This window comes from Prunus mume, linkage group LG4 (genome assembly GCF_029339155.1).
Source record: "Prunus mume cultivar Tortuosa linkage group LG4, ASM2933915v1, whole genome shotgun sequence".
Taxonomy (NCBI): domain Eukaryota; kingdom Viridiplantae; phylum Streptophyta; class Magnoliopsida; order Rosales; family Rosaceae; genus Prunus; species Prunus mume.
The window spans coordinates 24,892,703-24,961,812 of record NC_142701.1 but is presented as its reverse complement, the minus strand read 5'-3'; the positions used below and the strand labels follow the sequence as shown (position 1 = coordinate 24,961,812).

The following is a 69,110-nucleotide window of genomic DNA, read 5'->3' as shown; positions in this document are numbered from 1 at the left end:
AAAAACCCACTCTCCAATAAATTGACCGTTTGTAGCATCACTGTCTTTTCACCATGACCAATAACCTGTTTATGTTTTAGGCTGCGGGAAACAAGTCAGCACAACGGTCTGGATCATCCAGGAGGAGCCGTGCTGCTGAAGTCCATAATCTCTCAGAAAGGGTAGGAGTTTCCTATCATTTCATAGTTTTGGAATTTGTGATTTTGTTGCTATAACTTGTTTTTTAGTTACACTATAACTTGTTCATTGATGCAGAGACGGAGAGATCGGATCAATGAGAAAATGAGAGCATTGCAAGAGCTCATACCTCATTCTAACAAGGTTCACTTTCTTAAAGGCCATTCAGTTTTTTCTGTCTGTAAAAAAATATATACCACAGGCACTCACCATATCTTTCTTTATTCATACTACCTATTAATTTGTTTTCTTTTCTCTTGTAGTCTTTCAATTTTTATGTAATCATATATTGTTCTGACTGAATTGGTCCTTATTTTTCAGACAGATAAAGCATCAATGTTAGATGAGGCAATTGAATACTTGAAGTCTCTTCAGATGCAACTTCAGGTACAATGGCACCTCATAAAACTCAAACTGGTCCTATATTGTTTGTAGCTCAAGCTACTAATAACAACTTTCCTTGGTGCTTCAGGTAATGTGGATGGGAAGCGGGATGGCACCAATGATGTTTCCAGGCATGCAGCACTATATGCCCCGAATGGGAATGGGAATGGGAGTGGGAATGGGAATGGGACCACCAGCCTTGCCTTCAATGCACAATCCGATGCATTTACCTAGAGTCCCTCTAGTTGATCAGTGCATGAATGTGGCTCCAGCAACAAACCAGGCTGTAATGTGCCAAGCACCGTTGTTGAATCCAGTTGATTATCATAACCAGATGCAAAATCCCGTGTTTCAGGAGCAGTATGCGCGTCTTATGGGCTTCCATCATATGCAGACTATGTCTCAGGTTCGTGTTCTTTGTCTTGAATTAAATGTTTAGTAATATAGTGGTTTTGTACACAAGTAAATTATTCGCCATTCGTGTCTTGTTAGACGTGCTTTTTTTATTTTTTCTAACTGAATTTTTTTCATTTTATCATATCCAAAAAATTTCTTGCAGCCTATGAATATGTTCAGATTTGGCTCCCAGCCTATGCAACAGAATCAGATGACAGCACCAACTGGCATCAACAGTGGACATTTAGGTGGAGGAGGTACAGCTAATGATACTTTAAGTGGCAAGATGTGTAAGTCACTTCATCAACCACTTATCTCAGCTCACTTTATTGATTTCTAAGACTGAGATTTGCAAAACAAATTATGTGGAAAGTTATATTGATAGGCCAGTAACTGACTGCTCCTCCGTCTTTGAGATAATCATTGTTTACAAGAAGCATGCTTAACTTTTCAAACTCAAAAAGGAGCAACTTTTGTTAAAGAAACCGTGTGAACCGTAGTTTGTGGATTCTTATGTTTGATGGCTGTCAAAATCAGGGTCTATTAGCAAATTGGGTTGAACTTATGAATATTTCCTATCTTATCTTCGTTGCAATCTCCCAATAAAGTGAATGGTCGCAAACTTCTTCCTGCTATGAGGGTTTGGCTGCATATAATCTTGCTGTGCACAATTGTGGCTCATATTATCTGCTAAAATAGAGGCCATTATGTCTTCTTTTAGTTGCTTACACTGAATTCTCCTTTTTGCTGTCAACAGTCCTGACGCTGATGCTCTTTAGCTATAATTGTCATTTTGACATGTAAAAAACTGTTTTGTTTTTGTTAAATCCTTGATGCCATAAGTGTCCCTGTCATGCTAATTTTAATGGACACACCGCTTTTTTCGATGTTAACAGGTTAATCAGTGAGTATGCATGCTTATCTCCTCCCTATGGTCCCCTGGCTTATTTAACAAGATTATTTCAAGGTGGCAAAAGTTGTTGTGTTGAATATATTTCTAGCTCGCACGGTTCGCATGCCTCCCCAACCAGTGAGCGTGACGTACGATCTTCTCCTACGTACATGCCAATGAACAACTACTGCAAGAGTTCAAACATCCCAAGCCTAGTGTGCAGCTTCCTGAATTTAGTTTTTGACTTTGGTAAAAAGTAAAATAGTATTTCAGTTCACGTCCAATAACATGTATAAAATACAGGCATAATTCTGCTCATTGATGTTCTCTTATAAAAATATGCCTCAATTTTTTAATGGATATTGATGTTTCCTGAAGTGTTTCTTTGTTTGCACCTTTATGCTTATGCTTTTGCCTGTGATGGTTATATCTGTCACTGTAAGTAACTGGAAATGAATAAAGGAAAAAGTTGAATCACTGAGGCTTTTCTCTTTTACAGTTCATGTTCTGAAATATCAGTCTATTTATGACCTGTTGTTTTCAAGGTTTGAAGATCAAAGGGAATTTGCTCTCCTTCTCAAGCTTTATCTTGTTCTTTACAAGTCAAGCTGCAATTAATTGAAAGGTAGTGATGTCTTGGAATCAAAATAAAAGCAAAGCCAACTACTATCTGCTCTGCAGATATTGGGGAGAAAAACTCATATATCACGGAAATAACACTATTTTACTATTTCCAACCAATCATGCTCCGCCACACGTGATAAAGATTCCAATTGGTTGAGCATGATTGGACGGGGATAGCATAAAGATTCCAATTGGCTGAGCATGATTGGATGGGGATAGCAAAACAATGCTATTCCCGTGACATGCACGTCCTCGATATTGGAGTACCCTTTTTATCTCTAACTCCATGTTACACGAGTCATAAAACTCCAAGATCAAGCACATGGCTTTGCAGGGCTGATCCTTTATTGCATAATTTGACTTGGAGCGCTCCTTCATTTTATTTACTGGTGGGAGCCATGAACATGGAGACTTTCCAAAATCTGATTAAAATGGTGTGCTTTGTGCTTCTCACAGAGTCAAGTATACAACTCGTGCTTCTGTATTTCTAGCATTTTTGATCTTCAAGTCAACAACTGCCACAAAGATTATGTCTCCTCCTCCCTACCCTTTTTCTGTAGATGCTTTTCTTTTCTGGTTTCCAAATTTTTCACCAAGTTCAATAATTGGTCTTGAAGCAAAAATGTCTAATTATGTTTTATTTAGATTAACAATTTTGGAACCAACTTGCCTTTTAGCTTAAGTACTGAGATTAGTTAGCGATGAGATAATTAGGAGGTACGGTCAAATATAATAATGACTTACAAGTGCACGTGCATGACTCACATAGGTCTCCCACCATCATCATAAATAAAAATAAAAAAATCATTTGATCAAAATGTCATTTCCTTCCAGCAAGAAGGATTTCTGCTTTCTCCGACATGTATAAGATCGTCATTATATTCTATCAAGTTGGGTGGGGTTCGTTTTCATCTTTCCCAAATTCCAACTCACTTTGGAGAACTATTTGATCAATCACATTAACTGATGACATCTAGCATAAAGACAAGACACAAGTGAAACTCACTGATATGAGCCGGAGAATTATAATTAAAAATGTGATCAATAATTATCGTACATATAATGTTACGGTTAACTATACATATATTATTTCGATATTTTATGAAAATTGATATGTTTCCACCTTCCTCAAGTTGTATCTCTTTGTTTTTTTTAATGGCTTTTGGGATGAGGGTTGGGGGTGGTCCTTTTTATAATGGGCAGATTCCCCTTGTATCATCACGAATTCAAGACTATTGCTTCTTTCAACATGGGTTGGTTGAATTCGTAAGAATTGTTTTCTTTACTATCAAGGTTTAGATTCAAATCCCGTTACCGACAATTCATTTTGGTAAGTAACCTCAAAGAGACCTTGGTATATCCTGATTTTGAAATGAGGTAGCCTCCTCTTCTCTTAAACTTTTTGTTACCGGAAAAAAACAAGACTAGTGCTTCCCAATTATCATGGGCCCCACAAGAAGATCTAACCATATAAGCAGATAACAGAAGATAAAAGATGTCAAGAGCCATTTGAAGCTAGTGGCAAAAGCCAGCTCTCTTTTCTTTTTTATTTTTTTAATTAATGATTATTATTACTAATATCTCCTCAGTCCCCACTACATATCTTTTTCTCGATGTTGGAAGGTGGATGAAGATTGATGTTGCCGGCCGCAGCAGATTGGTCCCATTCTTGCAAAACTTGCCCACAGCCAACGTTGTTCATGAACATCTTTTTTCTTGGCTTCTGTCTTGTCCGCAAGTTGGAGGGACTTGAGATAGTAATTTCCAGTCATGTTCACTGCATTAATCATCACGATCATTTATGCCCCACTTGAAAGATTTTCACTTCATTCTGAAATCAATTGATTTTTCCTCTCAATCATTAGCCTTCTTTCTTTTACCACCTAATAAATCATTGTTTGATTTTTTGTTTATTGCCAACACCAAATCATTGGTTGAGTTTTTTAGGTCAGAAAATCATTGGTTGATTACTAAATCAATTTGAATAATTTTATATATACCTTTCTTTTTTTTAAGTCACAAGAAATTACATCAAAACGAACTTTGAAAGCTACCAATCAAGCAAGCCTAATTGAGTCATAAATGGCCCATAATAGCCTTGTGGTTAGGGTTCAAGGTTTGAGATTTGGATTTGGGATTTAGGATTTGAAATTAATTAAAATACTTAAATACTAATTATTCAGTAAATAAAGAAGAATTAAAATATAAAAATTGATTAACATAATTAAATAAGGCTAAGATATTAATTAATTGCAACAAACTAATTTTGTGTTAAAAAATAAAAATAATAAAATCCACAAAATAATTTAAAATAACTAATTACTATTTATTAAGTAATTTATGAAATTGCTAAAATATTTAAATACTAATTATTCACTAAAGAAAGAATAATTAAAACATAATTACTAATTAAAGTAATTTAAAAAGGCTATAAGTAAAAACCATATTGTGCCGTATAGCCGGACGGCTATACTTTAAAATATTCGTAACAGGTTAGCCGAACGGCTATAATATTTCAATATTAATATATTTTGACAGTGGAGCCGCACGGCTTACAAGTATAACCGCGCGGCTATAGTAATATATTTTGAATGTTTAGCCGCACGGCTATACTTTTAAAACATTTGAATATATTTCACGAGTATCCGGGCGGCCATACTGTAAAAATATTCGAATATACTTTTCTTATATTTTGCCGGTATAGCCGCGTGGCGATATTTTCTATAAACAATTTTATGCCATGAAATTCAGCACTCCATACAAAAAGTCAGTAACTAACATTTTTCCAATTTGGATTTGGATAGAGAAGAGGCATGGCTCTAATTCTAATTATTTGAATTTTCCATTTTTAACAACAAACAAAAAGAAAAAAAGAAAAAAAAAGAGAGTATATATGTCTATATTCTATAATTTCTCCAATTCATGAGCATTTGTTATACACATTAGTTAAAGAATATATTTCATTCCTTCTTCTACCTTCGTAAAACCATTCAAACACTTCACAGGTTTCTAGAAATCAAAAACATAAAATGGTGTTGGGTATTGAAAATAAAGACCAAAGATGAAAAGGGCTGGAAACTTTTGTCAAGTGGGCCTCTTCAGCTTTCAATAGACCCAAGCATGGGCCTCCATGAGAATGTGTTCAGCTGGCTCTCCTTAGCTAACAGGATGCTTATAAAAGAGGTGGCCTACCAATAATATTAATGCCCCTCAACAACCCTACCCCATTTGTATTTGCTCCTCATACGGCATATGCAACAAGTGTAACATGTGGGGGGATGTTCACCTTTTAATTCCGCGTTTTTCATCATCTTGTGAAGATGAAAACTACATTTTAGGGTCGGTGTGAAGACTAATTATACCTTGAGAATTAGGGTTGGCTAGCCCTCGGTGCTAGTTTAGATAAGAAGGAAAGATCGAGAAAATTGTTTTAGGGTTATGATAAAAATAGGAAGATGGTTAGTTTTTAGAGTAATTCTACCCATTTGCTATAGTAAAAGGAAAAGGAATACAAGAGTTGTTACTATTCACATGAATGGTGCTTACCTTAGTAACTTTTTGTTGGTTTTTCACCCATTATCATGGTAACCCAAGGGCAATCACTATTAACATAAGATATGAGGAGAGAAATTTGTAATAGAGTTTTGGTGTGAGAAGTGAAGAATATGGCTAAGTATTTATATATATAAAATTCTAAAATTTTTGGTTTTTTAGTTTTTTTTTTTTAAATGAATTTTTTGTTATTTAAATTGATTGTTGACGTCATTGTGACGTCAACATTAAGTCATCTTGCCCAGGCAGCAGCGCAAACAAGTTTTGACTTAGGTCTTGCCCAGGCTGGTGGAGCCCAGCACTTGTCCTAGCAAGCCTTGGCCATTGGAAATAGGACTCGCTCCTCCCGCTAGAAATGCTCTTATTGCTAGTTTAGATAACAAGAAAAGATCGAGAAATTTGTTAGAATTATGATAAATAATGAGATATCTTTTTATGTTAACGACGGAATGTGTATCAACCGATGAACAGACTGAGGCCGCACTTTCAGTAAAATTCAAACGAAAAATATGAAGGTTACTTGTTGTCACATTCGTACGAGTGTAGATGAACATAAAATGTGATTGGTTTACTAATGCAATTAACAAAGAATGTTGAAGAAGAATCTGAACTTATTAAATCCATTCCCTAGGTTTTTAGCTGGGCTTTTGATTTTCTTGCCTTTGGCAAGTTTTTGCCTCACCCCTGGGTTTTTAGGGGCTTCTTCTCAGCCTCTTCGGCTGATCTTGGCCAAATCTAAGGCGATCTCTCACTTCTGGCCCCCTGATGGTTGTGTTCTTGATTTTTTGGGCTCTGGGTGTAGATCCCCTTTGATCTATCTTCTGCGGAAGTGGGGTTGAAGCATTTGGTGGGATCTACTATCTTATGGTGGTGTGGGATCGTGTGTGGTGCTGTGACTTTTTCTGAAGGTCAAGGTGGGAATTTGAGTGGTAAATGGATGCTCTTTCACTTTACGGTGTTTCTATTTCCAAAAATGGATGAGAGCTGGTTCTCTGACATGATCTCTCAGCGCTGGTTGCAGAGTTCCTATTGATTCTGTCATCTTCCACTTCGAGTGAGCTTGGATTAATTTGCCTCTGTTATGTTTGGATCTGAATTGATCTGTTTATTTCTCTCTCCCAAAAAAAAAATCCATTCCCAAGAAAGGAGTGAGCAACTGGTGTCTGTGTCTGAATTCTGTAAGCGCACGAGTCGAGGAGGAAAGAGAAGATATATGTGTGACCATAAATAAAATAAGAAAGATATTTACTGCATTTTCAACACGAGGTTGGTTAAGTGCCCATCAATCTTCTTCATGTGGGTCATTTTTCCCACATGACATTTCATTTTTGCACGGAAAAGGTGTTTCAGCTGAAATCACTGGTCCACCAAACCTGGTCGGTGGTGGTGGCCCATTGAGTAATGAAAAAGCAATAATATGTTACACATGGATGAAGGAAATTTATCATATTAATTTTCGTATTTTCACCAAATCCTTGGGTAAACATCAGTCCTTTTTTTAGAAAATGGGATTTCATTCACGCATCAAGAAAACACTATAAGATGTGACAACATGTATACAAGTAGCCTCATAAATTTTTTTTTTTTAATAAAGAAAACTCAATGAGATAAAACCTTAAAATATAAACCTTTATCACTGTGGTAGTGTGTATTAGTAGTCTCAAGTTCAACCCTTATAATACTGTAATAGTGTGTGTGTGAAACCTCCTCCACCTATAGTTTACACTATCGCTTATTATAAAAATAAAAAAAAACCCTCATTTTAACCATGTCTCTCAAATTTTGAATTAATGGTAATTGACAGCAAGGCCTGACTAGTTCACCTACACAAAAATGTGAATTACGTGAAAGTAAGATACTCCAAATTTAGGAGTCCAAGAGCGCCATGGATTTAAAATAATTTTATGGTTTTTTTATTATTAATAAATGGAATTAGTGTTTGACATAATAAATTCATGTATGACACCTACACAATTAGATTGCAAGTCGCGATTAGTTTTAAATGATGCATTTAATCACTTAAATAAAAAGGTAATGAACTTTTGAGTGGTGGATAAGTGGGGCTCCTTTTGTTTCTGAAAAGGCACCATGTACTCAGTTGATAATGATACTGATATGATGGCCTATTGAATTTGAACTAGCATATTGTTGAAGATGATTCATGTGTTTAGTTCACATCAAGAAAAAGTAAGTGAGGCTCATACAAAATTAGGAATTTGAAGAATCCAATTTTTGGGTAGAATGTGGTTTTCTAATTCATGAAAATCTAACATATTAGGAATTCATCTACTTTACTCATTATATCCTCACACAATTTTAAAATTTCTAAATTTATTATCTATTTTAACCCAACAACGAGGACATTTTAGTAGTTAGCACCACTCCAACCCCAATTTCATATAGTTTAGTAAACTTCAATAAGAATCTAGAATCTAACTCTCTTAAATCCATATGGTTTAGTAAACAACTTCAATAGGAATCCGGAATCTAATTCTCTAAATATAATTCCTCTTCAATTCAAGTAATCCTAAATTCAATTTTTCCTAATTCAATTACGGATTAGTAAACATAATGAAAAGGAAGGCCCAACGTGGAACCATTCTTCGTTTCTAACCTAAACCAGCAAAGATGCATGAAAAACACTGTTAACACTTTGGTTTTTGTTTTATTTGTTTGTTTAAGTTAGGTTTATATTTTCTCCATTAATTGGGTGGTCCAACTTGGTGGTTATAAGTGGGGCCTGAAAATAATAAAGAGTTGTCATGGTAGAAAAAGGTCAGTTGATTACGACGTCTACATACATTTCTCTTTCGATATCCTTGTAAGTTGTAGACTCACTCAACTGGTAATTAAAAAAAAATTGAGGTCTATTAAGCATTATATCATTTTCAAGCTACTCCACTAGGATTGTGATGAATTTAAGCTTCAGACGAAATAACCAAGTAGTTATATGAGGTTCTCTTCTCTTGATTCAACAATGAATGGTAAGGAGATGCAGGTTAGTTCGATTGGTTAGAACGATGTATTCGGCCCTTGCACATGACTCGCGAGAATAATTTGCTTTCAAGTAATTTAGAGTAATTTAAACTATCACTTGATTTTTAAAGTTTGCTTAACTTCATAATGACTTTTACATTACTCATTCTCTTGGTTATGTTTTTAACATTTCTAATATATATATATATATATATATATATATATATATAGGGAGCTTCAGTTGAGGGATCCTCAAATATGCTTATTTGAGGAACACCTTTTATAGGGCCCACTTTGTATTATATTTCACTAATCCAAACCGTCTATTTTGTAGATATTCATTCAAAGATCATCTTTGTAAAAAAAAATACTTGAATCTGATATCATTTGACCATTCAATTGAATTATTGAAATTTTAATACTTTCTTGAAACACCGTGTTCATTGATTTTGTAGGACAATTGGATATCGAAAAGCTTTTTGATTTGTCTAATTTTTTGTAAGGATGATATATGAATGTAGACTTAAAAAATAGATGGTTTGGATCATTGAAAAAATATTTGTAGGGTACCCTAAATGGTGTCCCTCATATAAAATTATTTGGAGGATCCCTCAATAGAAGGGAACTATATGATATGACCTCAATAGAAGTGAACTATATGATATGAGTGGTGATTTCCCCACTCCTATTTCTTCTATTTTATCCACTTACACTCCTTTTTTATAATATATATATATATCATATAAGTATCGATTATTACCATGCCATATGATTAATGTGATGGTTCCTCTTGTATTATTCATTTTCAAGCTCTGACTCCCGTTTTTATCATTTTGGTATTGACCTTTAGGCTCCATTTGAAAGGACTACTTGCAATGTGCCAATGAATCATCTGAAATCCATTTATTTTCTTTATTTTTTTCTTATTCAAATCTTGTCATATATGGATTGTAGTAATCTTAATCTTACAATTTAACCTTAAAATCTAATCTAATCCTTATATATGAATTCATTCCATCCAAATGAATCCTTACTTTTTCTCTGATTTCTTATATTTCACTTTAACTTTCAAATCTGTTAAGTGTATAATGGCAATGGAAGTCCTATGTGTAACACTATAATTATAATTTATTGGCTAGATTATCTTTAGGAAAAAAAGACTACTTTCATTGTAAACGTTATTGTCATGTGATCTAAATGTCCACTTACGCCAATTTAAATATTTGTGATTTAGTTGATTAGTGCCCCGCATGATATACAGTTTCACAAGAAATATGTTTGATGCATTACACAATGCATGACAAATGAATTTAATTATATATAATAAAGGCTAGATGAAATGGCAAGAGGTGGAGAATGGAGATAGGTGCACGATTCTATCTGAGTAGCTAGACTGATTTTCATCTAATTAATTATATGATTTTTAAGTGCACAAGATGTGCAAACCTTCGAGAGGATATATTTACTAGTGTTGAAAAGATGCGTCTTCAACTTCAAGTATTCATCATACTTGGTATTTTATTAAGACACTTGTCAGGGTCACAAGCAACGGGAATATTACTTCGTTGGATATTAATCCAATAGTTCAAAAAAGTTTCTTAAAAGAAGTGCAAGAGTGAGTAAACCGTTGAATGTATGACTACAAATCTCTTGGACCCCTGTAGTCCAAGAGATTGTGATCATCCACCATTGGATATTAATCCAATGGTTCAAAAAAGTTTATTAAAAGGAGTGCAAGAATGAGTAAACCGTTGAATTTACATCCAACGGTGGGTGACCACAAATCTTGTAGTCCAAGAGATCAGAACTGTATTGATCAATAATACAAATAATATATGATATAACTTTTTTACGTGTCATATTGTCATTGACCGAGAATAGCAAAACAGTGCTATTGCCGTTACAAGTAAGTTTTTTTTCCTTAGAATTTCCTTTTTTTGGCTGAATTATGAATGCAATTATAGAATTTCTCAACCCAAAAAAAAAAAACATGTGATGAGAAAAAAAGAAGATATTTGTAAATTAGCACCAAAAAGTCAAGATGAGGATTGAATGAGATGAATTGACCAGAGAATTGTGTATGTATAATGTATTGTAGATGCCCCATATTGGTTGGAATTGGGTCATGTGGTGTGTTTGTATATAATATAGATAATTCGGTTAGGTTCCACCTATAATTTTAGGGTCCTCTTAGTAAATGATTTCTATTCGTAAATGAGATTGAGAGTGAGTTATCAATCTTGAATGTATCATGTGGTTTTTCAAATCAAGTGAAAGAGTTATCAATATGAAGAGCAAATTACGCAATGCGATAAGTAACTCCATTTGTGCAGTGTTGAATATGAAATTTGGAAAAGAACAAATTGATGAAATTTAACACTTCTCAAACAGCTTTTTTTGGAGTCCCTACGCGAAATGTGACCTTCTACCCTCTGTGTATGTTTATGTGATATATTTTTTCCGTAAGTTAAACAAATATTAATGAAATAATTCAAATTCACGATTGTAACATAAAAGAAAGAAACAATATGTAATTTACACAACAACTTTATAAAATGTATTAAAATAAATATCACTATTCTTGCATTTTCCTATGCAAAAGTATCAATTAACTTTACATAATGAAGTTTTTCTACCATGTCTTTTTCAATAGATAATATAGCTAAGCCATTTAATCTTTTTGTGACACAGTTGATGTGATCAACTTCAACTTTGAAAAGATTCTTTCTGCGGAGGCAACCGTGACTGGTACAAAATTATGTAAGCAATGCATGCAACTGGGAAACAACCATATAAGTCCTTCAAATAATTCAACACTTGAATTGCCCTTTTTGTATCTTATGGTAAAGTTTCCCTCATGATTCGTAGTTCGGGAAACAAATCATTCCCATTAATAAAGAAATATCATTATGTTTCATCAAACCTTCAAGATTCCTACAATATCTCTTCAAACTGTCATCATTTGTAGTCTTCAACTTCTCCAAATTGAATAAAAATTCAAAAAAAAATTCGTATGTGTGAAATTGTTCAAATCTACTTTTTAACTTAACAAAATTGCTCCATGTCCTAGCATCCGTATAGTGTGTGTCATTTTAGTATACTATCGCATCTCTCAATAGGAATTGTCCTAAAAAAATAGAACCTAATTTATTCTCCGTTAATTGACTTCTGCTAGAAATTTAAAAAATAATTGGGCCTTTAGAACATCTCCAACCGATGTGTCAAAAGTGCCATATAAACCTTTAACAGCTAGAAATAACATCTCACATCACTCCAACCGATGTGTCAAAGTTGATGTGGAATGAAGGCTGGAGGTTGAGATGTTATTTTTGACATCCCAAAAGTAAGATGTCAAATGAATATTTTATTATTATTTTTTCTTTTCTTTTTAATTAAAAATAAATTAGCACTAAAATGTAATAAAATAACAATTTAATTTGACATATCGGGTGAAGTGTAAAGCTGTGTAAAATGTCAAATAGCCACATCAGCCATCAAAACGATGTGTCAAACGTGCCACATAGACATGTAATAGCTAAAAATAACATCTCACATCACTCCAACCGATATGTAAAAGCAAGATGTTAAATGAATATTTTATAATTATTTTTTTTAATTAAAAATAAATCAACACTAAAATGTAATAAAATAATAATTTAATTTGACATATTAGGTAGAGTGTAGAGCTGTGTAAAGATGTCAAATTGCCACATCAGCCATCAAATTTAAATTTGATATTTGATATTGACATCTCCCTTGATGTTTGGTATTTCTCAAAACAACTCAATATCTAATTCACCACCCTAATGAATGCTATTGATATGAACGGTAGAAGAATGGGTCTAACCAAACAAAGAATTAAATGGAATTAAATGAAAATTTGAAAATGCAGTGCACACTGATATCATCCAATGTATATCTGGGAAAACTGTCTACAAGGAAATTGTCAAAATTAAGTTTAATATTTGACACGCCAAGATTAAAAAAATTAAAAACTACCCAAAGTTAGTCAACATTACCCATTTCAGTAAAAAGTAATAGAGATATTCTGCAAAAATAAAAGATATTCTAATTGATGACCTAATTCATTTTACATATACAGCATAAACAGCTCATATCACATACTTCTCCAACGTATTAGGTCATCAATTTATACAATTTTAGACAATATGCCTTTATTTTAATATAATAAAAGGATCGGTTTTTAGAAATGAATAAATAAGGAAGACTGCTTGCAAATTTCAGTTCTGTGACGATCAAGCATGTTTATATTTCAGCTCGGTCAAAAACACCAGTCAGAAAATTAACAGGAACAAATCTAGTTAAAACCATCACAAATAGGAACAAACCCGACTTTGTTTGTACTGTTCTCTGCCCTTTTGGGTGGTTTTGCAATGAATTGGAACTTTAAAAAAAATATATATATATTTCAGCCCGGTGACTATCAATATTGAGACTGTTCGCAAAGAAAAAATATTGAGAACTTGGACATAGTCTTGAAAATTTGAAAATGTAGAGAGTGAAGACGTCACCAAATCAGCATCCTAGGAAAGCACTCGTCATCACGTTCGTCTTTGGCATGCTGCATTTTCTATTTTCTTATTTATTTCTCAGCGACATGGCCATGAAAACTTCACGTAATCCAAAAGAAATATGTAATGCAAGTGCGTCATATAAAACCACAAATTTACAGTTAGAAGACCTGGATCTTTGTTTATCATCATGACGTATGTTTCTAGGTCATGTTGTCAAATAGCAACACACCACTTTTATTTTATAAAAAAATTAATTTTGTAGAATTATAAAATGATAAAAATTATGATTTTTTTTTTGGCATATATATATATATATATACATATATGAGTCAAATAGATGTTTTCCTAGACGAAAATAAAATAAAATAATCATATAGGTCCTAATTTTACAAGAAATGTAGGGATGGATTGATAGGTCATCTATTTGATTCAAAAATAAAAAAGACCACTCTTAGATTTGTAGTTCATAACATACATGGCTTAGCTAAAATAGATGTGGAATGAGTGTCAAATGATTTTAACCCAATAAGTTATGTTGTACAATAGTATTTTGATATAAATATGAAACGGCGTAAATCGGACAAAACATTACTAATATTTGATACGAATATGAAATAATTTAACTTGAGTAATGGGACGGAAATATGGAAAAACAACCTCTATCCCACACGCAATAAGATTATTCATTAGTATTTTATAAAAGGGCGAAAGTGCTCGATGAAATGCCTTAAAAAAACTAAAGTAAACTTATGATTGTATGTATATTCTCGCATTTATGCAATGAGAACAAAAAAAGAATTTTCTGAATTTGCCACTACCCTAACTAGGTAAGAATTTTAATTCCATGCTGCATATGTATAGCAAATTTACTTGAACGTAAAAAAGGAAAATGAAGAATAGGAAACAAAATTCAAAAAAGAAAAATTTCAATAATTTCATATCAATATTAAAGGCTGAAAGACCGTACACGGTACACCAATCAATACGCAAAAACCGAAAATGCCCCTACTTTGCAAATCCCAGTGTTTGCGCCAAAATTGGAATCACAGTCCCGGTAAATTTCCAAAATATCCCTTACACGTGGCAAATTGTTCCAGCGAGTACACGATAAAGCGATCTTGGCGAGTACAAAATCGTTTCGTTTCATCTTCCTCGCCATTTGGCTGGCACAGCGTTAGCTGTCTATATAAAGGCAGGGCAACCTAGACGGTGGAAATCAAATTTCGACTCTCCTATTTGTATGCAATTCTGTTTCCATTTCCAAACCAAATACTCACCAAATCCCTAAATTCTTGTGCATCCAAACAGCAGCCAAATCCCGCGTTTCGATTCCCCGATCTCTCCAGAGCCGCTGCAAATTCCGGCGATTCTGGTGCGTGCTTTCACCGGAGGGAATTGAAATCCGATCGCGGCTGTTTGAATACAAAGAAACGAGAGTGAATTTCGAATCGTCAGGCACAAGAAAGTCGCATGAGCTGGTTGGGAAAGCTGGGTTTCACAAAGAGGAAATTGAATTCCAATTCTAATCACTTCATTACGTGTCTCTTAATCTTCATCCTCCATTATTCCCCCCAATTGCCTCTTACTCTGCTTAAATTCGAGAAGAAAGCCCTCGATCCATTATTATCATTATCCAATCTTAATTTTAATCCCAATTTTAATCGTAATATCAATAACGCTTTGAATCACTATGGCGTCTGGAGCCAAGAGTAATCCCCAATTGCGCAGAGGTCCATTCACATTTTCCATTGTTTTCTCTTCCAATTTCTTTTTTGGGTTTGGTAGTTCGTTTTTTTTTAACGGTTTTACTGCTTTGGGTGATTTCTAAAATAATTTTTTTAATTTTGGATTGAATATTTTTATTTAATAATTTGTACCAATGCAGCTGTGTGCTATTCGAATGGTGACAAGAAGCAGACATCAGGCGGAACGACGACGTCCCCATCTGTAATAGTGATAGGTGGTGGTATGGCCGGGGTTTCAGCTGCACGTGCTCTTCACGATGCCTCAATTCAGGTACCTACCCACATTGAAATTCCAACTCGATGCTTTGTACATTGAAGTGTGCAATTAGGGTTTTTAAATTTTTTGAATTTTGATGGTCAGGTTATGCTGTTGGAGTCTCGAGACAGACTGGGTGGTCGAGTTTACACCGATTACTCATTTGGTTTCCCTATTGACTTGGGTGCATCATGGTAAGCTGAGAATGTGGCTTGCTTCCTTGTGTTTGGAATTTGAATTGCTTGTATTTGGAATTTGAGTTGCTTGTATTTGGCATTTGAAGCCTAAATCCTTGATCTTTGTTTATGCTTCAGGTTGCACGGAGTGTGCAAAGAGAATCCATTGGCACCATTGATTGGGAGATTGGGGTTACCCTTATACCGCACGAGTGGGGATAACTCTGTCTTATATGACCATGACTTGGAGAGGTGCATAATATCTCCTTTCAACTAATAGTTCCCTTGTTGTAGGAAATGCTGTGAATTTTAAATGTCATTTAAGTTTGGGTTGTCGATATGCATTGTTATGGTTTTAGTGTGGCTTGGTTTTTGTTGGTTGTTTAGAATTGAATGGTTCGTACTCGTATAAGTTGTTTTATTTTTCCAACCTTCTAGTACAGTGCCAAGATTTGCTTTTAACAGTTTAAAGCACAACAGTCTACAATGTAATATGAATTATTTATGGTCAATCCATTCAAGAATATGCTTTGATACAAATGATTTTAACACATTGCTTCATCTTTCTGTGAAGTTGGCTTTTTGTCCGAGCCTTTATATTGTACGGTGATATCTGACATTGGTAGTAAATTCATGTTGTCTTTGCAGCTATGCACTTTTTGATATGGATGGGAAGCAAGTTCCTCAAGATTTGGTCACCAAAGTTGGTGAAGTGTTTGAGAACCTTTTGAAAGAGGCAAGTCATCTTATGTTTATTTATTTGTTTTAAGGCTATAGCCTTGTGAGACGAAAGGTTTCGCTTCTGTCTTAACCCTCAAATAGTGGCTTGCCATTGTGGACATTCTTTCACTTCATTTTTTGTTTTTGTAGTGCAGACAGATAAGGTAAGAGAGGAATTTAGTGAAGACATGTCCATCACTCGTGCCTTTTCAATTGTTTTTGAAAGGAACCCGGAATTAAGGTACCATAATTCCAAGCCACATTTATTTTTATTTTTTCAGCTTTTGACACTCTGTTGGTGTATAAATAGTTTACCAAAATTACTTTCATATGTGTCGTACAGGTTGGAAGGAGTTGCACATAAGGTTCTGCAGTGGTACTTGTGCAGAATGGAAGGTTGGTTTGCAGCAGATGCTGATACAATTTCACTTAAATGCTGGGATCAGGCAAGCTTATCATCCCTCAGATTACTTTTCATTACACATTGCACTGTTTGAATTTTCAGTTCAACTATAGACATTGATATCTTTGTGCTCAAGTATGGCCTGTAACAACTTAATAACCTCGAATGGCCATTAATTAGCAATTTTGTTTCTCCCTTGTATAGGAAGAACTGCTCCCTGGTGGTCATGGCCTTATGGTCAGGGGCTACCTCCCTGTTATAAACACACTTGCCAAAGGTCTTGACATCCGTTTGGGCCACAGGTATGCGTCAGTTTTCTTTTTCATATTCTCCTATATATGTTCTGCAATCTGCTTGTAGCTTAATCAACAAGCATATAACTTTTCTCCTGTTCTCAGGGTCATAAATATAGCAAGGCAGTATAATGGGGTTCATGTAACAATAGAAGATGGGAGTACATTTGTTGCAGATGCTGCTGTTGTAGCTGTTCCTCTTGGTGTGCTTAAGGCAAAGAGCATATCGTTTGAGCCAAAGCTACCCAACTGGAAGGAAGAAGCCATTGATGACCTCGGAGTGGGAATTGAGAATAAAATAGTGTTGCACTTCGAAAAGGTGTTTTGGCCAAATGTGGAGTTTTTGGGAGTGGTTGCTGAAACATCTTATTGCTGCAGCTACTTTCTAAATCTTCACAAGGCAACTGGTCATTCTGTACTTGTTTATATGCCTGCAGGGCAGCTGGCTAAAGACATAGAGAAAATGTCTGATGAAGAGGCTGCTAACTTTGCTTTTATGCAACTCAAGAAGATCCTTCCAGATGCTTCTTCCCCGGTACTCCTTGTTTCTAACTTCTACTAGACTTTATGTGAAATTTGATGAGTCTTATTTATTTTTGAGCTATAACTTAACTTAATTGATGCCTTTCCAATTATGCAGATTCAGTATCTTGTTTCTCGTTGGGGCAGTGATGTTAACACGCTTGGGTCCTATAGCTATGACATGGTTGGAAAACCCCATGATTTGTACGAGAAGCTGAGGGTCCCAGTGGATAACCTATTTTTTGCTGGGGAGGCAACAAGCGCGGACTTCCCAGGCTCTGTGCATGGTGCATTCTCTACTGGAGTGATGGCTGCTGAAGACTGCAGGATGCGTGTTCTGGAGCGATATGGGGAGTTGGATTTATTCGAGCCGGTCATGGGCGAGGAGGCCATGTCTATCCCGCTTTTGATCTCCCGCTTATAACTTTCAGGCCACACCATCCTTCAGATATATGAATGCGAGTATTGAAGATATGTTCAGGTTGGATTGGGCGACAAACAATATTGCCATTTTGATTCGGCTGTCTGGGAAAGGTCGTGGAAAATCACCGTTTTCCCTTGAATGAGGCAGCCAAGCTCTGGTGTATCTGTTTGTAGTCCTCATCCGTTTGGGCTTATCTGTATTTGCGCAATCATTGGACAATCACTAAATGATATGAATCTAGTCTAATAAATAGCTAGTGGAATATTACAATAAATTGTGATATTAGAGGTCAATATATCTAGTATTGAATTGGTGGGAGGACGTTACAATTTGTCGTGTTCAAATGAACGAGGGTTTTCTCTCTCTTCTGCTCTTATCTTATGCATGCTTGTCTGTCCGTTACCCAGAATTAGAAATGTAACTTTCAACTGATTTATTGTCAGCATTGGTGGATTCTCTCATTGGATCCATTAAAAACTTTTTAAGGCTCTGTTTAAAGAATAATACTAGTCTTATTATTATTATTTTTCACATGATGTGACAGCTGATGTGTACATACCATATCATGTAAAATATTAGTTTTTGTTTTTCTAATTTTATTTATTAAAATATACTTCATTTATTTAATTGATGTGACATATAATATGGACATGCCACATCATGTGGTATATAAATATGGGATAAAAATGTGGTAAGTGTAGTCAAGATAATTATAATTGAATAATGCTATTCTTACTACATTTTCATACCACGTGGCACATTACTTGGACATGCCACCTCATTTAATTTAATTTTACGTTTTTTAATCTTTCAATTAAAAACCCTAGTAAATAAAAATTAATTAGATCTTACGGTTTATTCTCCACTCCATCTCTTTCTTCTCTTTCCTACCTCGGCAGCCTCCTCCCTTCTTGTCCTTCCAACCATTCTCCGTTCTCCATTCTTTTAGTTGATTCTTATTTGATTTCTAGCAAACCATCTTTTCTTTCCTTTTTGCTTTATAAAGAATGATTTTATCTAATTGTTTCATTGAAAATTAAAGGATTCGAAAGGAAGAAAAATGTCTATATCATGTTAAGGGTTATGGGCTATTGTTCATGGCTGAAAGTTCTCAGATGTATCTACGATGATTGGTCTTTTCCTATTAATTGCATTGATCCTGCTGTGTTTTTTAATTTACTCTTTTGGATCTTTTGTGATGTTTTTTTTCCATCTGTTCTGGAAATTAAGGAGGAGGGAGGGAGGATGAAGGGTTTAAGGTTTAGATGGACTTTCAAGAGGGAAGGGGAAATTGTTTTGGGGAGACGAAGACTGGTGGAGGAGGAGGACTCAAGAATATGAGAAGTCTGACAAAGTTTATTAGTATAATAATTATTAAATATATTAACCAGAATGAATGAAAAATAAGATAATTTAAAATGAAATTAAATGAGGTGGCATGTCCAAGTAAGGTGCCACATCATGTGGTATGGAAATGTGGTATACAAAATGTGGTAAGAGTAGCATTACTCATTATAATTTGTGTATGCCAATATTTTTTATTTGAGTGGTGATTTCCCCACTCCTTTTTCTCCTATTTTATCCACTTACACTCCTTTTTTTATACTAAAAAAGGAGTGTAAGTGGATAAAATAGGAGTGGATTTTTATTTTTGTTGATACAAACAATACTCTACTTTAATTTAATCTAAACTACGGAAGAGAGATTTGAATTCGGATGCAGAGTAGTGAGTAAATCCGCTATAGCCAACTTGACTAAGCTCATGTATGCATATATGCCAAGATTTGGACAAGAAAGATAGGAAACAAATAGATTTCAAATGAGTCCTAACATGTAGTTATTTCAAATACATTCATATTGTTCTTGTTTTCATAGCAAATTTGGCCTTGTTGCCAAATTTTCTTTCAAATTCCAAATGGGTATTTAAATAACTAGATGTTATATATTTGGAATGAATTTGAAATGACTATATCCAATGAGTCATTTGGAATCCATTTGTTTTCTTAATTTCCTTATTCAAATCTCGACATCCAAATGAAGACTTGAAATTCTGAGCTACTGTTCAAAATTTAATGTATCATTAATGGATTCGTATTAATATTGAGAAAACTGGATGCATGATAATAATCATGTGATATTAGAGCATCTACAATCATGCTCTATATTTTTTTGTTAAAGTTTAGCTGAAAATACATGAGTTATTTTAGGAATTCTATAAAATTTGAACTTCAATCATATTCCCTAGTTTAAGGAGTCTCAAATACTATAATTATTTTTTAATTCAATATAATTAGTCCATCTCTATACAAAATAGGAAGCATGGTAGGAGTTGTACTTTTCCAATTCCTCCATAAAATTTGTCTAAGAAGGTGGTTTGGAGAGCCCATTGTAAATGCTCTTACACTTGAGAGAGAAAATGAGAGAATGGAAAGATATACAACTCTAGAAAATGGATCTTTGATTTTCATTTAGATATAGTTGCTCAGTCAAATCACATTAATTTACACAGCTGAGCAAAAGTTGACATATTTAAGCAAATGAATTGCTAAAACCTTGCCCTCCTAAAAAAGAATAAAAGAAGATTAATCTCCGAATATTACAAGTTCTCTGCGTTGCACGCAAAATTTGAATTAGCTTCTATTTCCGTCGCTTTCTTATGTTCTCAAAACATGCTCAAAACATAATTTTCTTTCAACTGATTCTCGTACCTTCCTTCCGATAGATGAATGAGACCTACAAATTTGAATATAAATATCCAACAAAGAAGTTCAGCAGGCTCCAATTTCCAAATCCCTCTTTTAAAGGTTCCTGTTATATGAATTAAATGCTTGTTAGATTGGTTGCCTTGCTTAAAATAAATGATATTTAGAACCAAAAATTACAAAAACGTATACCCTTTAATAGAGGGAGACATCAGAGAATGGAGCTGAAGCTTTCAATAGGATCAGATTCTTCCAGCATGGAAGCTGCCTGGAAGCAGTCGATGGCGTCTGCTATTCGACCATCATCTCTGTGAATCATCCCCAAGTAATACCAAGCCTTTCGATTGTTAGGATCGATCCTTAATGCATCCGAGAGTAAGCTTCTTGCCACAGGCAATGCCACTGAGCCCATCTTTGACAGAAGAGCAGCAATCAAAATCTTGCACGGAACATAATAGGGTTCTAGCAGAAGAGCATCAATATAAGCTGCTAGAGCTTCTTCAATTTGTCCACGTCCTTCTAAGATAACACCTAATATAATTGCACAGCAAGTAACTTAACAGTAAACATACTGCACATCAAAATATCAAATTGCACTGCTATATAAGTAAAAGGCTTTTATGCCATGATAGGCTCCCTAGTGTTAGAAGAGCTTGAAAGTGCTGTTAGGTCATATAGGCCCTTGTTTAAAACTAGCCCTTGAAAAGTTGAAAGACATTTTGTCTAAAGTGAGCGTTTTCCACAGGTCCACTGCTTGCACTGTCATGTATATCACTTATCAAGAAGTACAACATAAATGCCTCAAATTCATTACTGTAGTAGATGAGTTTAGTACTTGCCTTCCGTGTGCAGCGTTTCTGCAGAGTGCAGCTTCAGTTCGCTGGCTTTACTCAAACATATTTCTGCATCCTTCCAATGTGATAGGCTAGAGTATAAGTCTGCCAAACCATGCCAAACTTCGAATTCATCGACTTTATCATCTTCAACCTATCAAAAAGAAAAGACCAACATTAACTTAAAGGGAACAACTTGTTAATCAGGAGTTCCTACTAGTATATATTTTCATGTTGAGCAAGAATCTTTAACAAATAATTTCCGAGAAAGCAACTTAACCCAGCATTCACTTACAAACCTCAAGATCTAAAAATTCAACTCCATATAACAATCAGACACTTCAAATTTCTAAAATCTAAACTACTATCACATTAAATTAAACCATTGTAGAAAGAAATGATTAATGGGCTAAACTTCCTCCCAGGACATTGCAGAACAATACCACTTTCCCACCACTACCAATAATAGCTTAGGGCTACATTTTGCAGAAATTTGAATAGTGAAGAATGTAAAGCAGAAGTCAGAGTTTTAACCTGATTACTAATTCTGAGAGGCCCAAAAGATTTTCTTTGGGCTTGAACCAATGCAAGAAGGTAACGATAAGTTTCAATTGCATCCATGGGTAATGATTGAGAGATTTTCAGCTTTGCTTTAAGCCTGAGCAATGGCCCTTGTTCCCATTTTGCTGTCTCATCCAAAGCAGCATCAGTGACCACGTGAGCCTCTGAATATCGCTGTTGAGCAGACAAAACAAGAGCAAGCAATCTCCAACCTTTTATTATGGAGCCCCCTGTTCGATCAATGAACTGTTTTGCATACCGCAAAGCAGCATTTAGATTCCGATGCTCTGCATATTGAACACCCAACTCAAAAATCAAATCTAAGTTATTCTGCTCCAAAGCAATGGCTTCATTTAGCGATTTCAGTGCTTCAGACTGAAGCCGGGACCTCTCAAAGTCAGAGGAAGAAACTTTTGCTTGTTTCCCCAAACAAAGACCCAACAAGCGAAGACCCACACCCTTTAAATGTTCATCCATCCCCTGAGCACTACTAATAGCCCTTTGTGCATATCCCACTCCCTCAGCTGCAACATGGGAATCCTCACTGCAGGTTTTGGCGGCTAATAACAATGCTGTGAGTTCATTTGGTCGTTCATGTTTGTGTAAAGACTTCCTTAATAGATTCAAAGCCTCGTTGTTGTGTCCTGCTCCACTATAACAAAGAGCTAATGAATTCCAACGATCAACACGGTGATATACTCCAGGCATGATCTCTTCCAGCTGCTTTGCTAAAACTGAAGTTTGGTTGCATAAAGATAACGCAAATGTTAGATGTTCCATAAGCGATGGGTCACATTTGGTTTTACCTAGGGATAACTTTCTCAAAAGGATCATCAAAAGCAGAATTGCTTCCTCCAGATTATTTTTGGGCACATATGAACCTTCAACCTGAACACCTAAACTGGGTGGACCAGCCTCTACTCCACTATACAACAAAAACACAGCAAATCCTTTCTGAATTCTTGCACAGCAGTCGTTGTCAAGGTTCCATTGACTAAGTAGGGCACGCCTGTAAGCAGATATTGCTTCATGATAGTAACCAGCTTGCTTCCAAAGCTCAGGAAGAAGCTCTACAGCTTGGCTGACTGTCTCTTGCAATCTACCATCCACTTGCGCATCATGTATGCCCTGATGGAAAATTTTTTCCACAGCATCAAGCACATTTTTGCATTCACTAGCAGCCTCTGCAGACACATAAAACAAGGTTCCATTCGTACTCTAATTCAAACTTGAAAAGTTAAAAAGAAAGGAAAACCATCATATCAATTGCTGGAACAGTACCCTACCAGTTAATCTCCCAAGCTTTTGAAGAGACTTGGATTTTAAGTATATTGCATCAAGAACGAGACTAGCAGCATGCTGTGAGACTGTATGCTGTGAGTCAGAACGAGATCGGCCCTTCCTAGAAGGTGTTTTCTCAGCAAGAGAAGGTTGCAATCGCTCTATGGCAGCTTGAAGATCGATGCCATCAAACACACGAAGTGCACCTTCTAGGTTACCTCTTTGGTACTCCAGCTTTCCAAGAAGGGCTCTTGCTTCCTGTAGATTATCATAAATCAATGTTTTTTTTTCTTGGATAAGTGATAACCAATCATCAAGCACTACTCTAACTTGTGCATATAGCCGTACAGACACAGATATAATTATGGAAAAGATGGTAAATTCCAGAATAAACCAAGATTTTAAATGACTAATACTAAATGATGAAATTATAAATGAATATCCTGGAATTATTTTTATTATAATCTGAATCAGATTCCAAATTTCTGATGGACTGGGAAACAATAGGGCCGACACCTCAAGTATACTATAACCCCTGTTCTTAAAGGGGAGGAGGTACTGTTAGGTCCATAGGTCATACAAAATTGTTACACAAAAATAAACAGATGATAAGCATAGAATAACCTCAAAATTGAGTGATAATCCTTCTCGTAATGAAGATTCTGCCTCCTGAATATTTCCTTCATCAAGCTTGGCCTGAACATCTGTTGCTTTCATGGAATTCCCATTTGCAGAGAATTCAATCACCATGCCTTCTTCATACTCGCCAGATTCCATGGCGTGGCTTCCTACTCTTCCTCACCTTATTCCACAAGTTTCACTTTTGTCCCAGTCTTTTATCCATTCAACACTTAGCTGACAAATAAATAAAATGCTGCAGTTCTTAGAAATTGAACATACTTTAAGTATAAAAACTAACCATTTGTGTAACAAAATTCAGCAACACATTTCATCTCAATTATGCTCAAATATATGACTAAAACCTATTCCCTTTCCGAAAATTTCTCAGCAACCAAACAGATGGTTTAGTATAACATTAATGATATCTAGGTAATCTACACATTTATGTAACAGAAAATCCCAGGGGCAAACTACCAATCTTTAGATCCAATGTAATCCAATTAAACTGAAAAAGAAAATTTGAAGTTGTAGGTATTGCTGGGTTGCTAAGAAAATGTAAGAATTGGGAAGAAAAGTAATTACAAATTTACAGAGCTTTCACAATGCGGGGTCCAAATAGCAACATTTTCAGTCATTATTCATTGAGGTGACACAAAATTTTCGAAAGAGCGGAAGAACACCAGTTACAAACGCAGCACTCATAATTTCGTTTCAACTCGTTTTCATTACATTGTCTTCCATTTTCTTTCGTTTTTTCTTTAAATCTTCCCATCAAGCAAACAGCTTTGAAATGCCTAGTGCGTTGTGATTGTTACCTTGCCGGTTGCATCAGATTCAGATCACGGTTGGATGAAAATGACGGAAGCTTGAATTTGCGCGGTGGAATGCGACCGGTGGGGAATCAGCTACAACGACATGTTTGATGTGTGAGAAAATTCAGGGCTTTGTGAGGTTGAGAGACCTGAGAGAGAGAGAGAGAGAGAGAGAGAGAGAGAGAGCGATGTGTGATCTGAATGTTAAACTATTCATTTAATGGTTTTTTGGAGCTACAACCATATAATAACGTTCTTCTTCTTCTCCTTCTCCTCCTTCCTCTTTATAATATTTCATTTTGGGGGTAAATCTGAAGTTTAAAATGGATTGTCAGCGGAAAAAAGGAAAAAATTATTAAAATGGGTAATTCCCTAAACTTTTAATTTTATTTTAAATTAAAAAGTATTATTAATTACATTCATCCAATACTGATAACCAACTCACGGACTTAATGAAATAAAAAATATGTATTTAAATGAATAATAAAATACTAAATAACAGTTCAACATAAATTAATAAATGATATTGGAATATGATCATGTCGTATAAACTCATCCATCTATATTATAACACTTAAATGAGTTATATTATGTAACCGTATTTCAATATTATACAACAAGTCCAAGGGGCGTGCATAATGTTTAACTATTTAAAACTTACTTATTAATTTTAAAGAAATCATAAAATTAAAATAATTAGAGTAAAATTGGCAATGTCTTTGACCTTTTTTAGGCTTTACCAAATTATTTTCAATTTCTTCTTTTGCTTTCTTTTTTTCTTTAAATCACCTGAATTGATAGAGAGAAGAGGCCACAGATGTAAAGCCCAACGTACCTCCAAAAGAGCCTGAGCCCAAAGCCCGCAGTTGCCCAGCAACGGTTGGGTTTTACCAGTCGGTCCCGCTCTAAACAAGATAAGATTTTCGTCAAAAATATGCTACAGTCTTCTGCTCCAACAGCTTCTTCAGAAATTCCCTTCAAACTTCATTCATACTTGGCTTTTCTCTGAGCACTTCTGAGAGACGAAACCCAGAAAGGAAATGCCTCAAACCCTTTTCTTAAAGCCCTTCATTTCAGCTCCTTTGGATAATTGGAGGTTTGTTTTCCTTCATCCCCTCTTGCTAAACCCTTGTAAAACCCCTAAAAACCCATACTTTCATTTGAGCATCTGTGTTTTATTTCAGCTTCTGAGTCTGCATTCTTGATGCTCTGTTTGGTTACTTGTATAATTTGGGGGGATAGCATTGAATTTTTGAGGTTCAGGGCTGTAGCTTTTTACTTTGAAAGTGAAGTGAATTATTTTACTACATTTTTTAGCTAATGTTTTCTCTCGGCAGCCAAACAGGGGGTTGTGGTTAACCAAATTTTCTGTTTTGATTCAAAATTCTGAAAGATATGAGTACATAGTATGATTTTTCTTGATGGGGTTGAAGGTGAAATTGCTGTTTTTGTATGCCTCTGGAGTATGCTATCATTTTTGAAGACGTGCAACCGTAAATTATGAATGTTTGAGTATAATTAGATTAATTTATATCTACCTAGTTGCATTGTTGTGCAATTGAATTTCTCTGCAATGTGGCCTTTGGCTTGCTTGCTCCCCTGGATGTGCAATTCGTACTTTTACATTGTCATCAACCTAAGTCGGGCTTTTGCATAGAAATGACTAGTTTGAGAACTCTCTGTCTGATGGTTTATGTGTTCATTGTGGTATTGAGAAATAACAATGTGAATTTTGTATCCAGTAAATTGAAAGCGTGCACAAATTCTATTGGTGCCAATGTCAAGGTGCGTGGAAGAGTGGGGGTAGTTTGTATGGGTATGCTGGCACCAAGAAAGTTCTTGCAGAAAAGGAAGAAAGTAGAAGTTTTCAAAGATGCTGCGGATGAAGCTGAGCAGAAGAACTGGAGGAGACTGATGAATGAAATTGAAGAGACAGGTTCTGCTGTTTCTGTGCTCAAAAGTGAAAGGCTCAAGGACAAGACTATTCCTAAGGATCTTGTGCTTGGAACTTTGGTCAGATTCAAGCAACTGAAAAAATGGAACCTTGTCAGCCAGGTATGTAGAGATGCACTTTTTTTGTGCTGCAACAGAAAAGATTTGGTTACTTCTTAAAAGTCAGTTAATTCTTTCTGAGGATGACAAGCTGTAGCCAACTAGTAAATTAATCTATGCTGACGTCATTCTTAGTTTATGTGGAGGAAAAGGGTATTTTCTGTGTGCAATATAGTATGAATATTTCAATTAGTTGGGGCAGCTTCCCTGTAGGAATGGCTTATAGGTTGGATCAGATAAATTTATTGATCAATCATTTAGGGCATCCTGCATATTATAGACAAACCAATCAGATAAATTACATGGATAGGATGTTTTATTTTTCTTGTAAATCATTCATTTTCTGAGCTCATTACTTTTAGTGCTTGATTTGCTTTGATGTTCAAATCTCTTCTTTGCTTATGTCCTTTGTCTTCTAGATTCTTGAATGGCTCCAAACTCAAAATTGGTGGGACTTCAGCAAAATGGATTTCCTGATGCTTATAACAGCTTATGGAAAGCAAGGGCACTTCAATGGGGCTGAGAAGGTTTTAAGTTTGATGAATGAGAAGGGAATTCCACCAAGTGTAATATCTCATACTGCTCTTATGGAAGCATATGGAAAAGGAGGCCGATATAACAATGCTGAAGCAATATTTAGAAGGATGCAGTCTTCTGGCCCTGAACCGTCTGCTGTGACTTATCAAATAATACTAAAAATCTTTGTTGAGGTAATATCATCTTTAATTCCTTAGCCAAACTTGTGGATGTCCCTAAACGTTTATATTAAATCTTAACTATAAATTTTCAATTTAGTGCTACACTATTTTGATGATGCTTATATTAGGTCATGTATAGCAAATTTTCTTTTTATTTTATGCTTTAATGAATGGAAGCTGTATTTCAGTAAGTTCTATTCTTTTGAAATATATAGGTACCAATTGAATGATCTAGGTTATAAGCTCAGTGCGGTCTATGTCTGGCCTTAATTTATATAGTTGTTCAAATTTGCAGCAAGATTACGTTAAAGTTTTTTTAGTAGAAATAAAAAAGTGAACATGAAGCAAAGTAGATGATATTTTCTTTAAAATTTATTTTTGAATATATGTTTTTTGTTTCTCTTTTGTCTCTTGAATGATTTGCTTTAGACAAATAGGTGCTGCTGTATCTAGAATATGATTTGCTTGCTGTAATCTTTCTAATAGTTTGTTGAGCAATATGCATGCTTTCATTGGAGAGTCATTCTACCCACCTCACGAGAGTACCTTGAAATACTGCAGGGATGTAAGTTCAAGGAAGCAGAAGAAATTTTTGAGACCCTTTTGGATGAGGGAAAATCGCCTTTGAAGCCAGACCAAAAGATGTTCCATATGATGATTTATATGTATAAGAAGGCCGGGAGTTATGATAAAGCTCGTAAGATGTTCGCATTGATGGCTGAGAGAGGGGTTCAGCAATCGACGGTTACTTATAATAGCTTAATGTCATTTGAAACTAATTACAAGGAAGTTTCAAAGATGTATAACCAGGTAAATTTTGTGAAAATATCTTAATAATTATTCATATGGCTCGCAAGAGCATGCTGAACAGTTCCTATTAGAGTATGCTTTAGAATTGTAAAATAATCTTGCAGCACTAATTGCCTGGTCTGTTCTCTTAAGCATCATTGGTTGAATTATGATCAGGATAGAAGAATATGCTTCCTTTCTGGTCAAGAATCACACCTTTATCCATTCCTTGCAGCCTTCTTTCTCAAGTCTGCACATTTATCGTGATTTTTTCCAATGGCTTTATTCATGAGGCTTGCTTTGGTAGGGACCTAATCTGTTATCATGTGTACCCGTCAAAGGTTTCCCAGGCCTCAGCAGCAAGAGCTTTGTGGTTCAGTAGTCATGCATGACCTCTTTTTAGTTAGAATTTTTTAAAATATTAAATATTAAATATTTATTAATATAAAAATAAAAATAAAAAATCAGTTTTAAATTAAATTGTTTGTAGAGAATGAAAGGGCTTCTCCTTATCCATTGTTCTTGTCGTATATCAGGCATGCAGTTTTTTTCTTTGAAGTGTGCCCAGTTTATACAACATATCATTCAAAGGGCAAAAACTGGCTTACATATATTATGCATATAAATGAAAAGTGGAAAAGGATGCCTTTTATTATCTGCCAGCTTTAACAATGATTTTGAATGGTCGACAAGCACACATGAAAGTCATCCCCTTCTCCATGCTTATCTTGTTAATTTGTTTTCCTGAAATTCGTACCAACTATTCACCTGAAGTTCCATGACCTAAATATCAAGGTTTTCAAGTGATCAGCTTTATTGTTAATTATAAAATTCATCAGAAATTAACGGTAACTTCAAATGGCAGATGCAAAGAGCTGGTCTCCGACCTGACGTAGTGAGCTATGCCTTACTCATTAGTGCTTATGGGAAAGCTAGAAGAGAGGAAGAAGCCTTAGCTGTTTTTGAGGAGATGCTTGATGCTGGTGTCAGGTACTTAGGCTCAATGCTACTTATTCTATTGATACAGGGAGCCAAAGTATTTGAAAGTTGAATATGTGAGGAACTGATTCATATTCTTAATTCAACTTGTTTATTTAATTCAAGCTTGCAAAACTCAATGAAGCTGACATGGTCACTTGGCTCCCCTGCTTGTGTTTTGCGTAAATGATTGTAATGAAATGAATTTTCGAGTTGATGTATCATCATCTACAAAGGTTATATCTAAATTGTAGATGATTGCACTGGCTTCAAACTTGACTGGTTTTGCACCAAGGCGTAGCTGTGGAAAGTAGACACTGGCAGGCCAATTTATGCTACACACAATTTACTTTTGGCTGAATTCTTGATGCCAATTCCTTGCCATTGATGAAATCTATAATCTCCGCCATTCTTTCTGTTTTGCAGACCAACCCCGAAAGCTTATAACATTTTGCTTGACGCATTTGCAGTATCAGGAATGGTGGACCAAGCTCGAACTGTTTTTAAGAGCATGAGAAGGGACAGGTATACTTCTCAGTACCTGCATGTTGATTACGCTACATTCAGAGATGAGTTGCATTTGCTAAAAAATTAGTTTCCATAGATTCAAAATTCTTGTTTTGGTTATAGAAAGATTTCTATTGTGCTTATTATTTGTGGCAGTAAATGACAACTGAGTACTTTGTGCGCTCTTTTTAGGATAAGAACTTGTGAGGAAAATTGGATAAGGAAAAGTTTCAACTATAAAATATTTACATAATATATTTTTCTTATCTGCTTTATCATGTTCAGAAGATTTCAAATAAGTGGTTAGTGACATTGATATATTATATTAGGGGTGGACCTGTTAGTTGGGTCCACATATCATAGAAGTCTTGGATTTGAAAGTTATAGTGAATTGATGTTTCCATTGTAGTAGGGGAACTTGGATGATGTCAGTATATCATACTTGTTGAGATATTTAAAAAGTATCATGTGCAAGCATGCTTTTTATGTGACATTTTGTTTCATTTCTTTATGCCCATGTATTCTTCCACCCATCCGCCTGTTTGCCTGTCCTCTTCACCTAGATTTTATTTTTTGGTTATTTTTTGTCTGTTTATATGTGTTCAAGCGTGTATATGAACTTACTAAATTTTCTACATACCGATCACCATTGGGTCAGATTGTAAATTCTACAAACCAGTCAACAACTCAATGTTTGATTGGATTCGATTTGAATCCATCAGTCCATTTCTCTCACTTCTTTTCTCCCTTCACTGATTATCTTCACATGTATTTTCCAAATTAAATACCTAGGTCTTGAATGAACTTTATGATTCTACTGTCTGATAGAACCATGGATTTTTAGGTTGTAACGTCATGTATCTAACTCAACAAGAATGTGGTCTGTTGACAGAATCATTAAAGACATGATTTTGTAGGAGTGTAGAAATAGCCATATTTATGATGGTAATACCTGTCCCTAAAAATGTACTGTCTATGGTCTGGATAGTGAACCCTCTATATTTGTTTGCTTTTCTTCAGGTATAAACCTGATCTTTGCTCTTATACGACTATGTTATCAGCATATGTAAATGCATCTGATATGGAGGGTGCTGAAAAGTTTTTCTTAAGAATAAAACAAGATGCACTTAAACCCAATATCGTCACTTACGGAACCTTAATCAAAGGGTATGCTAAGACAAATAATATAGAGAAGATGATGGAGAAATATGAGGAAATGCAGGCAGCTGGTGTCAAACCAAATCAAACAATCTTAACGACAATAATGGATGCATATGGCAAGAACAGAGATTTTGGCAGTGCTGTTGTTTGGTACAAGGAAATGGAAACCTGTAGCCTTCCACCTGATCAGAAAGCAAAGAATATCCTTTTCTCTTTGGCGAAAACAGCAGAAGAACAGAAGGTAGCTTACCAAATTGTAGGGAATTTGGATCAGTGTAGCAATGAACAAGGAGGTGCGAAGTTTTTGGTGCCTGTTGATGAGAATGATAGCGAGGATGAGGATGCGGATGATGACGACAATCATGATGATGAATTAGATGGTCCTTCGCAGGTCACTTCATCATATGATGAACAAAAACATGAACTGATTTATTTAAATGGTGATAATGAGAAAAACCTTGACGGCTTACTTAAAGTGGCTAATTTGTAAATTTGGGGGGGGGGTGTTCTCTATTTTGTGGTATAGTTACGTTACTCAGGCTTTATTATTATTATTCATGCAAGAATATCAGTTGAGAGTTATTACGTGGAAACGGAATTCTTCCACACCAGCTTAGTGGCATTTAAGCAACTGTTTACTGCTTTTGGCTTCTGATTGCTTGTGAACTATATAGGCTCAGAATTCAGGCCACCTTTGATCGCGCTTCTATTGGCGGTGAGATGGGCAGAGAACAAAATGGAACCATTTGAGTTTTGTCAGGCTTATTAATGTGCATTTTTGGAATTCATAGTTTTGTGATTCAAGTGTGGCAGCTTCTTCTCAAGTTATGTCTTTCGGCAATAGCAAGGTAGTATAGTTCTGAATGTGACATATTCATCAGAGCAGAAACTATTACTGTTCGATTCTGTGAAACAAATAGGATGGTTTTCTTTCCCTTATATCATCAAAATTGGCAACAGTCTGATTGGTTGTATACTATACAGGGGAAGAAGGTACAAACTTATAGTCTAAATCTCGTTGACCAAGCTATGTCAAAACACAGGAATTCATACATGAACCGCAGGTGAAATCAAGTTTTGAAAACCTCCATGGCCTTATACATCGGTCAGCGAGTCTTGTGTTTCTGCTGCTTTCTTCAATCGATCAGCTGCTTTTTCAACCTACAAAAGCATGGTGATTAGTGATAAGTTGATCAAATGCAGTCCATGTTGACTATATACGCCAAGATAAGACAATACTTCAATCAAAATTTAAATTACCTCAGTATTCCAATTTGTTCTGGCGGTGAGAATAATTAGAGTTACTGTTTGTAGAAAAACTCCAATAATCATCCCCCACCAAATACCCTGAAAAAGGTAAAAAGAATGCATCATGTTCTATCATTCACAAAGAAATAGCTTTACTAGCACAAGAGTGAGGGAGAGATTGAACTTACTGCTACTCCCATGTTGGTTTTGAAGCCAAGAACACATCCGATTGGAAGACCGATAATGTAGTAGCAAGTCAGGTTAACATAGGCCACAACAGCTTGCCATCCACTTCCAATTGCCACCCCTGAAATTCCACAGAGTTAAATTATAAATGACGCCTCACAATGCCTGCAGACCTGGTTTGTTCATCTACCCCTTTTGTCACATATCAGTACCTGAGAGTATTGGTTGAATGCCATTCAAGAAAACAGAGATGGCCAGCAATGGGGTTAACTCAGATACTGCCACGATAACTTCGGAATCACTCGTAAAAAGCTTGCTTAATCCAACTTTAAAAATCAATACAATTGCACTGAAGACTATGCTAATAAGTATGCTGGTCCCGTTCACAACAAACACTGAAAATTTGGCCACCCTTGCATTACCAGCACCTAGCTCATTACTGACTCGAACACTGCATAACCGATGTCTCGTTATCAATAAAGAAAATTATAATTCGTGATTAAGATATAAACATTCTTAGGAGCATTTTACTTGTCACAAACCTGGCTGCTGCACTTAGGCCTAACATAAATTGCATGTCCCAGTTCAAATAGTTCATGCTGGAATTTTATCACATCAGAAAATGTAAAGTTAGACTAACAATGTGAGTTAAACAATTGAGCAAATTGACTGATAAAAGTAAAAGCTTAAATCGAATGCTTTAACACAAGACATACCAAATAGAAATGGAGTCTAGAGCAATTGTAGGATTGGAGAGAAGCCCTGATATCAGCACCAGCCCCTGGTTGTACCATATCTCCAAGCTACATTAATGCATGACCAAACCCAAGAGTTATTTGAAAGGTAAAAACAAGTGTGTTTTTTTAGTACAACCGATTGGGGGAGGGGGTTTTACACAAATATTCATTGGGTGTCCGGGGTTTTTGAACTTCTGAACACATGAGTAGAGGTGAAAGAGCTCAACCGAGCTATACCCCACTAGTGAAAGGTAAAAAAAAGTGTCTGCAAATGAGATGTGCAGTAAAAAAAAAGGGGGAGAAAAGGGTTAAAATGTGACACTTACCAGAGCATGATAGCAGAAGAAAGAGTTAACTTAAAATAAGGCCAAATTCCTTTGAAGGCATTCCAAGAGAAGCCAGTCCAAGTTTCCTTGCACTTGGGGCTTAGAATAATGTAAAGTCCATATGTAATGACAAGAAGCCACCAAGAGAGGCTGAGAGTAAGAGCCGCCCCCAGTAGGCCATATTCCACAACATAAACCACCAACCAAGTGAGAAGAACGTGGATGAGGAAAACCCCCACAGACATGTAAGCCAAAGGGTTCACAATGTTTTGTGCTTGAAGGAACCTCTGTTGGGGGCAGTTGATTGCAAATGCATAAAGCTGAGGAATTATGCCCCTTGCAAACACTTGGCCCTTCAATGCTATGTCTTCTGCCTGGCCTATGGCTATAAGTATTGGACCAGACCACCAATACACAAATGTAAGGAGGACTGCTGCTCCCAAGTGCAAGATGACTGCTTTTTGGAATATGATGCCCATTTCTGGCAATTTTCTGGCTCCAAATGCTTGCCCACACACAGTTTGCACAGCACTAGCCATTCCCAACTTTTGATTCAAAAGCAAGGGGAAAAAAAAAAAAAAAATTCAACCACAAAATAGAAAAAATTAAAAAAACATAGAGATACATATAACTTATTTGGTACATTAGTTTGGGATACTTACCATAATCCCATAAGCAAGACCTTGAATTCCCACACTAGCAATAGAGGCTCCAGCCAGGTCCAAGGCACTCAAATGGCCACAAAACATGAGGGTGACAAAGCTGAGCATGTAATTAAATATGGAGACAATGATAGATGAACCAGATAAAATCCAGAGCAGCCTTGATTCCCATGCCACCAGTCTAGGCCACCATCGGACCGCCACAGGCCTGTGCTCCAGAAAATCTTCGATGGCAGCGGACGACAAGCCAGGTATCTGGGAATGTGAGTCAAGTCCCAGCAGCAGTGGCTGGTACTCCTCCGCCGACCCCATGGTTGCCACTTCGGCTTGAGGGTTGTGCAGCTGAGTGTGTGTGAGAGTGTGCTTGTGCTACTTGGAAGAAGCAGAGTGAATAAATTTATATGATGTTACATTATGTACAAAATTAAGAAGGGAAAGTAGAAAGCTTAGGGTCTTAACTACCTTTCAAATTGTTTGGTACCTACTGGCTCATTCATGCGTTATATTAGCAAGAGAAATTTAGCTGCAACTACCTATGTTTTTGTCTACAAATTACACCAAACCAAAACCCATGTATAATTTCCAAGTCAAATGTGGCATTTAAACTTTGAAGGCTCCGAGCAGTGCTTTGTTAAATGCAAACTGAATATGTCACTTGTCAGTTCCCTGTGGCATAGCCCGATAGTTGGTGGGGCTCATTTCAGTTTATTGTGCTTGTTTGTATTGGATAAAAGGGACATTTTTGCTCACTACTTTAATTCAATGTGTACCCTCACCACCCTCGACATTTGTCCATATGAATAACCATAGTTAATTTTTGGTTTTAAATATTTTAAAATATTTAAAACCAAATAATAATATAAAATAAAATAACTTTCTCCTCTCTCTCCCCCCTCTCCGACCTACTCCCTCCATCCATGACGGCTCAAATTCTAAACCCATCTCTGCTAGCACATCATCCCTCTGGTCCTCCACCTCCGCCCTTGTGCATCAGTCAATTTACTTTATATAAAAATAAAAATAAAGCATAAGGCTTTCAATTGGTTCAAGCAGTAATAATAATACCTATCGACCCTTACGGAAGATTACAAACTCACCGAACCAAATTTCCCTAAAATCAAGATCTCTTGGACTGCTTCTATCAGATTCTCCTAGGTTTGAGATCCAGTGGCTGTTAATGAGAGTAGGCTTAGAAAAAGTTTGAAGCTTTTGAAAAAAGAGATTGGAATTCAACTTGGGAAATTCGTTTATGTAAGCTATGCAATTCTTCTTCCTCGTAAATTAGTCTTTGAGTCCTTACTTTTTGGCTCTTAAAGGCAAATAGGGCGCGGTGGAGGGTGAACAAGGCGGGGGAGGGAATGGTGGCTGGGTTGTTAGAAGGGAATGGTTGGGTTGCTATATGGGGAATGGTGGCTTAGGGTTGCTGGAGGTGGGTCGGGAAGGAGGGAGAGAGAAGGAGAGTTTTTAAATTAAATTAAATTATTATTTTACTTTATTATTTGGTTTTAAAAAAATTAACTATGGTTATCTCATAGACATGTGTCAACTGTTTAGAATGGTGGTGATGACACCTTATGTTAAAGTGGTGAGCAAAAATGCTTCTATTGGATAAATTATTGTAGAGGCGATGATTTTCTTATTTTATCACTTACACTCCATTTTTAGTTATAAAAAGGAGTGTAAGTGGATAAAATAGGAGAAAAAGGAGTGGGGAAATCACCACTCTTATTGTATTGATTTTGGAGTGGACCCAGATACCATTGACAAGTTTTGGTTAGGTCAACACGTGCACCTAATATGGCCACTAGAAATTTTTGGGTTTTGTTTCTGATTAGCAGTTAATAATTTCGATTAGGTAAGAAAAGTTTACTGAGTTATGTAGATGGGCACGTGCACCTTCATAAAAGAAATGCTTACTCACATGACAGCTTTAGGATTCTAGGATTCTTGAAGGTAGAGAGAATCTCAGAAGCCATTACTAAATTGAATGGTTTTTACAAAATATTAAGAAATTAATTTTTCAAATATTTAACTACCATAATTGCTGTACAGTTTGATTGAGTTGCTACATATGATCAGATGCCATTTTGTAGTTTCTTTGATTGTAACTTTGGAGTGAGAAGTAAATTGTCATATGTGTATCTTGTTAATTTGTTTTCCTGAAATTCGTACCAACTGTTCACCTGAAGATCCCTCAGAAATTAACTGAAACTTCAAATGGCAGATGCAAAGAGCTGGTCTCCGACCTGACGTAGTGAGCTATGCCTTACTTATTAGTGCTTATGGGAAAGCTAGAAGAGAGGAAGAAGCCTTAGCTGTTTTTGAGGAGATGCTTGATGCTGGTGTCAGGTACTTAGGCTCAATGCTACTTATTCTATTGATACAGAGAGCCACAGTATTTGAAAGTTGAATATGTGAGGAACTGATTCATATTCTTAATTCAACTTGTTTATTTAATTCAAGCTTGCAAAACTCAATGAAGCTGACATGGTCACTTGGCTCCCCTGCTTGTGTTTTGCATAAATGATTGTAATGAAATGAATTTGCAAGTTGATGTATCATCATCTACAAAGGGAAAGTAGACACTTGCAGGCCAATTTATGCTACACACAATTTACTTTCGGCCGAATTCTTGATGCCAATTCCTTACCATTGATGAAAACTATAATCTCCGCCATTCTTTCTGTTTTGTAGACCAACCCCGAAAGCTTATAACATTTTGCTTGACGCATTTGCAGTATCAGGAATGGTGGACCAAGCTCGAACTGTTTTTAAGAGCATGAGAAGGGACAGGTATGCTTCTCAGTACCTGCATGTTGATTATGCTATATTCCGATGAGTTGCACTTGCTGAAAAATTAGTTTCATATATTCAAAATTCTTGTTTTGGTTCTAGAAAGATTTCTATTGTGCTTATTATTAGTGGCAGTGAATGACAACTGAGCACTTTGTGCACTCGTTTTAGGATAAGACCTTTTAAGGAAAACTGGATAAGGAAAAGTTTCAACTATAAAATATTCAAATAGTTGTTGGAGCATGATTTCTTTCAAGAAGAAATATCTCCACAGGTTCTTGACTGAAGTCCGCACGCTTTCCTGGTTGAAGGAGAACTCCGGATTACGTTCCCGAAGTCGAACGGTGGAAATGGGGTGAGTAACTACAAAAGCCACTCCAATGCTCAAGTCAATGTTTGTGCAACGTACTCTTAGTGTTCAACTGAATTTCTCGTACCTTGGTTGGAGGTCTAGCCGGGTTTTTATAGTGCTTCGAGTTCTTGGGTTTGGCCATACTTCCCTAGCTTTGAGCATCCCGTCCTCTACTTCATGGTAGTGGGATCATATGAGTGATTTGTGTCTCCCTCGCTCCGCATTTCTATAGTGGGAGGGAAGCTCGATCATCCCACGTCTTTTGGTTGTGGCATATGGGTTAAGCCATGATAAATGAGATTTGGTCCCCACAGTGCCCCCTTTTTTTCCTCTCTACGCGCTTAGCAAGTGGAGAGGGAAAAATGATCTAAGTGGGATTTTGGAATAGGATTTCTTCGGGTTGAGCGCATGTCATCCTGATGGGTTCATGGTTGAGCCCCAAATAAGCCATACCCTTTTCCCTTGGGCTTGTTGGTTAAGCCCAAAATTATGATTCTTATTGGCTTATCACCGACTCACGCATGTTGCTTTCACACCTTGCATGCAAAATATTCAAATATGAATTTTCATGCGCGTTGCTAACTTCTCAAGTTTCAACTGTGGACTGCTACCCCTATGTGGAGTATCCAAGTATGGACAGCCGATCTCATGCGCAAGTGGACCCTTTTCTTTATTTTGAATTTATGCACCTCTACCGATTAGGTGGGCCCATGCGCATTTTCCTCTTTGCTAACCTACCCTAAGCTTAGGGTGCGCTTGATTTTGAGCTTTTGCCAATCCTGATGGTCATTTTATGCCTCTGCCTGGTTTCGCTCTTTTGCCAATTGCCTATGCCGATCCCAAATGGATTTCAACGAGTTGATGCAGTGGTATTTGCCTAGAGTTTGACCTTGGAGGTCTTGCGTTCAACATCTCCACCCTTTATCTTAAAATATTCTCTCTCTTTTTTCTTGCACTTGAGCCGTCCATGCGGACCCAAAATCCCATAGTTGTCCTTCCGGACTCGTGTGACGTCGGTTTCTCAACCGGTCCAAGGTGTTTACAAACCTTTTTTTTTCCTTCTCCTTTTTTTTCTCGCACTTGAGCCGTCCACGAGGGCCCCAAAACCCCTTAGCTGTCCTTCCAGACCAGCGTGGTTTCTCAACCAAGCCAAGATGTTCGCGAACTTTTTTCTTCTCTTTTTTTTTCGCACTTGAGCTATCCACGCGGGCCTGAAACCCCTTAGCTGTCCTTTCGGACCCGTGCGACTTTGGTTTCTCAACCGATTCAAGATGTTCACGAACCTTTTTCTTCCCATTTTTTTTTCCCTTGCACTTGAGCCATCCATGCGGGCCCCAAAACCCCTTAGCTGTCCTTCCGGACCAGTGCGCGTTCGGTTTCTCCTCTTTGTTTTCATCGACTCCCAAGCGGTCCACGATCTAGTCTTTGCGTGAGGAGGTGAACAAGCATAGCTCCATAGGTGTACTTATTACCTTGCATTACTTAGTGCTTACATCTGTTGCTCTTATTTGTCTTTTGTCGAAACGCATGCAGCTTTCTGTTAGGGAAGCGCATGAGATGGAATAGAAATAATTTTCGATTGGTCATATCAGACCAGGCTTTGTTGCTAGAGCCTAAGGCAAATATCCGAGCCGGCCACACCGAATCTTATCTTCGCTTTTGAAAAACTTCTTCCGTGACTTCGTGAATTATTTTCTCAATCTTCGCCCCCTGCTATAAAAGGTCTGGTCGATAGAGACACACTAATTCGTAAAACCGTTTATACTTTGATTTTATTCTTCATATATAAGCTCTAGGTGCAAAGGGAGAGGAAAGTGTTTTGTGTGTTTGAGAACTCCGCCGAAGGGTTCTTGTTCTTGCCACCACCTAGTAAGTATTATTTTCATATTTACTATTTTCATGTCGAGCCACGAGATTTTGCCCAAGTCCAATGATCTTCCACCGAACTACGAGATACTTAAGGCTCGCACTAAATGATGTGTTCCCGACAACGTGGGGATCAATCCTCCGCCTTTGGGGTTAGATAATACACTGGTGTCGGTATCCCTCAGGGTTCCTTAATTCTCTCGCCGGCCTACTTAGAGCATGTTAGGTTTCCACTCCATTTCCTCTTTCATATGCTCCTATTCTTCCTGGGCCTTCACCCCATGCAACTAAACCCAAATTCTTTCTTTCCCATATCTGGGTTTCTAGCTGTCGGTTTGAAATGGGTGTGTCCCTTAGCTTTAAGGATTTCATTTACCTCTACGACTTGGCTTGTGTTAGGGAAAGTCACTATATCTTTTTACGTCGTCAGTAAAAAGGTATTTACTTGTAAGCCCACTTCCACCAAGTATTGGAAAACCAACCTCTCTTAATCATGAGGAGTGGGCAGCCCGAGATGTCTAACATGCCTATCCCGTTGGCGTTTGGCTGATCACCGAATTCTAGGCGCCGTTGGTGTTAGACATCTCAGGCCCCGCCCACTCCCCAATTATTAAGAGAGGTTGATTTTTCCAGACTTGGTGAAAGTGGGCTTACAGTAAATACCTTTTACTGCACTCCAGATGTAAAAAAGAAATAGTGACTTTGCACCCTAACATAAGCCAAGTCGTAGAGGTAAATGAAATCCTTAAAGCTAAGGGACACACCCCATTTCAAACCGACGGCTACCAGATATGAGAAAGAAAGAATTCGGGTTTAGTGGGGTGAAGACCCAGGAAGAATATGAGCATATGAAAGAGGAGATGGAGTGGAAACCTAACATGCTCTAAGTAAACCGACGAGAGAATTAAGGAACCCTGAGGGATACCAGCACCAGTGTGTATATCCGACCCCAAAGACAGAGCATCGATCCCAAGTTGTCAGAACACATCCTTTAGCACGAGCCTTAAGTATCCCGTAGTTTGGTGAGTGGACTGGGCCAAATCTCTATCAACTAGGTGGTGGCACCTTTGTAACATATATAAAGGGGGCGAAGATTGGGAAAATAATTCACAAAAGTCACGGAAAGAAGTTTTTCAAAAGCAAAGATAAGATTTGGTGTGGCGGCTCAGATATTTACCTTAGGCTTTGGTAACAAAGCTTGGTCTGATATGACCAATCAAAATTATTTCTATTCAACGCATGCGCTTCACGATAGAAAAAATGCATGCGCATGCTTCCACAAAAGACAAATAAGAACAACAGATGTAAGTAATAAGTGATGCAAGGTAGTAAGTACACCTACGAGCTAGGCTTGTTCACCCTCAACTAAGTACTAGATCGTGGACCGCTGGGAGTCGGTGAAAACGAAGAGGAGAAACCAAAGGCACGGGTTCGGAAAGACAGCTAAGGGTTTGGGGCCCACGTGGATGACTCAATTGCATGGGAAAAAGAAGGGGAAAAAAGGTTCGTGAATATCTTGGATTGGTTGAGAAACCAAAGGTGCACGGTCCGAATGACAAAGGGTTTCAGGCCTGTGGGCGCTCAAGTGCAAGAAAAAAGGAGAAGAAAAATAAAAGTTCGTGAACATCTTGGATCTTGAGAAACCAAGGCGCACGAGTTCGGAAGGACAACTAAGGGGTTTTGGGGCCCGTGGATGGCTCAAGTGTGAAAAAAAAAAGGAGGAGAAAAAGAAAATAAAAAGTAAAAAGTAAAAATAAAAAGATTCGTGAACACCTTGGAGAAACCAAGGCACACGGTCCGGAAGGACAGAGGGGTTTTGGGGTCTGCGTGGACGCTTATGCGAGAAAAAAAGAAGAAAAAAAGTTCGTGAACATCTTAGATCGGTTGAGAAACTGATGGTGCACAGTCCGGAAGGATAGCTAAGGGTTTTGGGGCCTGCATGGACGACTCAAGTGCGAGAAAAAAAAGGAGAAGAAGAGGAAAAAAAAGGTTCGCGAACATCTTGGATCGGTTGAGAAACCTAAGGTGCACGGTCCGTATGACAGCTAAGGGCTTTTGGGACTGCGTGGATGGCTCAAGTGCGAGAAAAAAAAGGAAAATAAAAAAATAAAAATAATAAAAAAAAAAAGGTTCGTGAACACCTTGGATTAGTTGAGAAACCGAAGGCACACGGGTCCGGAAGGACAACTAAGGGGCTCTGGGCCCGCGTGGACGGCTCAAGTGCGAGAAAAAAAAGGTTCGCGAACATCTTGGATCCGTTGAGAAATCGAAGGTGCACGGGTTCGGAAGGATAGCTAAGGGGTTTAGGGCCCGTGTGACGGCTCAAGTGCGAGAAAAAAAGAGGTTCGTGAACACCTTGGATCGATTGAGAAACCGAAGGCACATAGGTCTGGAAGGACAATTAAGGGGTTTTGGGGCTCGTATGGACGGCTAAAGTGCAAGAAAAAAAGGAGAGAATATTTTAAGATGAATGGTGGAGATTTTGAACAGAAGACCTCCAAGGTCAAACTCAAGGCAAATACGACTGCACCAACTCATTGAAATCTATTTGGGATTGGCTAGCAATGAGAAACCAAGAGGTATGGGACCATCAGATTGGCAAAATCTCAAAATCAATAGCACCCTAACTGGGGTTGGGATCGGCTAGCAAAGAGAAACCAAGAGGCATGGGACCCACCGGATCGGTAAAAGCTTAAAACCGGCGCACCCTAATCCATTTAGGATAGGCTAGGAAAAAGAAACCAAGAGGCATGCGACCCACCGGATTGGCAAAAGTTCAAAACCAAGCGCACCTCGACTGGAGTTTGGATCGGCTAGCAAAGAGAAAGCAAGGATCATGGGGCCCACGGGTTGGCAAAGCTTGAAACCAAGCGCACTAACGGGGGCGGTTAGCAAAGAGGAAAATGCGCGGGGGCTGGTTCAAAATAAAGAAAAGGGTCCACTTACGCATGGGATCGGTTGTCCGCGCTTGGATACTCCACATAGGGGTAGCAGTCCACAGTTGGAACTTGAGAAGTTAGCAACGTGCGTGAAAATTCATATTTGAATATTTCGCATGCAAGGTGTGAAAGCAACATGCATGAGTCGGTGATAAGCCAATAGGAATCATATTTTTGGGCTTGACCAACAAGCCCAAGGGAAAAAGGTATGGTTTATTTGGGGCTCAGTGAGCCCATCAGGATGACATGCCCTCAACCCGAAGAAATCCTGTTCCAAAATTCCACTTAGATCATTTTTCCCTCTCTACCCGCGTGTAGAGAGGAAAAAAGGGGGCACTGTGGGGACCAAATTTCATTTATCATGGCTTAACCCATATGCCACAACCAAAAGACGTGGGATGATCGAGCTTCCCTCCCACTAGAGAAGTGAGAGCGAGGATGCGCAAAGCTAGGGAAGTATGGCCAAACCCAAGAACTCGAAGCGCTATAAAAACCCGGTTAGACTTCCAACCAAGGTACAAGAAATTCAGTTGAACACTAAGAGTACATTGCACAAACACTAACTTGAGCGTCAGAGTGGCTTTTGCAGGTACTCACCCCATTTCCACCGTTTGACTTTGGGAACGTAATCGGGAGTTCTCCTTCAAACAGGAAAGCGTGCGGACTTGTCAAGAACTTGTGGAAGTATTTCCACACACAACAGTCGACAGTTGATGCAAGCAAGCATAGCTTCTCTTATAGCCTCAGCCTCCATAATTAAGGCCAAGCTGCCATATAATTCCCCCAAGCCTTCTGCCTGCAGCTATTAAAGAAGGGGTAATGAAATTTGGATCAGTGTAGCAATGAACAAGGATGTACGAAGTTTTAGGTGCCTGTTGATGAGAATGACAGCGAGGATAAGGATGATGATGACAAGCATGATGATGAATTAGATGGTCCTTCACAGGTCACTTCATCATATGATGAACAAAAACATGAACTGATTTATTTAAATGGTTATAATGAGAAAAGCTTTCAAGGCTTACTTAAAGTGGCTGATTTGTAAATTGGAGGGTGACTCTATTTTGTGGTATAGTCATGTTACTTGGGCTTTATTATTATTATTCATGCAAGAATATCAGTTGAGAGTTATTACATGGAAACGGAATTCCTCCACACCAGCTTAGTGGCATTTAAGCAAGTAGCAGTTTACTACTATTGGCTTTCGATTGCTTGTGAACTATATAGGCTCAGAATTCAGGCCGCCTTCGATTGCGCTTCTATTGGCGGTGCGATGGGTGGAGAACAAAATGGAACCGTTGGAGTTCTGTTAAGCTTATTAATGTGTACTAGCAAAGATGCTCGCGCGTTTCTGCGAGTTTTAAAGCTTTATATAGACATGGAGATCTAAATAGTGGCATAATGCTTTGTTTAGCAAATTTAAGTTACAAGAAATAGACTTATAATTGTCTTGTTAAAAAATTGACCATATTTTAATAAACCAAGCAGTAATGAAAACATCAAAATCGTAGTAGTTTTGAGCTGCTAATTGTTCAAAAGAGTTTGGCTAGGTCTTACGCTACTCGGTGGTGGAAGGGGATCTATCTCTTGTTGGCTCTGTTGTAGAGGTGGCTTTTGTTTTTCCTTCTCCTCAGTAGGGGTTTTAACTCGGTACAAATTTGCAAAATAGCAAGTGTTAGTGTGTAGATAAGTAGGAAAATTTGAGTGAAAGCAATAACTATTATCACATAATGAAGTTTGAAAATCCAATAGGACAAACAATAGTTTAGATAAATCAGATCTAAGCTTAACTTTGAGATAGAACCCAAACATAAGATTTCCCTATTTATAGGAAAAGTTCCTTCAATTTTTAACTGTTCTTCAGTAACCCTTTTCAGTAGGTAGAAATAACGTAAACAATTGCAGTCTCACCGATGTAGCCATGTTTTAGGCTAAAAGTTCAAGAAAGAATATCACAGAATTTACTGGGTAGCCAAGAAAGAAAAGAACAAAAAGAGTAAGGACAAAATTCAAAATCTATGCTCACAAACACGTGTTGCTAATTGGCATATATTTTTGCCATTATTAATAATAATTGTATAATTTATATTTCACGACAAAACTAAATAAAGATCTCGAATAATAATATCATTAAATAAGAAAAAACAAATGCAAAGATGGATAGGACGATATTTCACAAAAAAATTCCCTCTATCTTGAAATCCAACACACCAAATATGAAATTTAGCTAAGGATTCAGGTAGAGCATGTTATGATTTTTCCAATTTGATAAATAACAACCACAGAAAGGAGGATTTTCAAATGCCACAGTATTTGCAAACAAATTAGCAACAGCTACCATGCATGGTCTTTTAAAAAATCAATAGAAAATTAACCTGTAATCAGATAAGCTATCAAATACTTCCCAAAATAGGTACACAAAAGCATAACAACACCTATCCAAAATACAAAGGCAGAAAAACAAAATGAAACAACAATTAGGCAAGAAGAACCAAACCACCAAAAATAACTTGGTAACTACAAAATACAACTAAAAACACTTCAAACACATGGCTTGTAACATCCCGTCCCAAAATTTAATTTAATTTTCAAAATTCTAAAGTGAAGGGATGACTTTAAGCTTAAGGTTATTTGGCGGTTGAGGCTTGACTTTTTGCTCAGGGCTAGTTTTGGAAATTTTCTTGGTTTCTTAGCATAGTGTTCGGGCTCACAAATTTGTAAACACGTGATGAGCCCAAATCGGAGTTGAAACAAAGACGTTTTGGTCAACGGAAGTATAATAATACAACCATAATTATTGCAAAGTTAAAATTTAAATACCCAGCTCTCTCTCTCTCTCTCTCTCTCTCTCTCTCTCTCCCCTCCAGCTGTGATTCTCTCTCTCTCTCGTTTCTCTCTCTCTTCGTGCAAACAGACCAGCCGCTTCAGAAGGCGATTTCTCCCAACTTCGGCGACCGTTTCAGGCGAGATCGGTCCCAAAATCTTCGGCTCGACGTCCTCCTTCTACGCTAAGTCATTTTCGCAGCTCGAAAACCCGAAGATTTTGGGCTGGAACGACGTGAAGTTTCGGCTGAAAGTTCCACCGTCGCCATCGCCGGCCACCTCATGCCGCGCCATCACCTGGATCAGGTTCGTCTCCTCGCCCTCTTCCTTTCCCCTAGGTTGTGCAACACCATGGTTGGCCGTAGAGGCCAGCCTGAGCTCGAAAAGCTCCGCAAAAATTTCATGAGATGTAGAGAGGGAGAGAGACAGAGAGACAGAAAGACAGAGAAGAAGAAAAGGAAATCATAAGAGATTAGCTAGAAAATAGTATTAGAATGAAGTAAAGGCAACAGCAAACCTGCTGAGTGTTTGAAAATGCATCTCCTCTATTCCGGCAGACATACAATCCTGTCATAGAGCGGAGAAGACCACGCAGGCCTGTGCCACATGATTATATCTCAGCACCAAGCTTTAAATATACAATATATTTCTAGAAACCAGTGAAACAAATATGTTTCACTTGTTACCTGGTTCACTTATTCCAGGACAAATGGCCTCTGTCATATGTAACTGAACCTCAAGCCCAAATGGACTGTTCAATTCAGTCCTTTGCACTGTGATCTGGTCATGGTCACAAAGTCAAGAAAGATGCAGTAACACAAAGCCCCTCACCCCAACCCCACAAAGGGAAAATAGAGATAGAAGGAAATAGTGATCTGATCTGATGCACAAAGATTAGCACATTACTTAGAACAAATAAATGAACTTTTTGTCACTGGAGAACTCCCGTGCTTCCTTAAGATTTACAACCTGTTACAGGACATTTGCCCTTGAACTTATCAACTCTTGAGGTGCTTTCTGCATCTTCTAATTATTTGAATGGGAGCATTCCAGATATTTTCAGCCAGCTGACAGAATTAACAGAGATTCGATTCGCGGGCAATTCTCTGTCTGGTATGATTTGATTCCACCCTCCATCTTCAATCTGTCTTCTCTCATAAGATTTTCTCTGCAACCAAATGAAATCCAAGGTACTTTTCCCTCAAACTTATGTATTTTTTCTCCAAGTCTCCAGTATTTTGACATTGCTTCTAACTAGGGCTGGGCATTTGGACCCGAGACCCAGCCAACCAGCCCAAACCAAACCGATGGGTTGGTTTGGTTTTTTTGCAATTTTTTTGGGTTATCGGTTTGAATTCAAATCAAACCAAAATATATGATTCGGTGTACGGTTTGCAATATTCAAAACCACGGTTTAACCAAACCAAACCGAAGATATTAAAAAATATTATATATGATATTATTATAAGATACAAAGTTGCAAGGTAGTACAGTTCTCAATGTGACATATTCATCAAAGCAGAAACTATTACTGTTCGATTCTGTGAAACATATAGGATGGTTTTCTTTCCCTTATATAATCAAAGTTGGCACCAATCTGATTGGTTGTATACAATACAGGGGAAGAAGATAAAATCTTCCTAGTCTAAATCTCGTTGACCATGCTATGTCAAAACACAGGTATTCATACGTGAACCGCGGGTGAAATCAAGTTTTGAAAACCTCCATGGCCTTATACATCAGTCAGCTTGTCTGGTATTTCTGCAGCTTTCTTCAATCGATTAGCTGCTTTTTCAACCTACAAAAGCATGGTGATTAGTGATAAGTTGATCAAATGCAGTCCATGTTGACTATATATGCCAAGATAAGACAATACTTCAATCAAAATTTAAATTACCTCAGCATCCCAATTTGTTCTGGCGGTGAGAATAATTAGAGTTACTGTTTGTAGAAAAACTCCAATAATCATCCCCCACCAAATACCCTGAAAGAGATAAAAAGAATGCATCATGTTCTATCACTCACAAAGAAATAGCTTTACTGGCACAAGAGTGAGGGAGAGATTGAACTTACTGATACTCCCATGTTGGCTTTGAAGCCAAGAACACATCCGATCGGAAGACCGATAACGTAGTAGCAAGTCAGGTTAACATAGGCCACAATAGCTTGCCATCCACTTCCAATTGCCACCCCTGAAATTCCAGAGAGTTAAATTAGAAACGATGCCTCACAATGCCTGCAGACCTGGTTTGTTCATCTACTCCTTTTGTCACATATCAGTACCTGAAAGTATAGGTTGAATGCCATTCAAGAAAACAGAGATGGCCAGCAATGGGGTTAAATCAGATACTGCTGCGATAACTACGGAATCACTCGTAAAAAGCTTGCTTAATCCAACTTTAAAAATCAATACAATTGCACTGAAGACTATGCTAATCAGTATGCTGGTCCCGTTCACAACAAACACTGAAAATTTGGCCACCTTTGCATTACCAGCACCTAGCTCATTACTGACTCGAACACTGCACAACCGATGTCTCGTTATCAATAAAGTAAATTCTAATTCGTGATTAAGAAATAAACATTCTTAAGAGCATTTTATTTGTCACAAACCTGGCTCCTGCACTTAGGCCTAACATAAATTGCAAGTCCCAGTTCAAGTAGTTCATGCTGGAATTATATCACATCAGAAAATGTAAAGTTAGACTAACAATGTGAGTTAAACAATTGAGCAAATTGACTGATAGGGAAAAGCTTAAATGGAATGCTTTAAACACTAGACATACCAAATAGAAATGGAGTCTAGAGCAACTGTAGGATTGGAGAGAAGCCCTGATATCAGCACCAGCCCCTGGCTGTACCATATCTCCAAGCTACATTAATGCATGAGCAAACCCAAGAGTTATTTGAAAGGTAAAAACAAGTGTTTTTTTTAGTACAAACAATTGGGGGAGGGGGCTTTACACAAGTATTCATTGGGTACACATGAGTGGAGGTAAAAGAGCTAAACCAATTGAGCTATACCCCACTAGCAAAAGGTAAAAATAAGTGTTTGCAAATGAGATGTGCAGTAAAAAATAGGGGAGAAAAGGGTTAAAATTTGACACTTACCAGAGCATGACAGCAGAGGAAAGAGTTAACTTAAAATAAGGCCAAATTCCTTTGAAGGCATTCCAAGAGAAGCCAGTCCAAGTTTCCTTGCACTTGGGGCTTAGAATAATGTAAAGTCCATATGTAATGACTAGAAGCCACCAAGAGAGGCTGAGAATAAGAGCAGCCCCCAGTAGGCCATATTCCACAACATAAACCACCAACCAAGTGAGAAGAATGTGGACGAGGAAAACCCCAAAAGACATATAGGCCAAAGGGTTCACAATGTTTTGTGCTTGAAGGAACCTCTGCTGGGGGCAGTTGATTGCAAATGCATAAAGCTGAGGAATTAGGCCCCTTGCAAACACTTGGCCCTGCAATGCTATGTCTTCTGCCTGGCCTATGGCTCTAAGTATTGGACCTGACCACCAATACAGAAATGTAAGGAGGACTGCTGCTCCCAAGTGCAAGATGATTGCTCTTTGGCATATGATGCCCATTTCTCGCAATTTTCTGGCTCCAAATGCTTGCCCACACACAGTTTGCACAGCACTAGCCATTCCCAACTTTTGATTCAAAGGCAAGAAAAAAATAATAGAGTTAAATCAACCACAAATGTTGAAAACAAACATAGAGATGAAATTTTGGTAAATGAATTATTTGGTACATTAGTTTGGGATACTTACCATAATCCCATAAGCAAGACCTTGAATTCCCACATTAGCAATAGAGGCTCCGGCCAGCTCCAAGGCACTCAAATGGCCACAAAACATGAGGGTGACAAAGCTGAGCATAAAATTAAATATGGAGACAAGGATAGATGAACCAGATAAAATCCAGAGCAGCCTTGACTCCCATGCCACCAGTCTAGGCCACCATCGGGCCGCCACAGGCCGGTGCTCCAGAAACTCTTCGATGGCAGCGGACGACAAGCCAGGTATCTGGGAATGTGAGTCAAGTCCGAGCAGCAGCGGCTGGTACTCTCCGTTCGACCCCATGGTTATCTCAGCCCGCCGTGCCACTACTGCTTGAGGGTTGTGCAGCTGTTTGAGTGTGAGAGTATGCTTGTGTTACTTTGAAGAGGCATAGTGAATAAATTTATATGATGTTACATGATGTTACGTTATGTACAAAAATAAGAAGGAAAAGTCGAAAGCTCAGGGTCTTAACTACCTTTCAAATAGTTTTTCGTACCCACCGGCTCATTCATGCGTTACGTCAGCAAGAGAAACTTAGCTGCAACTACTTATTTTTTGGTCTACAAATGACATTTGAACTTTGAAGGCTCCGAGAACAGTGCTTTGTTAAATGGAAACTGGATATTTTACTTGTCAGTTCCTGTGGCATAGCCTGAAAGGTTGGTGGGGCCCATTTCAGTTTCTTGTGCTGTTTTGTTTTGTATTGTATAAATTATTTGTATTGATTTTGACAGTGGACTTCGACAAAATGTCTATTCTGGGGGGTTAGGTCAACACGCGTACCTAATATGGTCAGTAGAAATTTAGGCATTTTGGAGTGGACCCAGGCACCTTCATCTTCCGCATATTTTTCCAAAAAAGTTGTGGGCATTTTGGTCAGACGCCCCCATCCTCACATCGTCTTAAAGCTACACCATAATTGGTTTTTTCAATATATTTCACATTTTGGAATAGAGCCGGTATCTACTCTCTGCACAAAAATATCGAAAATAAAGTGGAAGTTGGAAAATTAAGTATAAAATAAAAAATTTATAAAAGTGAAGTAAAAAGAAATTAATATAGGATAAGGGTAGAATAGGAAAGAGAAATAACAAAAAAGAACAAAATTGATTAAAAAGTATTTAAAAATAAAAGGGAGTGTAAGTGGAGAAAAAAGAGTGGGAAAATCAACTGTCATTAAAATTTGGGATTTGTTTCTGTTTAGCAGTTAATAATTTTGATTAGGTAAAAATTGTTTACTGAGTTATGTAGATGGGCACGTGCACCTTCACAAGTCACATGACAGCTTTAGGACTCTAGGATTCTTGTATAAAAAAAACCCTACTTGAAGGTGGAGAGAATCTCAATAGCCAGTGCTAAATTGAATGGTTTTTAGTTATGTAGATGGGCAAGTGCACCTTCACAAGTCACATGACGGCTTTAGGATTCTAGGATTCTTGTATATAAAAAAAACCCTACTTGAAGGTGGAGAGAATCTCAATAGCCAGTACTAAATTGAATGGTTTTTACAAAATATAAAGAATTCAGTTTGTCCAATATGTAACAGCCATAATTGCTGTACAATTTGATTGAGATTGCTACATATGGTAAGATGCCATAGAGATTGTAGTTTCTTTGATTGTAACTTTGAAGTTAGAAGCAAATTGTCGTACTTTTATTTGATCGTCAATAATATACGTACTATCGCTTACTTTCAAAAAAAAGAGAGAAAAAGAAGCAAACTGTCAAGATCAGATAGTGGACAAAGAAGAAAATAAAGCCTTCAACCAAAAAAAAAAAAACAGAAGAGAAAAGCGCCTAGTCAAAATCAGAGCCTTCATCTATGTCTATGTATAGCTTAATTTGGAAGGACTGCTCTGGTAAGAATCAATGCAACACATCCAGCTTAATGAGATGGCTAGTACAAAATTAGTGAAACATATGCAAGAGAAGCTAATAAGATGTCGTCCAAGTTGCTTTTTAATCAATGAAAGAATTTACTTAATAAAAACAGTTACAAATTAATCAGAGCAATCCACAGAGAAAGTGGGCTACAGAACAATAGTTAGAGTTCAACAAGCCTTAAGACTATCAAACACAGCAACAACTACAGAATTGTTTCATGAGGGAAGTCTCCAATTGCATTGAGGATCTGTTCATCGTGATTTGGATGATAGAAGAGGTAGAACATCTGTTGATGTAGATGTAGAAGCAACATCCCAAGGACCAGTCACTTCATTTCCAACATATCCAATCTCTTCATGATTTTGTTCCACATGAGAAGCTTTCACTGCTTTTTGAGTCCCCTCCAACTCCATTGCAACTTCTTTCATCGTAGGCCGTCTCTTTCCATTTAAGTCCAAGCATCTTTTTGCAAGGTTAGCAACTGCCACAATTTGGTCTTTACTTCCCTCCTTCATGACTCGAACATCAACGATATCAAACAGACGATTCTCTTCCATTGACAGAATGAAATATGTAGCTAGACTTCTGCCCTGTTCCGACCTTGTAAAAGAAATTGGCTTTTGACTTGTTAAGAGCTCAACGAGGACTACTCCGAAGCTATAGACGTCACTCTTTTCTGTGAACTGGCTTGACTGGAAGTACTCTGGATCCAAGTACCCAAAAGTGCCTTGTACTATTGTGGTTACATGAGTTTGATCAATGGAAATTGATCTTGAAGTTCCAAAGTCAGCTACTTTTGCTCTGTACTTATCATCTAAAAGTATGTTTGTGGACTTAATGTCACGATGATAAATTGGTATGGAAGCTGCAGAGTGCAGGTAGAAAAGAGCTCCAGCTACCTCTATGGCGATCCTGACACGCATATCCCATGTAAGTGGAAACTCTTCATTGTCTTCATGGATATACTCAAATAGGGTTCCATTGGGAACAAATTCATAAACCAGTAGAGGCACCTCTGTCTCCAAACAACACCCCAACAGCTTCACCACATTCCTGTGGTTGAGTTGTGAAAGAATGACAATCTCATTAATGAAAGGCCTAAGTTTCCCTTCATCAACTACCTTGGACTTTTTTACTGCAACAATTCTTCCATCCGTCAACATGCCTTTGTAAACAGTACCTTGGCCTCCTTGTCCAAGTATTCTATTCACATTGAAATGGTCTGTGGCCTTTTCTAGCTCCTTTGGATCAAATAATTTTATTTTCTCAACATTGACTTCACCCGAACTTAATTGTTCTTGAAGCAACAAGCCACCGTTTTGTTTGAAGAACTTCTCTCGCCGTTTAACATTGTTTCTTTCCTTCCCGACCTTGTATAACCACCATGCACCAGCAAGTACAAGTAATAGCCCCAAGCTTGCTCCAATACCTGCATAACTCAACAAATTTAGAAATAAGTACTCAAGCCTCTCTTGAAATTTCAGGGAAAAGTACAACTTTTGCCCATTTGAATTCACTGGAAATTATTCCAGGGCAACTGAAGGATAGAAGCAATACCTATAAGCACCGGTTTAACTGCAGATTTCTTCTTCTCTGGAGGACCGTAAAAGTGGCATTCATAACTCCCCTCAGTATTTTTACAGGTAAAAGTAGGTCCAAGGTTTTCTTGTAAACAAGGGATATTCTTCGGGTCCGCGCATTCATCAATATCTGAAACGAATTAGAAAAGTGGAAAAGGAATGAAGATCGAAATGGTAGAACAGTGAAAAATAATGAGCAAAGATCAATTATAAACAAGCAACTAGTGGAGATATTAGCCCTGCATTTTGAGGCCGGTGCCTCCAACTGGTTTACCATGTATGAATATGGATTGATGGGGATCTCTGATTCAAAATAAAAACGAATTCATCATTTAGATTGCGAGAAGTTTACCTAGACATCCTTCAGGAAGATACGGATTTCCTTCGTATCCCCTTTTGCAAGAACACCGAACCACTGAGGTCTGGTTACTAAAGGAGGTGCTGTTGATAAGAACTCCACTTTCACACAGAGTTGAATTGTTAAAGGAAATTGATTTATTCGTTACAAGCGAGTCATATTTCCATCTGTCTATCCTCCACTCAAGCACCACAGGAAAGTTATCCCTGTTTTGTATGGCTGAGGCTTTTGCTACTCTTACATTGGACTCAAACCACTGTTGGTCTACCAAGAATGCATACTTGCATCCCTCTGAGTTTTCCCTGGCTTCTATGTTCTCTATCGTTGTATTGAATGCCTGAAGATCGGAAGGGATTGTTGTCTGGCAACAGTCAATGCCATTGCAAGTAGTACTACTTCCTCCTGTTGAGCCACTAAAGCAGAATGATAAGCACCCACCAATGGTTGAACCATTCAGCAATGTCATTAGAGCTAAGTTGTTGCATCCCACACCAGTGAATCTATTATCAGCTTGGGAGAAAACAAAAGGGCTTCCTTCCATGCTCATCACATTTGCACTGCTTCTATCACCACAAGTTGAATTTACCGGAAGTTGACACGAACAGTTCCTAATTCTGTCGAAACTTCCAGAACTTCAAGTTTAGTGCTATTTAAGAAGGGCTTGGGAGGGTTAAAAGTTTCATTGCAGGAAATGGAAAACCATTCATCAACATAGCAGTTGGCTCCAATTCCAAAAGGGTATGGAATGGTAACATTTCCACATTGTGACTGGCAACCAGACTTAGCTAGAGCTGGTGATTGAGCTAATGCAGTACTTATTTTCCACAATAACAAAACCACCTCAAAAAGTTGAAGCACCATTTTCATCTCTCTCTCTCTCTCTCTCTCTCTCTCTCCTTGAGGGTCATGGAGCAAATCCAAATTCTCAGTACATGCTTTATAGGAGGAATCAGGCTAATAAAAATGTCTCTCTTTGCCCATGTGGGAATTCTGTGCTGAAATTTCCTGAATAAGTTGTCCACCAGAATGATCGAAGTCAAAAAAGACACATTGAAAGTTTGATTAAGGTTTTGGATTCTAGCAACCATATTTGACAAAAGAGAAAATGCTAACTACCACTCCGGCCAATGATGCAATCACAAGTTTTTGCATACCAATACCATGTTTTCCAACAATGTGCCGTCTTTTGACTATATTACTATATTAAGAGCAAATCTGTGTCTGACGGAAGTATTACTAGACTTTTAATTTCCTCTTTTGGCATCTTACTCTTCTTTTGCTTTTCTTTGAATTTTCATGGAAAGGGTTTGCATTAGCAGATTAATTAGTTCATACAGTTACAGGTTTATTCAAGACTCTTACCGCGGACAGGTCATCTTTGGAGCCTGCGTCCTCTGTAACCTTGAAAATTATTTTCCAAGTGTCCTTTGACAGTTCCGTGTTTAGAATTAGGAAAACCAATTATGCACTTTAATTAGACATCAAATAAAGTTAACAGTCAAAGTAAAAGATAAAATATGTTGAAGGGCCAAGCGTCAACCTTCTTTTAATGAACACATATTTATTAAACAAAAAGCTGGTGGAAATTAAACAGCTAAAAACACAGAGAGTTCGACAAACAAAACAGCAGTTTAGAGTTTAGACAAACCTCAAACTGGAAAACACAGCAAACAGATATCACAAAACAGACCAGAAAAGAAATAAAGAAACAAGGAAATCTCCAATATAGCTAGACGAATGCTAAGAACTTATGTGACCCCTGCATTGAGAATTCTTGTTCATCCTGATTCGTCTGATAATATTGATAGTACATCTGTTGATGAAGCAGCGCCCCTATCCCAACCTGACCCTGTTGAATCTGTTGATGTAAAAGCATAATCCCAAGGACCAATTACTACATTTGGGACATGTTCAGCCGCTTTGAGATTGAGTTGCACATCAGAAGCTTTCTGAATCCCCTCCAACTCCACTGCCACTTCTTTCATCGTGGGGCGTCTTTTTCCGTTCATATCCAAGCATCTCTTTGCAAGGTTAGCCACTGCCAAAGTCTCTTCCGGTGCACCCTCCTCCTTAACTTGAGCATCAAAAATATCAAGCACATTATTTTCCTCCATGGAATGATTGAAATATGAAACTAGGCCTCTGGCTTCTTGTGAGCTCGTTAGAGAAACTGCCTTTTGTCCGGTCAAGAGCTCAACAAGAACCACTCCGAAGCTATACACGTCACTCTTATCCGTAAACTTACTTGATTGGAAGTACTCTGGGTCCAAGTAACCAAATGTGCCATGCACTAATGTTGTGAGGTGCGTTTGGTCAACTGAAACTGATCTTGAACTCCCGAAATCTGCTATTCTGGCTCTGTATTTTTCATCCAAGAGTATATTAGTAGACTTGATGTCACGGTGGTAAATCGGGAAAGAAGCTGCCGAATGCAAGTAGGACAGAGCTCCTGCAATTTCTAGAGCAATCCTCAAGCGCATTCCCCAGGTAAGAGGAAATTCCTCATTTTGGTCATGAATATATTGATAAAGTGTTCCATTGGGTATGTATTCATAAACCAAAAGAGGAACTTCAGTCTCTAAACAACAACCCAAAAGTTTAACCACGTTTCTGTGGTTAATTTGAGAAAGAATGACAATTTCATTGATGAATTGTCTGACTTTGCCTCCACTAGCTATATTTTTGGACTTCTTTACAGCAACAATGGTTCCGTCTACCAACATTCCTTTGTAGACGGTACCTTGGCCTCCATGGCCAAGAATTCTATCTACATTAAACTGGTCAGTGGCTTTCTCTAGCTCCTCTGACTTGAACAACTTGGCTTTCTGAACATTAACTTCACCGGAAGATAATTGTTGCTCCAGCAAAATACCACCATTTTGTTTAAAGAAGTTCTCCTTGCGTTTAATGGCTTTTCTTTTCTTGATGACTTTCTGCAACCACCATGCACCAATGACTACTAATAACAGCCCAATACCAATGCCTATACCTGAACAGCTCAAAAAAAAAAAAAAAAAAAGAGGAAGGGATAATCAAAGTAACCAATAGCTTACAGAGGAAAAACAAAAGTGATTTTGAAGTTGGTTAAAGTCGGTTGAGAGTTCAGTAATAGTTTATTGGTTAACTTACCGAGTGAAATATTAATCAAGAGAGGAGATTGGCTGGAGTTGTATTTTATGCAACCTGATCCAGTTTTCAGGCCATCACCTTTGTACCCTTTTGGACATAGACAAGAATAATTTCCAGGTAGATTTAAGCACTCTGCACTGCAGGGATCTGAGACCTCACACTCATCAATATCTGAGAAGAACGCAGCAGTAGAATGCATCACAATTGGTGGTAAAAACCTCAATCTTCAGCTTTTAATTATAACAAGTAATTAATAAGTAATATATGGACTTAATAATATATATTATATATGGGGATGTTTGGCGAAGTTATGTTACCATTGTATCCTTCATTCATAATCTATTCTATGGGCCTGCTAAATTACTATGCTTTTATGTGTGGTGTTAATAATTTATTTAGTCATCTAATTATGTCCATATATAGAATGGACGAACATTATATTTCAACATAACAATTTCCGACCTAATTGATCCATCGTAAGGATGACAGTTTCACATACAAAGTGATATGAACCTAGTTCTTATCAACAAAGAACATATATAGTATCCTTCCTTTAGTTAAAAAATCAGTTGTGTCAATAGCATATCAGTACGTAACGTGTCGATAAATATGCTAACGATGTGTTATAATTAAGGGGGAATTTGTAGATGGAGTGCATAACGTGTCTAGGTCAGTTTGGGATTGCTGTCACTTTTTAAAAAAGTTGCTTGTGCTGTGCTTTGAAAATAATTAGTTGTAAAGTAAAGCAGCTTCATGTTTGGAAAACAATATTTTCAAAGTGCTGTTAGCACAAAAAGCAATGTCAAAATCGTTTGACAAATTTTAGTATAAAACTATTATAATTGTGAATAATGACTAAAATAGACATGATATTGAAAGTGTTATGCACTAATCATGTGGTGGTAATGGTGGTAGAGGTGGTGGTGAAAGATATGGAGGTGAAAGTGGAGGTGAAAGAGGTGATGGTGGTGATGAAGGTGGAGGTGGTGGTTGTGATAGTGATTGTGGTGGGGATGGCAGTTGTGGAGGTGGAGGTGGTGGCAGTGGCGGCCTGGTGGTAGTTGTGGTGTTGGTGGTGGAGGAGGAGGAGCATGTGGTGGTGGTTTCGGCAGTGGCATTCGGTGGTGGTGGAGTTGCATGTGGAGGTGGAGGTAGTGTCATTTTTAAAAATTAATTATGGTATTTTGGGAAATAAAAAAATTCATTAAAGACTCATTTTTTTTTAAAGCAGCTTTGAAAAGCAATCCAGAGCTTGCTTTAAAAGCTGCTGTCAAAATGTCATTGCTTTTAAAATAATATCGGGATATTTTATTTTTACCAAATACCTTAAATTGATTCATGGAAAAAAAAAACAAAAAAAACACCTTAAACTACTTAATTAAAGTGAAGCAGGCTTTTAGCGGATAGAAAAACAAAAGCAATCTCAAACGGACATTGATTACCTTGGCATCCATCTGGGTGGTATGGATTCCCTCCATAACCTGGCAAGCACATGCAGAAGTAACCAGATGAATTGGTCCGGTTGATACATTTGCTATTTGCTTTGCATGAAAAATTGTGGCTCTTCTCAGCTGTAGCACACGGCTGATCTCCGATTTCCCAGTTAGTAACCATTGGAAGCTGGGGTGTGTTCGCCATTTCTAGAAAACTTGCATTGGTGAATTTGAAATAGTTCTCTTCCACAATGAAGGCGTAGCTGCAGCGCAAGTCTCCGTACGGATCATTTTTATATTTACTCACTGTCACAGTAAAATTTTTCAGTCCACTAGGGATGGAAGCTGTGCAGCACCCAATGCCAGAGCAAGACTCGGTAACTTTGTCAGGCCTACGACATAAGGACACGCACCCCGATTCGTACCTTTCTTCGTCCTGGCGGTAACCTTCAAGTATTGCAAAAGTGTCACAACCAATGGAAACCAACTTGTTTCTGGTGTCCGAGATGGTGAAAGGAGAAACCTGGAGCGGGTACGAGAGCGAGTAGGGGGAGATGTGCACCACACCCCACTCGTCATTATTATAAAAACAATCATGGGACACACGCTGCAATATTTGCAATTCACCGTCAAGGGATATATTAGTAATAACAATGTCTTCACTTCCCATCAGATATGCTATTGGGATTTGAGTGAAGTTACTAGTCGTAGTACTAGTATTAGTAGTACAGTTGATAAAAAAGTTTTCTCCCAGGTAACAACCTTCAACTGTCCCAAATGGGTATGGAACTTTCAGATCACCACAATAGTCAGGGCATCCAGGCAGGGCTTGAGCTGCTGCTGCGGTGGCTGTTGCAAGTGTCGCTAAAACAAATATCGTTCCGGCCAACCTGAGTGGCCTTAGAATCAGCATCCCATGTAAGGCCATGGAGTTCTAGCAATTAGTATGAGGAAGGGAATTTCGTATGTTGTTGTATTGTTTTGTGAGCAAAGGACAATGATATATATATAGCCCCGTCTTTTGTAGGCATATGAATGGTAATATACTTGCCTCCTTTCTTTGAAAATTTCCTGTCAATCATAGTTGTGCTTGTGTAGATTAATTTTCCTTCTCTGTTTTCAAACTGCAATTTGTGGGAAGGAGGAATGGACAGAAGCTGGTGTGCCGTGGCTCATGGGCTAAGGGAAAATGTGACAAATGGCATCCTCTAGAGGGATGTCCGCAACTTCCCTAAGTAAATGCAAAAGTCAATTCTTGATCAGCTCCCATGCCAAATAAACAAGATTAATGATGACCACCTAATCCTCGTTTTTTTCTTGATGCGATTGATTGCTTTTAGAAAAGACAAAGATAAGAAGTAAATTATTATTATCGTCTCTTCTTTTTGTTCTTTTGCTTTTGGCTGTAAAGCAAGTATGTGTATAGTTGACTGACTGAAAGTAAAGTGTGTCGTTGATGTCTCCTCTATGGTTCGAACCCGACCCATGATGGGGGGTTGCAGCAAGAATGATAAGCATCCACCAATGGTCGAACCATTCAGCAATCTCATCAGAGCCAAGTTGTTGCATTTGTAAGAGTAGAGTCTACAGAAACTCAGTCCAAACAGACTAGTCATATCACTCCTCACAGAGTCAAGAAGCTCAACATCTTAGTCGGTTATAAGAGAGTATAGCTGTCAACTGTCAAACGTTAAATGGTTGTGCTTGTTGTGGTGAATCCAGGTCTGTAATGCATTTAAGCTACAATTAGTGAAGATTATGAGATTCAGTTTAATTTTCTCTCTCAACTCTCTAATTTTCTTTGTAACCAAACACCTTTCCTTGTGTTCTTCTTTAATTAGTATTGCACAACAGTGAATATATTGATGCAACCCCAAGTCTTTGCATACCATGAAGGTTATATAATAACCCAGAAAACCAGAAAACACATTATTCAATCTCGTGGAAGCTGGCGAGATTAGAACCCAGAAAATCCACAACCCGGGGACTCTCAGAAAGCGGGATTGACGCTGGTTTGATAGTTTTTCGATATCGTGGATGTATTTGTGGGAGAAGGGGTGGAGTGAAACGATGTCACGTTCGGAGTGCGACATTTTCTTGTTTTGTCTTCGGATTTGGGAATGTTGGAGTGGAAAATTTCGGATCCTCCAACAAGTAATTTTTTATTTCCATGTTGAGAAGCCGGACACCATCTTTGATTATCACCATTGAGTGAGGAGGGGGGGTACCTGCAAGAAAACACTCCGACGCTCAAGTCAGTCTTCATTCATGAATACTGTAGTAGAATCAATCATAACTCCCTCCCCCTATGCTGGGGGATTAGTTAGCCTTTTATAGGCATTGAACCCTTGGACTCCAAGTCCCATATCCCTTATTTATCTCCATGCTCAATGGTAGTGGATATCATGTTATTTGATTCCCTTCACTCCCTAAATTTAGGGTTCATGAGAAGTGGCTTGTTACTTGGGCCTTAATTTTTGCTCCCACATCTGCCCCCTTTTTTCTCTCTGGACACCGGGTGTAGAGAGAGAATATTCTATGTGGGAATTCACTGTTTGTAGAATTTTATGTGGTGACCTAACTTATATGATCTTCGATCACAAGCATGTGGAATTTCACGAGTATGGTTTTCAACCATGAATATTATCTTCGATCACGAATTCGGCCTTTAGCCATGAGTATGGTCTTCAACCATGAATATGATCTTCAATCACGAGTTCGAGTTTGGGCTTCGGTCGTATAGTCTTCAACTATTTATTTGACTTTCAGTCACAACTATGGCTTTCAGCCATATGAGCTTGAATTTCTTTCACAATCATGGTCGTCGACCACTTGAATTTGACTTTCAGTCGCAAGCATGAGTTGAGTATTGGCATGCCCCCCATTGGTTTAGAATGCATGTGTTTACTAACTACACATTGTGGCTCTCATTCAGCCTCTGTTTATGTTGATTTTGCCGTTAGTCTTAAATTGCCACCATATAGAAATAGGCTTATGGCTTATCTTGAGTGGTGCAATAGTTGCCCCCACCACGCAAATGTAGTCAAGAGGTTAACAAGCTGCCAAATTCTAACCATACGATAATAATGTTAATTTCATCAACAAAAATCAGAATATGTAGGCGTAGTATCTAGATATTGAGCAGCATATGACTAGATTCAAATTCAGGCATTTTATAGAGCCATACATATATGCAACTATTCTCATCTCCCAAACACCTTGGCATGTGTCAGATGTATATATAATCAATTTAAAAGCTTCTGATCATACGTCTTTGAGGCCATGGCTTCACCAACAATAAAAAATTAGCTGTTTTGTAAAATCGCACTAGACATACCATAAGCTCATGAGTCATAAGACCAGGATTGATATCATCATTCTTTATCACCCAAATGATAATAGCTTTGCTATTTGCTTGTTGCAAATCATGCAATTCACTGCAAAGGAAAAGGTTGGACCTGACAACATATGCAGAATAGCGTGGTGCTCATAGTTATCGTGTCCGAGACGTGCACCCGCTGAATTCCGACGGCAGCAATGTTTGGGCCCAAGGGGCATTGCACCAGTCACCTTCGCTGGCCTTGGTAAATCTGCCTTTCTATACAGTGTAGACATCACACGTGGTTCTCTTGGCTCTCTACACATTGTAAAAATCATAAACCATTTTAGTTACGTCTACGGAAAAGCATACATGCCTCCAGCACTTCACTGCGTGCCTTCACTTGCTATAAATACGTGAGGTGGTATTGGATAATGAATTGTCGAATGTGGTTAAATTGATAATACTCCCAACTATGATTGTTATGAAAATAACAATAAAAATTTCATGTTGCTGCAATGTGAACATTCTTTTAATCAAATAAATATGAACATCAAACCATTGATCAAGTATCATGTCTTCCAGGAATTCTTGAATCATGTGCGAGCCTTGGCTTTGTAGGATTTAACACCTGCCTTCAATTCAGAGATTCATTGCACGAAGTTATGGCTTTTGCACAAGTGGAATATGACTGCATATGTTCTAGTTAAAATTTGAATACCAATTATCTCTATGAAACTTGAGAATTTTTACAGAAAAGTTCCTTTGTAAATTCAACCCATTCTCATCTACATCACAAGATATATAGGCTATGATCAACTTTAGAAAGACATGAATATATGCATTGATAAAAGATGTAAGCATGTTCCATGCTATAATTCGTGGATCCTGAAAGTGACAATAGAAAACTTATCTGTTTGCAGTTCGGCTCGTGCCCCCATAGAAATTGGTTTGTTGCCCAATTCCAAATTCATAATTCAATGTTATGACTTCTTCCACTACATAACATGACTGCGTACTTTATGCTGCTAGGTCACGAAACTACCAAAAGCACGGGGTAGAAATTCTTCTCTACTTGGGGCAAAAATTCATGCCCCTATTCGTGCCCCTAATTTAATCGTTTTGTTACAAACGGTTGCATTCATCCTAATAAAAATTGGATACTAACCTCTGAAAGTTGAAGGCTCATTTCACGAAAGTTCTTTTGTGAGATTTTGAAGCCGTGCGTGATTGGTATAGCCCAATTCATGTTGTGTTATAGCAAGAAGATTCACTGTGATAATAATTTATAGTCATGAAATGATAAAAGAGAGTATAGAAATTCTTCTTTGTTGGGGGATTAAATTCATGCCCCCATTGTAGCCTCCAAGGCAAGAGGGTATCCATGTCTTCTCATTATGACTTTTTGTACGGTTCCCACAGACGGCGCCAACTGTTGGAGTGGAAAATTTCGGATCCTCCAACAAGTAATTTTTTATTTCCATGTTGAGAAGCCGGACACCATCTTTGATTATCACCATTGAGTGAGGAGGGGGGGTACCTGCAAGAAAACACTCCGACGCTCAAGTCAGTCTTCATTCATGAATACTGTAGTAGAATCAATCATAACTCCCTCCCCCTATGCTGGGGGATTAGTTAGCCTTTTATAGGCATTGAACCCTTGGACTCCAAGTCCCATATCCCTTATTTATCTCCATGCTCAATGGTAGTGGATATCATGTTATTTGATTCCCTTCACTCCCTAAATTTAGGGTTCATGAGAAGTGGCTTGTTACTTGGGCCTTAATTTTTGCTCCCACAGGAAATCGACAAAACAACCCACCAGCCGTGAAGGAGAGCCCAGGATAAAATATGTTGAAGGGCCAAGCGTCATCCTTCTTTTAATGAACACATATTTATTCAACAAAAAGCTGGTGGAAATTAAACAGCAAAAAACAGAGAGTTCGACAAACAAAACAGCAGTTTAGAGTTTAGACAAACCTCGAACTGGCAAACACAGCAAACAAATACCACAAAACAGACCAGAAAAGAAATAAAGAAACAAGGAAATCTCCAATATAGCTAGACGAATGCTAAGAACTTATGTGACCCCTGCATTGAGAATTCTTGTTCATCCTGATTCGTCTGATAATATTGATTGTACATCTGTTGATGAAGCAGCGCCACTATCCCAACCTGACCCTGTTGAATCTGCTAATGTAACAGCATCATCCCAATGACCAATTACTACATTTGGGACATGTTCAGCCGCTTTGAGATTGAGTTGCACATCAGAAGCTTTCTGAATCCCCTCCAACTCCACTGCCACTTCTTTCATCGTGGGGCGTCTTTTTCCGTTCATATCCAAGCATCTCTTTGCAAGGTTAGCCACTGCCAAAGTCTCTTCCGGTGCACCCTCCTCCTTAACTTGAGCATCAAAAATATCAAGCACATTATTCTCCTCCATGGAATGATTGAAATATGAAACTAGGCCTCTGGCTTCTTGTGAGCTCGTTAGAGAAACTGCCTTTTGTCCGGTCAAGAGCTCAACAAGAACCACTCCGAAGCTATACACATCACTCTTATCCGTAAACTTACTTGATTGGAAGTACTCTGGGTCCAAGTAACCAAATGTGCCATGCACTAATGTTGTGAGGTGCGTTTGGTCAACTGAAACTGATCTTGAACTCCCGAAATCTGCTATTCTGGCTCTGTATTTGCCATCCAAGAGTATATTAGTAGACTTGATGTCACGGTGGTAAATCGGGAAAGAAGCTGCCGAATGCAAGTAGGACAGAGCTCCTGCAATTTCTAGAGCAATCCTCAAGCGCATTCCCCAGGTAAGAGGAAATTCCTCATTTTGGTCATGGATATATTGATAAAGTGTTCCATTGGGTATGTATTCATAAACCAAAAGAGGAACTTCAGTCTCTAAACAACAACCCAAAAGTTTAACCACATTTCTGTGGTTAATTTGAGAAAGAATGACAATTTCATTGATGAATTGTCTGACTTTGCCTCCACTAGCTATATTTTTGGACTTCTTTACAGCAACAATGGTTCCGTCTACCAACATTCCTTTGTAGACGGTACCTTGGCCTCCATGGCCAAGGATTCTATCTACATTAAACTGGTCAGTGGCTTTCTCTAGCTCCTCTGACTTGAACAACTTGGCTTTCTGAACATTAACTTCACCGGAAGATAATTGTTGCTCCAGCAAAATACCACCATTTTGTTTAAAGAAGTTCTCCTTGCGTTTAATGGCTTTTCTTTTCTTGATGACTTTCTGCAACCACCATGCACCAATGACTACTAATAACAGCCCAATACCAATGCCTATACCTGAACAGCTCAAAAAAAAAAAGAAAAAAGAGAGGAAGGGATAATCAAAGTAACCAATAGCTTACAGAGGAAAAACAAAAGTGATTTTGAAGTTGGTTAAAGTCGGTTGAGAGTTTAGTAATAGTTTATTGGTTAACTTACCGAGTGAAATATTAATCAAGAGAGGAGATTGGCTGGAGTTGTATTTTATGCAACCTGATCCAGTTTTCAGACCATCACCTTTGTACCCTTTTGGACATAGACAAGAATAATTTCCAGGTAGATTTAAGCACTCTGCACTGCAGGGATCTGAGACCTCACACTCATCAATATCTGAGAAGAACGCAGCAGTAGAATGCATCACAATTGGTGGTAAAAACCTCAATCTTCAGCTTTTAATTATAACAAGTAATTAATAAGTAATATATGGACTTAATAAATATATATTATATATGGGGATGTTTGGCGAAGTTATGTTACCATTGTATCCTTCATTCATAATCTATGGGCCTGCTAAATTACTATGCTTTTATGTGTGGTGTTAATAATTTATTTAGTCATCTAATTATGTCCATATATAGAATGTACGAACATTATATTTAACAATTTCCGACCTAATAGATTCATCGTAAGGATGACAGTTTCACATACAAAGTGATAGGAACCTTGTAGTTCTTATCAAAAGAGATCACTCTTCAGATTACTCGAAAAGAATATATATAGTATCATGTCAACTGCGCGATGTGTTAAAGGGGGAATTGTAGATGGAGTGCATAATGTGTCTAGGACAGTTTGGGATTGCTGTTACTTTTTAAAAAAGTTGTTTGTGCTGTGCTTTAAAAATATTTAGTTGTAAAGTAAAGCAGCTCCATGTTTGGTAAATAATATTTTTAAAGTGCTATTAGTAGAAAAAACAATGTGAAAATCGTTTGGTAAATTTTAATATAAAGCTATTATAACTGTGAATAATGACTAAAATAGAAATTATGTTAAAAGCGTTATGCGCTAATCATATGGTGGTAATGCTGGTGGAGGTGGTGGTGAAAGAGATATAGGTGAAAGTGGAGGTGAAAGAGGTGATGTTGGTGATGAAGGTGGAGGTGGTGGTTGTGGTAGTGATGGTGGAGGGGATGGCAATTGTGGAGGTGGAGGTGGTGGCGGTGGCGGCGTGGTGGTAGTTGTGGTGTTGGCAGTGGAGGTGGAAGTGGAGGTGGTGGAAGTGGAGGAGGAGGAGCATGTGGTGGTGGTTTCGGCAGTGGTATTCGGTGGTGGTGGAGTTGCATGTGGAGGTGGAGGTAGTGTTATTTTTAAAAATTAATGATGGTATTTTGGGAATTAAAAAAATTGATCAAAGGCTCATCACTGCTTTTTTTGAAAGCAGCTTTGAAAAACAATCTAGAGCCTGCTTTAAAAGTTCTATCAAAATGTATTGCTTTTAAAATAATTGAGATATTTTATTTTTGCTAAACACCTTAAATTGCTTAACTTTAAAGTGAAGCAGGCTTTTAAAAAAACAAAAAAAAAAAAAAAAAAAAAAAACAATCTCAAACGGGGTCATGATTACCTTGGCATCCATCTGGGTGGTATGGATTCCCTCCATAACCTGGCAAGCACATGCAGAAGTAACCAGATGAATTGGTCCGGTTGATACATTTGCTATTTGCTTTGCATGAAAAATTGTGGCTCTTCTCAGCTGCAGCACACGGCTGATCTCCGATTTCCCAGTTAATAACCATTGGAAGCTTTCTTGCCTTCGCCATTTCTAGAATACTTGCATTGGAGAATTTGAAATAGTTCTCTTCCACAATGAAGGCGTAGCTGCAGCGCCAGTCTCCATACGAATCATTTTTATATCTACTCACAGTCACAGTATGATTTTTCAGTCCACTAGGGATGAAAGCTGTGCAGCACCCAATGCCAGAGCAAGACTCGGGAACGCTATAAGGCCTACCACATAAGGACAGGCACCCCGATTCGTACCTTTCTTCATCCTGGCGGTAACCTTCAAGTATTGCAAAAGTGTCACAACCAATGGAAACCAACTTGTTTCTGGTGTCCGAGATGGTGAAAGGAGAAACCTGGAGCGTGTACGAGACCGAGTTGGGGGAGATGTGTATCACACCATTTTTGTCATTATAAAAACAATCATGGGACACAGGCTGCAATATTTGCAATTCACCGTCAAGGGATATATTAGTAACAATGTTATCACTTCCCATCAGATATGCTGTTGGGATTTGAGTGAAGTTACTAGTCGTAGTACTAGTATTAGTAGTACAGTTGATAAAAAAGTTTTCTCCCAGGTAACAACTTTCAACTGTCCCAAATGGGTATGGAACTTTCAGATCCCCACAATAGTCAGGGCATCCAGGCAGGGCTTGAGCTGCTGCAGCGGTGGCTGTTGCAAGTGTCGCTAAAACAAATATCGTTCCGGCCAACCTGAGTGACCTTAGAATCAGCATCCCATGTAAGGCCATGGAGTTCTAGCAATTAGTAAGAGGAAGGGAATTTCATATGTTGTTGTATTGTTTTGTGAGTAAAGACCATGATATATATATATATATATATATATATAATATATAGCCCCGTCCTTTGTAGGCATATGAAAAGTAATATACTTGCCTCCTCCTTTGAAAATTTCCGGTCAATCATAGTTGTGCTTGTGTCGATTAATTTTCTTTTTATGTTTTCAAACTGCAATTTGTGGGAAGGAGGAATGGACAGAAGCTGGTGTGCCGTGGCTCATGGGCTAAGGGAAAATGTGACAAATGGCATCCTCTAGAGGGATCTGTCTGCTCTATTAACTTCCCTAAGTAAATGCATAAGTCAATTCTTGATGCCAAAAGTAGAGCAATGAGACAAAATTTTACACTAAGATCAGCTCCCATGCCAAATAAACAAGATTAATGATGACCACCTAATCCTATGTTTTTTCTCTTGATGCAATTGATTGGCTTTTAGAAAAGACAAAGATAAGAAGTAAATTATTATTATCGTCTCTTCTTTTTGTTCTTTTGCTTTTGGCTGTAAAGCAAGTATGTGTATAGTTGACTGACTGAAAGTAAAGTATGTGTAGTTGATGTCTCCTCTGTGGTTCGAACCTGTGTAATGATTGGTGGGGGGGTTGCAGCAAGAATGATAAGCATCCACCAATGGCGGAACCATTCAGCAATCTCTTCAGAGCCACGTTGTTACATATTTGTAAGAGTATAGTCTACAGAAACTCAGTTTAAACAGACTAGTCATCTCACTCCTCACAGAGTCAAGAAGCTCAACATCTTAGTCGGTTATAAGAGAGTATAGCTGTCAACTGTCAAACGTTAATTGGTTGTGTTAGTTGTGGTGAATCCAGGTCTGTAATGTATTTAAGCTACAATTAGTGAAGATTATGAGATTCAGTTTAATTTTCTCTCTTAAGTCTCTAATTTTCTTGGTAACCAAATACCTTTCCTTGTGTTCTTCTTTAATTAATATTGCACAACAGTGAATATATTGATGCAATCCCAAGTCTTTGCATACCATGTTTCGAGCAATATGTCATTTTTTAAAGAGTAAATTACCATACACCTTCCGAACTAGGACTCCCCAATCGAACTTAACCTCCGAATTAAAAAAAAGCTAATTTAACACTCAAATAAATTAAAATGACTAATTTAGTCATTGCCGTTAAATTTTGTGAATTTCATCCAATTTTCGGGGGGTGTATTCAATTGAGATTTTAAAAGACTATTTATAGATAAATAAGTCCAGTGGATTTTAAAAGACTATTTAGGAATGTAATGACTTAAAAGATTTTTTTAAAAAGATTTTTATAATCAAGATTTTTTATGTTTGGATTTTAAAACATTTGTATCATAAGAATTTATAAGATTTGAAAGGACCACATGGATTTTTTTCTTTTATGTTGCTAACCAACTAACTTTGTGGTTCCATTCCATTTAACCAATTGACTTCCAACGGTCCTATAAATCACAGAACATTGTAGTTGTTTCCCGAAGAAAAAAAATAGTCTCAAATCACAGAACAGTGTAGTACATCAAACTCAAAGCCTAGTATTTGATAAATAGTACCAGCGTAATCTGTAGATAACCTAAGCATTGTACTAACTACAAGCATACAAATGCAATAGACGATGGAACTTTTCTTTTGAGGTACTGCATAGCGTGATCCCTTGCCTCCTCTTTCTCATCGACTACTTCAACTCCTCTGTCAATTCCACTAGGATACCTTTCAACAGGGTACTCATTGTTTTGAAAGTCAATTGATTAAATGGAATGGAACCATAAATAAAAAGCCAATAAAAGTCAATTGGTTCAAGATAACAAAGAAATGAAACAATAAATAAAAGCAAACGTTCAAAGTTACAAGAGTCAATGAAAAAGATAACAAAGAAATGATAATTTTAATAAAGAAAAGTAAAAGCTAATACAATTTTTCCAATCTTTTAATAGCCAATTTGATGTAGCTTCATGTCCCCTTAAATAGCATTTCTCCACATATCGAAAGCTATTCTAGCCCTCCATTCATTAGCATCTTCTTGTTGCTGCTCTTGAGTTTGAACAATTGGTTCAAAATTATCTTCTTCATTAACTGGTAATACTGAAGATGAAGATTCGTCTATTGGTTCAATTGGAAATTCATCAGAAACGACACTCTTTGTGAAGAAAGTTATGTAGTGCTATACATGCTAACACAAGAGGTGCAACAACTCATTGGTATCGTCCATGGTCCAAGATTCATAGTTCTCTTTCTCTTTGCCCTTTCCTTTATTATTTCCTTGCTGTGAATCCCCCATTTAAATTAGTATTACAACGTATGTAAGAAATTTATTAGTTATTTTACAAGAATACGTATCATACCAAATAAGAAAATAAAATAAAAGAAAAGTACAATCAAAATAGTTTAATCAAAATCCTTTGAACGTTGAAAAAATATATACCACTCGACCAATTCTTTTCCATTTGACACCGCGCAAAATTATACAAATTCTAGACTTGTACAAACACAGGCCACAGACCATATCGAGAATGTTTGGTTGGGACAAGATCATATGAGAATATGTAATTGGGTGCAACTGTTGAAGATGGATCACAAATAACAAAAGATGATGATGAGAATTTTCATGCAAGTTAACTTTTTTTTTATCCTTGGCATTGATTTTAATCTGTCACGTGTGGTCTCCCAGCTAGCAAACCATCTCTATCTCCCAACATTATTATGAATTTCCCATCTGTTTGCGTGAACAAAATTCAGCTATAAAAAGCCAATCAGCAAATAATTATTATTTAAAAATCCTAGTGCTGAACAAAAGGAAGTT

At 37.6% G+C, this 69,110-nt stretch overlaps 7 protein-coding genes, 3 long non-coding RNA genes and 3 pseudogenes across 13 annotated transcripts in view; 5 read left to right on the top strand and 8 right to left on the bottom strand.

The window, feature by feature from the left end:
- Positions 1–2,326, top strand: part of PIF4 (phytochrome interacting factor 4) — a 4,281-nt gene extending 1,955 nt beyond the window's left edge. For both annotated transcript variants that reach the window (XM_089050026.1, XM_008231374.3), the window contains exons 4-9: positions 81–161; positions 256–321; positions 499–564; positions 650–967; positions 1,121–1,247; positions 1,854–2,326. In XM_089050026.1, the coding sequence (XP_088906152.1) occupies positions 81–161; positions 256–321; positions 499–564; positions 650–967; positions 1,121–1,247; positions 1,854–1,858 (663 nt within the window). In that variant the 3' untranslated portion in view covers positions 1,859–2,326. The remainder of the gene's footprint in view (positions 1–80; positions 162–255; positions 322–498; positions 565–649; positions 968–1,120; positions 1,248–1,853) is intronic.
- Positions 2,327–10,723: 8,397 nt separating this feature from the next.
- On the bottom strand, positions 10,724–14,695 carry LOC148918272 (uncharacterized; annotated as a pseudogene).
- Positions 14,696–14,722: 27 nt separating this feature from the next.
- On the top strand, positions 14,723–18,606 carry PAO2 (polyamine oxidase 2). 2 transcript variants are annotated; one of them, XM_008231376.3, is made up of 10 exons: positions 14,723–15,266; positions 15,422–15,552; positions 15,643–15,731; positions 15,852–15,965; positions 16,362–16,449; positions 16,589–16,674; positions 16,777–16,879; positions 17,041–17,138; positions 17,235–17,664; positions 17,770–18,606. In XM_008231376.3, exons 1-10 carry the CDS (start codon positions 15,227–15,229, stop codon positions 18,073–18,075), a joined length of 1,485 nt encoding a protein of 494 aa, XP_008229598.2. In that variant the 5' UTR covers positions 14,723–15,226; the 3' UTR covers positions 18,076–18,606. The 2 variants fall into 2 exon arrangements, with proteins under 2 accessions (XP_008229598.2, XP_088906021.1); XM_089049895.1 differs by having other exon boundaries at positions 16,362–16,453; positions 16,593–16,674.
- A 1,904-nt stretch (positions 18,607–20,510) lies between these two features.
- On the bottom strand, positions 20,511–25,181 carry NPG1 (tetratricopeptide repeat (TPR)-containing protein). Of its 2 annotated transcripts, XR_016126484.1 has the most exons (8): positions 24,889–25,173; positions 24,077–24,307; positions 23,458–23,710; positions 22,145–23,355; positions 21,617–21,764; positions 20,970–21,308; positions 20,784–20,883; positions 20,511–20,636 (listed from the first exon to the last, which is right to left on the bottom strand). XR_016126484.1 is itself a non-coding variant. In XM_089051403.1 (7 exons), the coding sequence occupies exons 2-6, from the start codon at positions 24,227–24,229 to the stop codon at positions 20,989–20,991; spliced, it is 2,085 nt and encodes a 694-aa protein (XP_088907529.1). In that variant the 5' UTR covers positions 24,230–24,307; positions 24,889–25,181; the 3' UTR covers positions 20,511–20,883; positions 20,970–20,988. The 2 variants fall into 2 exon arrangements, 1 of the variants encoding a protein (XP_088907529.1); XM_089051403.1 differs by having other exon boundaries at positions 20,511–20,883; positions 24,889–25,181.
- Positions 25,182–25,806: 625 nt separating this feature from the next.
- LOC103328956 (Tetratricopeptide repeat (TPR)-like superfamily protein) lies at positions 25,807–31,874 on the top strand. Its single transcript, XM_008231382.2, has 7 exons — positions 25,807–25,981; positions 26,628–26,940; positions 27,357–27,647; positions 28,197–28,445; positions 29,290–29,414; positions 29,829–29,927; positions 30,930–31,874. The coding sequence occupies exons 1-7, from the start codon at positions 25,926–25,928 to the stop codon at positions 31,558–31,560; spliced, it is 1,764 nt and encodes a 587-aa protein (XP_008229604.2). The 5' UTR covers positions 25,807–25,925; the 3' UTR covers positions 31,561–31,874.
- A 99-nt stretch (positions 31,875–31,973) lies between these two features.
- On the bottom strand, positions 31,974–34,620 carry LOC103328954 (protein DETOXIFICATION 41-like). Its single transcript, XM_008231380.2, has 8 exons — positions 34,230–34,620; positions 33,568–34,112; positions 33,221–33,307; positions 33,047–33,103; positions 32,717–32,955; positions 32,507–32,625; positions 32,331–32,417; positions 31,974–32,231 (listed from the first exon to the last, which is right to left on the bottom strand). Exons 1-8 carry the CDS (start codon positions 34,539–34,541, stop codon positions 32,166–32,168), a joined length of 1,512 nt encoding a protein of 503 aa, XP_008229602.2. The 5' UTR covers positions 34,542–34,620; the 3' UTR covers positions 31,974–32,165.
- A 1,580-nt stretch (positions 34,621–36,200) lies between these two features.
- On the top strand, positions 36,201–44,740 carry LOC103328953 (uncharacterized). The gene is made up of 3 exons (XR_016126481.1): positions 36,201–36,578; positions 36,924–37,022; positions 42,982–44,740. It is a non-coding gene; the product is annotated as an uncharacterized LOC103328953 (long non-coding RNA).
- Positions 44,741–45,220: 480 nt separating this feature from the next.
- Positions 45,221–45,829, bottom strand: LOC148918271 (uncharacterized). The gene is made up of 2 exons (XR_016126483.1): positions 45,689–45,829; positions 45,221–45,599 (listed from the first exon to the last, which is right to left on the bottom strand). It is a non-coding gene; the product is annotated as an uncharacterized LOC148918271 (long non-coding RNA).
- A 226-nt stretch (positions 45,830–46,055) lies between these two features.
- Positions 46,056–46,906, top strand: LOC148918270 (uncharacterized). The gene is made up of 2 exons (XR_016126482.1): positions 46,056–46,192; positions 46,683–46,906. It is a non-coding gene; the product is annotated as an uncharacterized LOC148918270 (long non-coding RNA).
- LOC103328957 (protein DETOXIFICATION 41-like) lies at positions 46,545–49,189 on the bottom strand. The gene is made up of 8 exons (XM_008231383.2): positions 48,779–49,189; positions 48,114–48,658; positions 47,789–47,875; positions 47,616–47,672; positions 47,286–47,524; positions 47,076–47,194; positions 46,900–46,986; positions 46,545–46,800 (listed from the first exon to the last, which is right to left on the bottom strand). The coding sequence occupies exons 1-8, from the start codon at positions 49,088–49,090 to the stop codon at positions 46,735–46,737; spliced, it is 1,512 nt and encodes a 503-aa protein (XP_008229605.2). The 5' UTR covers positions 49,091–49,189; the 3' UTR covers positions 46,545–46,734.
- Positions 49,190–50,731: 1,542 nt separating this feature from the next.
- On the bottom strand, positions 50,732–53,502 carry LOC103328958 (wall-associated receptor kinase-like 8). Its single transcript, XM_008231384.2, is given in 4 exon segments — positions 50,732–52,103; positions 52,232–52,384; positions 52,607–53,203; positions 53,206–53,502. Coding segments are annotated over 4 exon segments (2,202 nt in total). The 5' UTR covers positions 53,480–53,502; the 3' UTR covers positions 50,732–50,925.
- Positions 53,503–54,265: 763 nt separating this feature from the next.
- Positions 54,266–58,102, bottom strand: LOC148918269 (wall-associated receptor kinase-like 22 pseudogene; annotated as a pseudogene).
- A 4,501-nt stretch (positions 58,103–62,603) lies between these two features.
- Positions 62,604–66,270, bottom strand: LOC103329051 (wall-associated receptor kinase-like 22 pseudogene; annotated as a pseudogene).
- Between the last annotated feature and the right edge of the window lie 2,840 nt (positions 66,271–69,110).

Bases quoted from the DNA above. Each gene is read 5' to 3' on its own strand.
- PAO2 (XM_008231376.3), top strand. From the start codon at position 15,227: ATGGCGTCTGGAGCCAAGAGTAATCCCCAATTGCGCAGAG. The intron at 16,675-16,776 runs GTACCATAATTC...TGTGTCGTACAG, and splicing joins GAAAGGAACCCGGAATTAAG to GTTGGAAGGAGTTGCACATA. The intron at 16,880-17,040 runs GCAAGCTTATCA...TCCCTTGTATAG, and splicing joins CACTTAAATGCTGGGATCAG to GAAGAACTGCTCCCTGGTGG.
- LOC103328956 (XM_008231382.2), top strand. From the start codon at position 25,926: ATGCCTCAAACCCTTTTCTTAAAGCCCTTCATTTCAGCTCCTTTGGAT. The intron at 26,941-27,356 runs GTATGTAGAGAT...TTTGTCTTCTAG, and splicing joins AATGGAACCTTGTCAGCCAG to ATTCTTGAATGGCTCCAAAC. The intron at 29,928-30,929 runs GTATACTTCTCA...GCTTTTCTTCAG, and splicing joins AAGAGCATGAGAAGGGACAG to GTATAAACCTGATCTTTGCT.
- LOC103328957 (XM_008231383.2), bottom strand. From the start codon at position 49,090: ATGGGGTCGAACGGAGAGTACCAGCCGCTGCTGCTCGGACTTGACTCA. The intron at 47,876-48,113 runs GTAAGTGTCAAA...GCATTAATGTAG, and splicing joins TCCTCTGCTGTCATGCTCTG to CTTGGAGATATGGTACAGCC. The intron at 46,801-46,899 runs GTAATTTAAATT...ATGCTTTTGTAG, and splicing joins GAACAAATTGGGATGCTGAG to GTTGAAAAAGCAGCTAATCG.
- NPG1 (XM_089051403.1), bottom strand. From the start codon at position 24,229: ATGGAATCTGGCGAGTATGAAGAAGGCATGGTGATTGAATTCTCTGCA. The intron at 23,711-24,076 runs GTTATTCTATGC...GATAATCTACAG, and splicing joins GATTATCACTCAATTTTGAG to GAAGCAAGAGCCCTTCTTGG. The intron at 21,765-22,144 runs GTTAAAACTCTG...TCTTTTTGATAG, and splicing joins CTCTCAGAATTAGTAATCAG to GTTGAAGATGATAAAGTCGA.
- LOC103328954 (XM_008231380.2), bottom strand. From the start codon at position 34,541: ATGGGGTCGGCGGAGGAGTACCAGCCACTGCTGCTGGGACTTGACTCA. The intron at 33,308-33,567 runs GTAAGTGTCACA...GCATTAATGTAG, and splicing joins TCTTCTGCTATCATGCTCTG to CTTGGAGATATGGTACAACC. The intron at 32,232-32,330 runs GTAATTTAAATT...ATGCTTTTGTAG, and splicing joins GAACAAATTGGAATACTGAG to GTTGAAAAAGCAGCTGATCG.